The 67,549-nt window shown below is 31.9% G+C and overlaps 5 protein-coding genes and 5 non-coding genes across 10 annotated transcripts; 2 read left to right on the top strand and 8 right to left on the bottom strand.

The window, feature by feature from the left end:
* The first annotated feature begins 12,994 nt into the window (after positions 1 to 12,994).
* LOC116002801 (auxin-responsive protein IAA14-like) lies at positions 12,995 to 16,317 on the top strand. The gene is made up of 5 exons (XM_031242969.1): positions 12,995 to 13,343; positions 14,472 to 14,695; positions 15,078 to 15,213; positions 15,465 to 15,526; positions 16,038 to 16,317. The coding sequence occupies exons 1-5, from the start codon at positions 13,099 to 13,101 to the stop codon at positions 16,079 to 16,081; spliced, it is 711 nt and encodes a 236-aa protein (XP_031098829.1). The 5' UTR covers positions 12,995 to 13,098; the 3' UTR covers positions 16,082 to 16,317.
* A 2,667-nt stretch (positions 16,318 to 18,984) lies between these two features.
* Positions 18,985 to 19,058, bottom strand: TRNAQ-UUG. Its single transcript has one exon. It is a non-coding gene; the product is annotated as a tRNA-Gln (tRNA).
* Positions 19,059 to 19,230: 172 nt separating this feature from the next.
* On the bottom strand, positions 19,231 to 19,304 carry TRNAR-UCG. The gene has a single exon. It is a non-coding gene; the product is annotated as a tRNA-Arg (tRNA).
* A 242-nt stretch (positions 19,305 to 19,546) lies between these two features.
* On the bottom strand, positions 19,547 to 19,620 carry TRNAR-UCG. Its single transcript has one exon. It is a non-coding gene; the product is annotated as a tRNA-Arg (tRNA).
* A 172-nt stretch (positions 19,621 to 19,792) lies between these two features.
* On the bottom strand, positions 19,793 to 19,866 carry TRNAR-UCG. The gene has a single exon. It is a non-coding gene; the product is annotated as a tRNA-Arg (tRNA).
* Positions 19,867 to 20,061: 195 nt separating this feature from the next.
* Positions 20,062 to 20,135, bottom strand: TRNAR-UCG. The gene has a single exon. It is a non-coding gene; the product is annotated as a tRNA-Arg (tRNA).
* Positions 20,136 to 26,029: 5,894 nt separating this feature from the next.
* Positions 26,030 to 29,554, top strand: LOC116002118 (magnesium transporter MRS2-I-like). The gene is made up of 11 exons (XM_031242150.1): positions 26,030 to 26,213; positions 26,664 to 26,693; positions 27,043 to 27,163; positions 27,349 to 27,470; positions 27,757 to 27,831; positions 28,140 to 28,364; positions 28,456 to 28,500; positions 28,660 to 28,704; positions 28,787 to 28,816; positions 29,040 to 29,159; positions 29,266 to 29,554. Exons 1-11 carry the CDS (start codon positions 26,055 to 26,057, stop codon positions 29,350 to 29,352), a joined length of 1,059 nt encoding a protein of 352 aa, XP_031098010.1. The 5' UTR covers positions 26,030 to 26,054; the 3' UTR covers positions 29,353 to 29,554.
* LOC116002119 (40S ribosomal protein S15-like) lies at positions 29,472 to 31,636 on the bottom strand. The gene is made up of 4 exons (XM_031242152.1): positions 31,541 to 31,636; positions 31,312 to 31,457; positions 31,145 to 31,202; positions 29,472 to 29,906 (listed from the first exon to the last, which is right to left on the bottom strand). Exons 1-4 carry the CDS (start codon positions 31,541 to 31,543, stop codon positions 29,658 to 29,660), a joined length of 456 nt encoding a protein of 151 aa, XP_031098012.1. The 5' UTR covers positions 31,544 to 31,636; the 3' UTR covers positions 29,472 to 29,657.
* A 743-nt stretch (positions 31,637 to 32,379) lies between these two features.
* On the bottom strand, positions 32,380 to 39,089 carry LOC116002117. The gene is made up of 9 exons (XM_031242149.1): positions 38,928 to 39,089; positions 38,654 to 38,836; positions 37,832 to 38,055; positions 37,123 to 37,181; positions 34,584 to 34,811; positions 33,832 to 33,961; positions 33,365 to 33,678; positions 33,059 to 33,203; positions 32,380 to 32,781 (listed from the first exon to the last, which is right to left on the bottom strand). Exons 1-9 carry the CDS (start codon positions 38,935 to 38,937, stop codon positions 32,524 to 32,526), a joined length of 1,551 nt encoding a protein of 516 aa, XP_031098009.1. The 5' UTR covers positions 38,938 to 39,089; the 3' UTR covers positions 32,380 to 32,523.
* A 6,396-nt stretch (positions 39,090 to 45,485) lies between these two features.
* On the bottom strand, positions 45,486 to 51,772 carry LOC116002763. Its single transcript, XM_031242927.1, has 6 exons — positions 51,071 to 51,772; positions 48,649 to 48,811; positions 47,048 to 47,230; positions 46,868 to 46,951; positions 46,218 to 46,299; positions 45,486 to 46,114 (listed from the first exon to the last, which is right to left on the bottom strand). Exons 1-6 carry the CDS (start codon positions 51,469 to 51,471, stop codon positions 45,657 to 45,659), a joined length of 1,371 nt encoding a protein of 456 aa, XP_031098787.1. The 5' UTR covers positions 51,472 to 51,772; the 3' UTR covers positions 45,486 to 45,656.
* Positions 51,773 to 67,549: the final 15,777 nt, after the last annotated feature.

Genomic DNA, 67,549 nt, shown 5'->3' with positions numbered 1-67,549 from the left:
AATGTGTGAATGTGGAGTTTACAAATTGTGAATGTAGAGTATAGTGTATGTGAATGTAGAGTATAGTTACTAAACATATAATCCTGTAATGTGTGAATGTGGAGTTTACAAATTGTGAATGTAGAGTATAGTGTATGTGAATGTAGACTCAGGTCCACGGCATAACAACCCGCCTACTACTGCCACAACAATATTTAAGAAAAAAGTGTATGTTTTGGTCTTTTGGATACATAACTAATAACAAATTATATCGTACACTCTCAGAATCTATCTTACAATGTGAAAATTGATAAAAATTCATTTTTAATATATTACAAGTTCATTTTTAGTATATTTCAAATCAAAATGAACTTATATTACATTAAAACAATATGTTACCAAACGTATCACTATTTGGTTAGAGATTTAGGAGGTCAAGTCTAATTTCATGTTATCGAAACGTATCACTATTTGCTACATAAGTATAATAAAATAAATTTATACATTCAGTATTACTTATAACTCTTAGTGAAGTAAATATTTGATTCTAATGGCGTTGAAGGCATGTTGTCTGTGCAGCATTCTGCTATGAAAACAACATTCTAGCTCCTATATAAATATACCGAAATAAACTTACACTTCATCTTTAATACCCTCTAAAAAGAAATTAGATGGAGTTGATCACATATAATAAAGATGAACATCAATGCTAGTGCCAGAAATAATAATAATAATAATAATAATAATAATAATTATTATTATTATTATTATTATTATTATTATTATTATTATTATTTCTCTTATTGGGCACAGAGACTACGGACTGAGTCACGCATACTGCACAACTATATATGCTTTGTGATTAAAAAATAAAAATTGCAGCAGGTGTTAGGAAGGGATTGTTGGGCGTCGACCGATTTGGCCAAGTTTAACCCTAGCTTGATTCGAGACGTGGTGCTGTAGTTTACCATGAAAGAATGTAATTATATGGTTAATGTAAAAAATTACTCCGTACTACTTGTAAAAGCTAATTAAATTTTTTTGATTTATAAGAAAGTTCACATTCGTTACTTAAATAGTTAAATGTTTAACTGCTTATTTAAGTTCCAACAAATTTAGCCAATATCTTGTGATTGGAAGCTCTCAACCTACTTATTGCCTTGCTGGTATGTAATAAATGCAAGAGTTATTGAGGAGAAATTGAGCATTACTATCATCAACTAAGAATGTCTTTCAATACTACTTTTGAGTGGTGAGAGTGAATGTTGTTGGAGAATAAATGTTCTGCTAATAGCTTTATAGCTGTATGTATAGTACATTTATCATTTACATACATTTCTTTAACAAAATATTTCTACATAAATTTGACTTAAATTTAATTTATTCAAACGTTCATTTAAACGATAACTTTGTATTAAATAAGGTGAAAACTAGAAAAAAAGAGTTGCATTGATCATTAAAAATTTAAAATAGGATGTGAATTGAAAATCAATCTCCTTTTTGGTTCATCACCTCTTTATTAAACAAAAAAACTTTTGCCTGTTCAATTGTCCCGTCCATTATATTTACAGAAAGTGTAAATCTTCATCATGTTTCCTTATTATCAACACCAAATCCTTTTTTGGTCAGATCAGCAATGGCTTCCATATCAGCTTTGAGATCACATGCACTACATACTCCTGCAAGAAGGTATTTTCTTATCAATTAAATTTATAAAAATGTGATTCTCGAAAATATATTAGTCAAGAATAATTTTTCTAGAAAAATTAATAAATATATTTAATACTGTATTACATGAGAAACATAACAATTAAATTTCTCTAAAAAGTTACTTAAAGAGTTATTTCATTTAAAATTTTCAAAGAATATATATACAATTTCAACATGCCCTGCTTAAACAAACAACAGCAGATAAAAGGCTCCATATATAAAGATTATGTTTGATCGATCTTATTTTAGAGCTTATAACTTATAACTACAAATAAACCATATGATGTGTTTGATAACACATGAAAAGTTTAAAATAAATTGTTTTAAAAGGTTGCCTTAAATAGCATTTCAAAATAAACTAGTAAATACTGTTTATAAGCTTTAAGCTATTTTATAAGTTATGTACGCCAAACAAAGACAAAATAGATTTAAACAATAGTAGATAGAGGGGAAGAGAGTGACGAAAAGATCAAAAACAAAAATGTATGTACTTGATTTATAAGGTATTATTATTATTATTATTATTATTATTATTATTATTATTATTTTGCGTAAAGAAAAATAAATAAATAATTAGGTAACTTTTACGTATTCTAGCTACCGACAGAAAAGAATCCAACCTCCTATGTTGGATTTTTTTCCATTACTTTAATGAATTAAATATTTAGGGTCAGTTTAGAAATTCATAAAATAATTTTTGAAAGTCATATTTTAGAATTTTTTTTGTGTGTTTAGGTATTTTTTTAAATAAAAAGTCAAAGGAAAATTTTCATTCCAGTTAATGAAAAATGCTCAAGTTAACGGAAAATGTCTTCTTAGATATTTAACCAAAAGGCATTTATTAAATTTTTGAGTTAATACCTGATATAGTCCTTGACTATAGTGGTTTTACTCAATTTAGTCCTAAATGACTTTTTGTGCTCAATTTAGTCATCGACTTTAATGGTTTTACTCAATTTAGTCCTTTGTTAAAAATTCTGTTAGTTGACGGTTAGAAATATGGTCCTAATGGTAATTTCTCGTCCTTCATCCCATTTAGGATGATTTCTTCTTCTTCCCCTTATTAAGATCCATGCAGAAATGTAAATTTTCGTAGCCAAATATTTATTTACTCTGTATTTATTTATTTAGGATTGAAGTTGATATTTATTTACTCTGTATTTATTTATTTAGGATTGAAGTTGATTTAGTGTTACTCTGTATTTATTTATTTAGGATTGAAGTTGATTTAGTGAGAAAATTTACATTTCTGCGTGGATCTTAATAAGGGGAAGAAGAAGGAATCATCCTAAATGGGATGGAGGATGAGAAATTACCATTAGGACCGTATTTATAACTATTAACTAACAGAATTTTTAACAAAGGACTAAATTGGGTAAAACCATCAAAGTCGAGGACTATATTGAGCACAAAAAGTCATTTAGGACTAAATTGAGTAAAACCACTATAGTCGAGGACTATATTGGGTATTAACTCTTAAATTTTTTATTTTTCTTGTCTCTCTCTTTAAGCTATTTTCTAGATTATTATTATTATCACCACCTCCACTACTACCACCACAACCACCTCCACCATCACCACCACAACCACCCCCACCACCAGCACAACACCCCCACCCCCACCCCCACCCCATCACTACCAACACCACTGCACCTCCACTACTACAACCACAACCGTACCACTAACACCACCAGTAGCACACCACAACCACAACCACAACAACCTCAACCTCTACTACCACCGCCACTACTTATTATTATTGTTGTTTTTGTTATTTTATAACAAATAATATGTTTATTTTTAGAAAAATAAACCAAACAGAAAAAATACAATTTCTTAACTTTCCGTCAAACAAAAAAAGATTTTTTTTTCCTGACCTTCACCAAACACTAGAAAATTAAAAAATTTTCAAAAAATAAACTATTTTATAAAATTATTTTTCGAAAAATATTTTCCAAATTTCAAAACTTACTCTTAGTTGACCAAAAGTTTCCCACGTCAAAGCACAAACCACCAAATAATAATAATAATAATAATAATATTATTATTATTATTATTATTATTATTATTATTACTATTATTACTTATTATTATTATTATATTAATTATTATTATTATTATTATGTTTACCTTTTTTACTTTAATTATTATTATTACTTATTATTATATTTATTATTATTATTATATTAATTTTTATTATTATGTACTCAAATTATGTATTAAAATTATTGAAATAGTTGTAATTTATTTAGTACAGAGTAATATGTTTTTATCGAGTTTTGTTACATTCTGTACATTTAATTAGTATTAGTGTAATTGAATTTTTATTTAAAAATTAAATTTGTAAAATGATATTATTATTATTATTATTATTATTATTATTATTATTATTATTTCTTTTCTTTTAAAAAAAAACTTTTTTTCAGGTCAATTCATCAATTTTGCGTTTAGATTGAAATTCCTACTTTTAGGTATTGTCTGACTATAATTGAATGAACAAGTTTTCTTTTCTCTTGAATTGAATTTTTTTTTTTAATTCTTTCTAGAAAGGTAAATTATAAATAATATAGCAAAATAATAGGGCGCCAAAAAAAAATGCTGAATATTCCAAGCAATTAAATGAGTGCTTTGATAAGTCACCACCCATGGGATCCAATGTCCCAACTTCAACCAACAATGGGAATAATATTTTAATGGTGGAGATTCTCCATCATTTGCACATTGTGGGCCTCACACATTAATACCACATTAGATTGATGCAACATGTCCCCTCAATCCACTGAATCACTCATTGCTCATTTCAAAAAAAACAAAAAAAATTATTTCACCAACATACATGTGCCTACATACACATACATGTTAATTGTTATGATTAATTATTATTTCAGTTCTTTCTTTTCAATTTTGTACAATTTATTGAAAAAAAGAAGAAAGAAAGAATAATAACTTAAGTCATAAGTTTTTTTTAATAAATAAAATAATATTTTAAATTGTTCAGAGTACTAGTTACTTAGCATTAAAATTAAGTTGGGTGTCCCTTCAAAGAAAAAAAATGAAGTTGGGTGTTTCACAATTTGTGAATATCGAATAACAAATTGTGTTAATTTCTTTTTTTTAATCTCCATAGATATATTAGGTTTAAATTTTGTAAAATGATATTTGGTAAATTTATGGTACATTATTAGCTAGTAACATATATTGTACTATTCATTGACCATTTTGTATTAAAAGTGCAAAGGAGTCAAGTTCCTTGCAAGTCGTTCAGTCAAATTCGAACTCAAGCCAATTCGTTAAGTAATCGAGTTGAGTTTAAACTTAAAAAATTGTTGACTCGTTGAGCCACACGTGTGTACGCGTACAAGAACATACATAGTTAAACTTGAGTTAAGGTATAATTGATAAAAATTCAAATTCAATTTGAACCAATCGAATTGATCGAGCTTGAGTTCAAACTCAAGCCTTGACTGTAACTATTTTGATTCTAAACTCGAGCCTGCCTTAAGTTTGGTGAGGTCGATTAGTCTCGTTGCACCCTTATTTTGTATATATGCTCAACATTCCTTTTTCATAAAGAAAACAGTACTTACATTTAAGCATACATATTGTGTGAACCCGTCCCACCGTGAGACATATAATATTACTTTTTATTTTTTATTTTTTATTTTGTATAAGTGCATAGAAAAATTATATTTTAACATAAAATATTACACGTCTCACTCAGATGGTCTCACACAAGACTTATAATGCATTTAATTAAGTATAAATATTATTTGATGTGATAATTTTAAAGTTTTATTGAAAAGTGTAGGAATAGTATAAAATTCTTTTTATATCTTTTAGGCTTGACCTAGCTACTTAAAAAAGCCTAATTATGAGTGTAAAAGTAGTGAGTACAAATAATATATTCTTCACAAATAAAAGTAATTACACTTTATTTATTTATTTATTTTGTCATAAAAAATGATAAACTTTATTTGAAAAGATTAGTGAATATATGAATATTAATTCTCATACAAAAAGTTCTCAAATATAAGTAGACTTTTCAATTAAATAAAATTAAATTAAATTAATTATGGTATATATAGTATTAGGGTGGGGGTGAGGAATTTTTGCTTTAGTTGATATTGTTCACTTTTCTTGATTATAAATCTTAAAGTGGTCCTGTATCAACATGAGTGTTTGGACCAACATTGGTACATATCTAAGTGGCATTTCGGACCACCAACATTGACAAATATCCGTTGAATTAAAGTAGCTAAGGTTAAATTAAAAAAAAAAAATTAAATTAAAACTCCGATCCAAAAAGTTATCCAGGTGGAAGTCACTTTCTTGATTTGAAGTTATCTTCAGGATGAGGAGAGTGACAAAGGGAAAAACTGGATAGCAAGGTTTTATTTTGTTTTACTAACTTCGAACATATATATATATATATATATATATATATATATATATATATATATATATATATATATATATCTTATAAATTTACAAGATATATAATTATTTTTAATCTCATTAATTTAAGAGTTTCATATTTAGTTTTAAAATTATTTTCACTTTTGGTCCCACAACTATCGGGTTACTTTCATATTTGGTTCTTAAACATTATTATTTCTAGATGACGAAAAAAATTCACAATCATTACTCGAAAATATTTACTAGGTAAATTTCGCTCTTATGTACTACCTCACATATCACACAGAAGATATAAACAACATTTTTGTCCAATTAGGAAATGAATATAATTTTTTTAAAATAAAAAATAATAATATTAGAGGGGGAAACATTACAAGATAATTTGAATAGAGAAAACCCGGCCCCTTTTTTTTTTTTTCTTTCAGAAATGAAAGGGATACAACTCATACAAGTCCGATCCATTGCATTCTGTTTGTCGATATATATTAGGTGTCCCAAATCTAAAAGTTCCAAGAGGAGCTATCTAAACTAACTCATGCATATCTATCTTTGAGAGGGAATTGAAGGATATGAATATATGATATCATATCGCTACTCTCCACACCATTTTTTTGTCCAAATTACCGGATCATCAGTCGCTCTCTAGCTCCCCAGAAAAAGAAAAATTAGAAAATCCTATCTTAGATTTCCATCATTTTTTCTTAAAAAATTATTTTTTTGGGAAAATTTGTGGGCAGCAAGAGTTCATATCATGGGCTCATAATTATACCAATCATATAATTAGGGTTGGTTTGGAAGAAAGCAGAAAATAAGCTAAGGAGGAACTAAACGACAAGTTATACCATAGACCATAGTCCACCTTGTATTATGCATCTTGGTTCAAAACGATTTCATTATGCACCTAGTTAACCTATTATGAATTGAAGATCCATAACATGTAAATTATAATAGATACATAATTTATTAACCGAGTTTACATAATATGTTAACCGCAAATACATAATACGTTAATTGCAATAAGTACATAATAATTTACTAACTAAATGTAGATAATATGTTAACCACATGTACATAAACGTTTATTAAATACATGTACATAATATTTAATTGTAAAATGTACATAATTTATTAACCGAAAATACATAATAAGGTTGACCTGGTCAATGGCATAACAATTGGAATTGATCGAATAGGGTTTAGAAAAGGATGTTGACAGGGCAAGTAGTGCACAGCTAGGGTTTTGGATGCGACCTGTCTGCAAGCCACCACCATTGCATGCGGCCTCAAAATGTTTTAGATAGATAGATATGAGTGATAGATGTTGATATGGGAAAAATTCTGCATTACAACACCATATATATATACACATATATGTATATCCACCCCTACCCCATTTTTGAATATAATTGCATGTGTTTGGGTGTTTGGCAAATCAAATTATAAAAACTTTCTGTTTCAATTTCTAGTTCTTGTAGTCTTTACTATGAATTCAAACACATACACCAAGCTATGGTACGGAAATTAAATATTCCGGTTACTGTTTATCACTTAATGATTGTGCCCGTCTGGTCAAATGTGGCCGCGCCTTCCCGTGCGGTCGGTGCAGTTTACACCACTCAATGTTAGAAAATGCACCACTCAATGTTAGAAAATGCACCACAATGAAAATATACAAAAACACCTTAAAATACACCACACATCCAAAATAATGCACCATAACTCCCCTGCCCCTAATGGTGTATTTGCTAACACTGTGTGGTGTATATTTACATACCTAGTGGTGTGTTTTTTGATGATGCGTATCTAATGATGCACATTTGTGTGGTGTATTTTCTAACCATGAGTGGTGTATATTTGTATACATACATACATATATATATATATATATATATATATATATATATATATATATATATATGTATATATATGTATACATATACATACATATACATATACATACATATATATATATATATACATATACATACATATATACATATACATACATATATATACATATACATACATATATATACATATACATATATATACATATACATATATATACATATATACATATATATACATATACATACATATATATACATATATATACATATACATATACATACATATACATATACATACATATACATATACATACATATACATATACATATATATACATATACATATATATATATATATATATATATATATATATATATATATATATATATATATATATATATATATATATATANTATATATATATATATATATATATATATATATATATATATATATATATATATATATATATATATACAGAAGTCTATTCAGGTGAGGACTAATGTATTATAGAGGATTTTGAGGATCAATCCTAGCCATTGATTTCTAAAAATTAATGGTGTACATTTAGGTAATGTTTAGATTAGTTTTTTAGTTAATTAAGGGAAAAGATGATATTTTACATTAATTAGTTTTATGGAAAGCTTTTGATTAATTAATATAGAATCACTATTGAATTATAATTAAGGTTAGAAAATCAATACTGCATTCCATACGGACGAAACAAAAAACAAACCAAAGACTCGCGTAGAAAAGGTTATGAACACCAATGTGTGCCTATTTACTGAGTATTGTGTGCCTATAACGTATGATTTGTGTGCCTAACGTGAAAAATAATAGAAGTAGGTTAATGAATGTTTTAAAGATAATTATTTTTTTAAAGGTTATGAACACCGGTGTGTGCCTATGATATGTGTATATATATACACACACACACACACACACACATATATATATATATATATATATATATATATATATATATATATATATATATATATATATATATATATATATATATATATATATATATTCTATGAGATTGGTAAAAGAATATATATTTATTTATGTATGTACGGAAGTTTTGGATAACTTAGTACATGAACATTCACTTTAATTTGAAATGACATTACTTGCAACAAAGGAGCTGATCTATGGATCGTTGTCGATATCACAAGCATCACAAACAAAATGGCCAAAAATGGAGTGACCAAGTATATAAGTGGAGTTGGTCCATTGGTAAATAAAATCTAACTTTAATTTTTGGACAAAAATGATTTCCTTTCTTACAAAAGTTTTAATCAAAATCATCAGGCTATAAATATATGTTTACTTCGACACTTTGACGTACCAAATAATATAATGAATAATCTAACGTATGCCATTTTAACTTTATCAAAACTTTTGCATTTCAGAGCCGCTTGATAAACACTTAGTTACAAATTAAACGGTATAACGACTCTCACATTAAGTGCAATTGATCTTAGTTTGTTCAAAGTTCTTGAATTAATTCTCGACTCTAACCATTACTGTTAATGTTTGATTGCTTTAATCCCGTCATACAATTTTTAATCAATATTATTATGATATAAGAATTTATTCTTATAAATGAACACAAATATCTAGATGATTTTTTTAGTGAATAGTTACTGATGGATTAAATTGATCCGGGTAGTCCGACTCAAATAACTCAATAATCAAGAGAATAATAAGAAATAAAGACAAAAGTATTGAGTAGTCAAGAGTGTTGTATCAATACTTGTGTAATGTTATTACAAGAGAATGAATGATAATAGAACATGCTGCTATAATAATCATACCATGCCCATTTTGTACCGAGAAATCCTAACCAACTCCGCTAAACTTGTGGTGGGCCACGAAACTAAGTCCAGGTCCATGCAATAGGCCATGAGGCTGTTAAGTCAAGGCCCACCATTTCGGGCCACGAGCTCTCGAACTCCAAATATACATTCCGGGACAATTTACAATATATCCATTTATAATAGTACTTTTCTCACTATAAATTTATTGGCCTAAAAAAAGATTTGTGTAGACATATTAAGTCGTCAATCAATTCATGCATATCAAAAACTCAAAACCTTATGCAATGTCGGAGAAAAGGCCCTAATTATTTGGATTGGCAAAATTCATGACAGGTCGTGTGTGATGTATGCAACAATGATCATGTTTAAATAGCTTTTTTTTTTTTTTTTTTTTTTCATTTTTCAATCAAGTTCACATACATCTAAATTAACAAAATTTGCAACTAAACAAACACTTCCGATCGAATGAAAATTGAAGGTCAAAAATACTAATTTAATGTTAAACACATATACTAATTACATGTATGTTAGCGTTGGCTTAACTAATGATTTGTGCGTTAAGTAAACATAATAATTATTTGACCTTTTGAAAGGCGAAGGCCCGGAGGATCTAATGCAATATCCTACTATCGAAATGTGCCAAGAGATATTATACAAGTATCAGAGGTAAAGTTGTATTTTCATTATTAGTTATAGATTTTGGTATAATGGTAATAAGAGATTCGTCCTAAGAGCAAGCCCATTAAACATAGTTTTTGAGGATTTTTTGTCAGATTACAAGGAGAGAGAAGAGAGAACAAAACAAAAGAAAAAAAAATACAGAAAACAATTGTAAGAGAGGTTTAAAAAAAAAAAAAAACTTTTACGCGTCCTTTGGGTGTGCATCTTGTGCTGAACGCGCACAACATGCATGAGACCAAATTTTCATTTTCTCTCTCCACGTGAGTCCCACAAAAAACTCAATTTACTGCAAATTCATTGTCTTTTCTCTCTTCCACCTCACATTCTTTCCCCTCCAACTTGGCAAAAAAAATCCCTAAAAAACTACAAATGGTAATACTCTAGCAATTGATAACAAAATAAGTAGTTGATGTTGGGTAGGTGTTGGGAAGAGAACGTTAGATAGAGACACACATGAAGTACGTGTCAAAATATAGATAGTGTTTTACCATTGAAACATTTAACTTTACTAAGAATGAATGCAAATAATGTTACAGAGCTGGCAATCAGGTAATGCTATAGTACGGACTTAAAGATATCTCCTATGGTTAAGACTTATTTAGAACAACTCATGCTCTAACAAAAAAAATTAGGGTAATGCTATGTTCCAATTTTGAGTGCTCTAATCACAAATATTACTTTCACAAATCTACACAACTTTAATTCAATAATGAGTTTCTCAAAATAATATATCTAACGGGAAAGATTGTTGCTGCCACTTCCTCACCTCAATTGGAATAAGATTTTGTAACGAATTAATTATTTGTAACATAAAGCATTTTCTTCACATTATTATGTCTTCAAACACGTGGATTAGTGAACAACAATAATTACTCCGAACTATGATATCTCTAATGGAAATTAGGGGATTGAGAAATCATTAATCATCATAGCGGGAGAAGACTTGGTCACTTGGGCGGTGTAGAGCACTAAAGTGCTTTATATATGTTTTCTATTAGCAATCATATGTTGTCACGTTTATAATTTAAATCATATAATCCATCCATCTCAAATACATCTAACAAGCCTACAATTAACACATGGATGATGGATCTATAGAGAGCAAGAAATGCTGCTAAAAGTAATGTTATGTTTCCTTATAGGAATTATTTTATGTATTTATTTAATTTTTTTGAAATGCCATTAATTAAATTAATTTTGTTAATGTATTTCATTGTTATATAGACTTTTATTTATTAAAGAAATATTCAAAAGGAGAATGAAGTCCATGAAAAATGTTGGGTGTCAGAATCAAACCCTTACTACTATGTTAAAAGTTTACCAATTATTAGATTGAATATTGAATGTTTATCATCATGCCAAAAACTACAACGTGAACCATCTCTTGTGTGTGTGTGTGTGTGTCTATATATATATATATATATATATATATATATATATATATATATAACACGTGGTGACATTTAACTTCACTTTGCAACTTAAACACATAAATATGCAATTGTAACAACTAAAATATGTAAATTTGGATAAATTTTTAAAAATTAATAATGAAAAAGTTAAATTTTAAATCTAAACCGTAAATGGTAGACTGTAAGCCATAAAAAATTCATGTTAAACAAGCATTTGTACAAGCATTGTTTCAATTTAAACATTCATCCTTTCTGCCTAAATACACATGGATAATTCAAGAAGGCAATATGTGCATCTTTTTTTTAGTATCAGGAAGTTTAACACACATTGTTTTAAATAAATATGTACAATTTATTCATTCAAACTTTTACTTAATTATTTGATGCCACTGGCTTTTTTTTAAGTCTAAATTTCCATCTGTATTGTTCATCTTTATAATGAACTAATGAGATTTTTTTTTTTTTCACAGGAATAACTATTTTGACATGATCTTTCTCACACACACACGATTAAGTGAGAACCAATGCCTAAGAGAAAACTATGAACCATCCTAGCAGTCGATCTAGGAAGATCAATGTCTTTAAAAGAAGAAAAAAATATAGTCGCAGTTTAGTAATTATCACAAGCTTTGGTACACTCTGCAATACTACCAATTGCATTTCATGATATCTACAAGCGCAATCATCTTAAGTCCACTTTACATATTACCAAATGTATTTAATTTGTAATTTTACCGAAATGCACTTTTAAAATCACAGATCTTGAGTGCTCTTTTAATTTTAAAAAACTCACTTGATACTATTACAAAGGGCTCGTCCATACCTGAGCACGAATTTTTACCTGATCCATCTCGTATATATTATTTTTATAAATGTGTTTACAGTAAATAGTATAACCAGTAAGATCGAGTTGAGCATGTAAGAAATGACCACTAAGTATTTATTTTACTGTAATTGTTAAGTATATTTATTCTTTATTATTGACCACCAAAATACACGTATTTCCACGTGTAGGCATGTGATCCGTGGGAACTTGGTTGCTAAATTGAAACTATATGTATACAATAATATGGGCACATACAGGCATACATACATTTGCTATATATATTATTCCATCATATTCGCCTTTTTCTATTCTCTCTCATTTACATTGAAACCCATCATATTATTATTGAAGAAGAAAGTAAATTAAGGCGCGAAGACAAAGCTGAAAATTGTCCCCGAAAATGACGAACATGCTCGGACACGGCGGCCTGAATCTCAAAGAGACTGAACTTTGCCTGGGCCTTCCCGGCGGCGGCGGAAATGAAAATGAGTCCATGAAGACCACCGGAAAACGAGGCTTCTCTGAGACCGTTGATCTCAAACTCAACCTTCAATCCGCCGACTCTAATTGCTTGGATCTCTCGGAGACTAAGATGCAAGCTCCTCCTAAGGAGCCTAACAAGGACCCCATCAAGCCCCCGGCCAAGTAAGCCTCACCACTACAGTAATTATATTGCTATTATTTTTTGTAACGAGAGAAATTCATAGTTACTACTATTTGAAATCCCGCCTTATAATCTTAGTCGGCAAAATATCAAAATAGATAGACTAGTCCAGATTGTCTATAGTCATTGTTGCAAAAATCGCGCCTAGGCGCCGGTTATCGATTAATCGATACCTAGGCGCTAAGCAGTGGTCAGCTGCCTAAAAAATACCAAAACCAGTGATTTATGCGGCCGGCCACCTAGGCAGACTAGGCGCCCCTAGGCGGCCTAGGCATCGACTCGGTCGTGGCAGACTTGATGGTTGTCTAGGGGGGCCGACAATTAGCTATTGTTCTTCTTCTTTTCTAATGTGTTATTTCTCTCAAAATGATATCATTTTGAAAAAAAAAAAAAAAAAAAAAAACTTAAATCTTTCAAATTGGTCGCGAACCCAAAAATTGTATAAAAAATGGAAATCATATACTTTGTGAGTTGTGAATTTGTGGATTTGTGTTTTAATTCTTTAAATCTTTATAAAATTTACCATTCTATTTGTATTTTAGGCTAATATTTAATATTTTAGTGATTTAATGGTTAGTGATTTTTGGAACCTTATCACTATAGTTGACAAGCTCAAATCAATTAAGAAGGCCAACATTCCAACAATAAGCTGCTTCATTAGGAATCAAACTTGAAACCTTATAATTACTGAGTTATATTATTAATTAACTCGTAGTTAGTTCAATTAGCTTACAAATAATTTATCTTAAAACACATTATACGGTACACAAAATGTTTTGCTAATGGTATAACTCTCATCGTTTTGGCAAAAGTATAAATCTAATTTGCTGCTCCGATCCCACAAGCTATTGCTAAGAAATACAGAGATCAATATACTTTTGTTGAATATTAATTTGATCTTATAGATAACAAATCTAATTAATTAATAACTTTTTAATATAAGATCATTATATGATATGATCGTAATTTACAAAAAGCATATTAATTTATCTGAAAAATAAAAATATCTGCATCAAGAATTCACATTGTAAATATTATCGTATACTGGCCGGTTTTCACTCTCATCTCGTGTCGGTATTAATGTAAAATATAATAATATAATAATGCAGGGCACAAGTGGTGGGTTGGCCACCAGTTAGGAGTTACAGAAAGAATGTAATGGCCCATCAGAAGAGCAATAATGGTGAAGAAGGTGAGAAAATTAGTGGTAACAATTTTGTGAAGGTGAGCATGGATGGTGCACCTTACCTGCGCAAGGTGGACTTGAAGGTGTACAACACCTACAATCAACTCTCCGATGCTTTGGCCAACATGTTCAGTTCCTTCACTACTGGTAACACTCCAATTATTTTTTCGTAAATATATAAAACGATTGATTTGGTAACTATAAAATTCTTAAGTTTTATTTTCATGAAAACTGTTTATTCGTCTTCTTAGTTTGATCTAGTCAGTTATAGGCAAGTTTATCCCAATATAGTCCTACTGAAGCACAAAGAGTCACTACTGTCTTCACTTAGGCTCGAACTCACAACCTTCCATATGGAAGTGAGACTTGGTGCCCCAGGTCACAAGATCTTTAGCAAAAAAATGCTTTAATTGCAAAAGGAAAAAAAAAATAAGGAGAGTAGATCTTTGAAGAATCTGATGATGATGGAGTTAGCATAAAATAATATGTAGAAAAATATAATGTAATCCCAGTTGTGATTAAACTGCAGGGTATTATGGGGCCCAGGGAATGATAGATTTCATGAATGAGAGGAAACTGATGGATCTACTCAACAGCTCTGAATATGTGCCGACGTACGAAGATAAGGATGGAGACTGGATGCTCGTGGGGGATGTACCATGGGAGTAAGTTTACTTTATACCATCAATTTTCCCAAAAATCCCAAACTAAATCACAAATTTCTAGTTCTACCATGTCAATGTCGCGTTATATCTTATAATGAATTATTGTATCGACTATAATTATTATTGGTCTCAGTAATATCCAATATAATTTACTACACGTACATATTTATACTGGGTATAACGCGACACCAGTGTTTATCGATCGTTTAAAATATTATAATAATAATAACTAATGTATGACATAATTACAGGATGTTTGTTGATTCTTGCAAGCGCCTACGCATAATCAAAGGGTCAGAAGCTATTGGACTTGGTAAGTTATGGCTCTTTTTGTATTTACTAATTATCAGTATTGCAAAAAATGCCCAGGTGTTAGACGTCGGCCGACCACCTAGCATGTCACCATAATCGGTGATCTAGACGACCGACTAGATCGCCTAGGCTGCCTAGTCGGCTAATTCACTATTGTTTCAGTTTTTTTTTAAATGAGTTATTTCACTAAAAACGACGTCATTTTGAACAAAGTAACTCTAAATCGTTCAAAACCTAGATGTTTTATTAGGTTAATATTTAATATTTTATTATTAACTACTAAATTATTCAATAGTTTATAATTTTCAAAATTTTAAAAATTAAATAAATTAAATAAATTTTTTTAAAAAAATAAAAAATACACAATCGCTTAGGTGCCCTTCGGACACCCCAGAAGTGCCTAGCGATTTTTCAACGATGTTAATTATTGTTAATGAAACATTTATACATATATACATACATATTCTTCATTGTTGTGACCATTTGTCTTTTTTCAATTTACTTTAATGTAGCCCCAAGAGCCATGGAGAAATGCAAGAGCAAGAATAAGATATGAAGCGATTAATTAATATAATTATCGTACAAGTTTCTTTAAATTTATCAATTAAGCATAAGTTATAACGAGAGATATGGTAATTGTATGTTATTGTTTAGTTTGAATGTTTTGTGTGTATTTTCATTTTATAGTATGTAGATAGGTACGCTAAAACATGTTTTGGACAATTTGTACTGAACAAGAAGTTGGCAACAAACATAAAATCCCAATAATAATTTGCTTCGTTTTTAACTTTTTATTGTTGTTGTATATATTTTGTTATTCATTGCCTTGTTGTCATATATGTTATAACATATATGTATATGCATGTATTATATGTACATTAATCGTGGTTGAAAAAATCACCAGACGTTCCTCGGGTGCTCGGAGAACACCTAGCGCCTAGGACTCCTAGGCAGGGATTAATCGGCGTCTAGGCGCTAGTGTATTTTTTTTTTTTTTAAAGTATTTTCAATTTTTAAAGACTAATAATTATAAATTATATAATACTTTAATAATTAATACTAAAATATTAAATATTAACCTAAAAAATAGCTACAGTTTGTACAATGTAGGGTTATTTCGTATTATTTTGAGTGGAATAACTCATTAAAAACATAAGAACAATAGTTAATTGGTCGACTAGGCTGCCTAGGAGGCCTAAGCAGCCTAAGCTAGCAATGCTTAGGCGGAGTTTAGACGGTCGTCTAACCGGCCAGCCCCCTAAATCGATCTCCATTTAAGGTGATACGTTAGGTGGTTGAATTGATCGACGCCTAACGCCTAAACGGGAATTAATTAGCGTCTAGGCGGGATTTTTACAATACTGATTAATAAATAAAGAAAGTTATAAAAAATCATATTTCTTTGGAAGTGATCATGCTTCGTCAGGCTCCAGAGGTGGCGGCAAGTTTGCCGCCGCCAAACCTCCATATATATATATAGAGAGAGAGAGACAGTATCACCTCCAGCACAGACAACCTCTGACAATCGCCCACCAAAAACCATGGTAACGAACTACATTAATCCCCATAAAACCGCACCTTGAGGGAGAGTTTCGATCTCTGTCTACTCTCTCTCTCTCTAAAACCGCGGTTTTATTCATTTAACTATTATTACTCAAATTATTTTTGGGAATATGAAAGTCTGTCGTCAGGGAACAAGGGCATGTGCATGTTCACGGGGTATCTACTTGGCCAGCTTATTCTTTCTATTTTCCTACTTATTCTGAAAGAAAAAAAAAATGGGTTGCTGTTACTATTTTGCTACTTTTTCAGAATTATAGATGACCATGATTTGGTTCGAATCGATCAATATGTTAGAACTGAACTAACTATTGTAACAATCAAATTAAAATTAGAATTGTATGCATGAACAGTTTTGGTGACGATTTAAAATTGGGAATCAGAATTGAAACTGTCAGTTATGGTCCCAAACTGGAAAAAAAAAATGAAATTCAAGTGCAGAAGAGCCGTTTTCAAGTAATGTTTGATCAATTACGTATTTATACATGTATTCGTATTAATCAATTTTTGATGAATTATTCTGAGGTTTGCAAGATAGAAAAGTTTGGTTTTTAAGAAAAAAAATAAATTCAAATCAATAGTTCAAACCAAAATCAGAACCTTCCTAAAAAATTCTGGTTCGGTCTATTTTATCATTTACTGAAACCATGAACCAACAGTTTAGATTGAACTGAAATCGAACTGCAATCATATCTATTTTGAATAAAGAAAAAATTTTTTATTGTGAGAAAAATTTGGAATCACGACTTGGGAGTGTACATTGCACGAATAAAATATAATTTTAAATATAAAAATTATATTTACCTACTTATCACTTATTTGGAGATATATAATACTTTCTTTGACTCATTTTGCTTATCATGTTTACTATTTATTAATTAAATTAATTTTTTTGTGTGTTTAATAGTACTTTTATTTAATTTCTAAATATATAAATTTTATATACTAATACTAAACTTAATATTATGAAAAGTTGAATTAAAAATAATTTCAATCAAGTCTCATTAACTGAACTAGACAAACAAAATGTGGCGGAAGGACTCAAGGAGTATAATTAAAATCTTTTATCAAATTTTAATTGAATTACATATTCATTATTATATATCATATGCTCGCCATATAAAAAGATAGCACTTTGATACACATAATCATCTAAACATATGGATTTTATAATTACAAGCAAAGTTAAAATGAAATGTGTTGATATATAATTTCGAGTAATTATCAGGTCAAACATAATGAATCTAATTTAATAGTTAATTCGACTATAATATTTGAAAGTTTGAATATACGATTTTTAACTTTAATATATTATATTCAATTTTCCACTTTTACAATTATCTAGTATCCAGTTGCTAACACCATAGCCTTGATCTAAAAATTGCAAAATAGTACAAGACGGAGTTTATTCAATGTATACATACATTCGGATAATGAACGAGATTGGGTAATTAACACTTTTATGATGTGGTATTATATTGTGAGTTTCAAAATATTGTCATACCTTGAAAAAGAAAATTAAGATTGAACCCAAATATTTTAAAATTTCAAATAAAAAATTTAAAAAAAAAATTATCTCAACTAAAATTTTAAATTAAAATAGTGAAATTTTACATTATTAATTTACATGTATTATGCTCAATATACGTACACTTCTTAAACAATTTCATCAAGATTTTTCTAATTAAGAAAAAAAATTCTTTCAAATTTATTTATGAGATTGATGTGTTCATCATCCCTCTTTCAACAATTTGACTAATATGACTAATTTATGTAGAGGTTAATTGATTTGCAGTACCTACTGGAAGAAAAGTTTGCAGCTAAAGGTCTTGATGATCCTTCATTCATAAACATTTAATCATCATACATTATACATATTCATTTTTACTTGTTGACCAATGACCACAGTGGGAGTCGAACCCACAACCTTCTGATCCAAAGTTAGACCCGCTAATTCACTACGCTATGTGGCCAAATTCAATCTTGCATATTTCTCGATGTAAAAATTGAACTTTTAGTACTAGCTAATTTTGTTCCTATATATATTATGGTTGTCATCATTTTTAGTTATAAGTTGTTAACAAAATAGCGTTGTCTTGACGGTCCTTCATTCATGAACATTATACATACTCATTTTTAATTTGTTGACCACAGTGGGAGTCGAACCCACGACCTTCTAATTCGAAGTCACACGTGCTAATCCACTACGCTATGCAGCCAGATTCAATCTTGCATATTTCTCGATGTAAAAATTGAACTTTTAGTACTAGCTAATTTTGTTCCTATATATATATTATGATTGTCACCATTTTTAGTTATAAGTTGTTAACAAAATAGCGGTGTCCTGATGGTCCTTCATTCATGAACATTTAATTTAATCATACATTAGACATATTCATGTTTATTTGTTGACTCCCACTTTTAATTTAATCATACATTAGACATATTCATGTTTATTTGTTGACCACAGTGGGAGTCGAACCCACGACCTTCTGATCCGAAGTCAGACGCGCTAATCCAATGCGCTATGCGGCCAGATTGAATCTTGCATATTTCTCAATGTAAAAATTGAACTTTTAGTACTAGCTAATTTTGTTCCTATATATATATATTATTATAGTTGTCACAATTTTTAGTTATAAACTATTGTTAACAAAATAGCATTGTCTTGATGGTCCTTCAATCATACATATTCATTATTATTTGTTGACCACAGTGGGAGTTGAACCCACGACCTTCTGATCCGAAATCAAATGCGCTAATCCACTGCGCTATGCAGCCAGATTGAATCTTGCATATTTCTCGATGTAAAAATTGAACTTTTAGTACTAGCTAATTTTGTTCCTATATATATATATTATGGTTGTCACAATTTTTAGTTATAAACTATTGTTAACAAAATAGCATTATATTGTCTTGATGGTCCTTCATTCATGAACATTTAATCATACATTATACATATTCATTATTATTTGTTGCCCATAGTGGGAGTTAAACCCACGACCTTCTGATCCGAAGTCAAACGCGCTAATCCACTGCGCTATGCGACCATATTCAATCTTGCATACTTCTCAATGTAAAAATTGAACTTTTAGTACTAGCTAATTTTGTTCCTATATATTATGGTTGTCACCATTTTTAGTTATCAAGTTGTTAACAAAATAGCGTTTTTGCTCTTTCTGTTAATATATCCGTCAAAATTTTTAATCAAATCAAACAGTGAAGTTTGAAGCTGCGATTGGATAGACTTTGAAATTTTAGATCAGAGAAATGAAATTAACCAATTAGAGAAGACAGATTATGAAGACTTTGGTTGCTTTAATTGTCTTTTCTTGCTACTCAGAAATAATTTTCCCGTTTACTATAGTGCATGCACAATGATTTATGAGAAAATCCATTTATAATTGACTCGTTCAAATTTTGTCTAACTAATTTAGCTGGGGTTACTCCATAAATTTTTTATTTTCCTTTTTGTGTTGGTAAAAGCATATATTAAAGTTAGAAGCTCATGGATTGATGGATAAATTACTTAAGGTATTATAGTGAGTTTTTGCTATTTTTAGTGCGTCGCGCACACACACATATATCAAAGAGTGGCACTTGACACTCTCCTCCTCTTTATCTTTACTCTTCTTTTTCTTTATTTGTTGCGATAAGTATAAATATTCAAAATTTTGAATTTGCGACCAAATTTTTTTTAACCACCTAAAAAAGTTATCAAAAATTCTAACTACTATATAATGGATGAAAATTTTACTTTCTACTATAATAAAGAATTTTCTAACTTGTCAAAGATTACCAGAAATAATGATCTTGTGCTGGTTAAAGGTGATTGAAAATAACATGACCACCTCTAACGAACTGGTAATTAAAAATTCCAACTACTTTTTTTAGGGGTAAAAGTAACTATTTTTTGTCTTCCCCAGTAAATGAATTTATAATACAATTTTTATTTGATGAAAAAAAAAAAAACAATGATGTTTACGAGTTAAATAAAGGAGAGTTATACAATAACATTTTTTTTTATAGTGAGCTCCATCTACTATTTGCATAGTATAGTAGAATCTGTTTCGTCATTTAAAATCAAAACCATAGTCCTCATGTATCTGATAAAATCTAGCTAGGGTTAGAATTTATTGTACTTAGCTTGTTCTTTGTTATTGTTTAGAATTCCCTCCTAAGTTTTGTTAGACGACTGTTTGGAAGGTTGAGTCTAACATCCTGTTATCAAAACGTTATGGTGTTGACTGCTACACAAATATAAAGAAATAAAGTTGTGTCTTCGCTACTAGTTGTAATTTTGACGTATAATGGTAAATGTTTGATCATAACAACTACATACATCAGAGCATATCTAAATTGTCACTCAGTTGATTATTTCATGACTTTGTAATTTGATTTAGTCGGAAATATTATTTAGTTAATCTAACTACAAGTTAATAATAAGAATAATTAAACAAAAATATAATATAATAATGGCAAAAACTTGTGTGAGACCGTCCCACCGTGAGACATGTCGAGTCGGGTCAAAGTCAAAATGTGATACTTATACACACAAATGTCATACTTATATGCTCAAATGTAATACTAATCAAGAATAAAATTTTTGTTACTTAAGTATAGTAAATGTAATACTTTTAAAGGAAAATGTAATACTTTTACATTTTTCCTCAAAAGTATTATATTTTTCTTTATAAGTAAGGGGAACATTACTTATTATGAAAAATGTAATACTTTTGATGGAAAAACATAATACTTTTACATCAAAATACAAAATTATTACTATACATTTTTTTTCAAAAGTATTACATTTTTGACAAAAATTTTATTCCTGATTAGTATTGCATTTGAACATATAAGTATGACATTTGCGTATATAAGTATGGCATTTGCATGTTGATTCAACCCAACTCGACCCACTCAACATTCTAAACCATATAAGAATAGTAGGTTTTTCATCATTTGATATCGTAAACTATAATGTTAAAACTTGTGAACAACATGCAGCAACAAATAATTGAAAACACAAACCTCATTCCTCTTCATCTTTGCCAAAATTATCTTAAATACTCCCAATGAACACAGAGGATTCAAACATAATTGGGCCTAGATTCCATGGAAAAGCTCCAGATCAACCCACAATGGCGGTCCGGTCCGTGCCACATTTGGGATTTTTTTCCAGTCAATTTGATAAAATTTTATTTGAATAATATTTTTTAGTACATCGTAATATTAATTAATTAATTAATTAAATTAGTCAAAATCTTATGGTCTAGTAGTACCAAGCTATATGATTTGTTGAAAATGAGCCTCAATAGTTACATATACTGTATTGTAACAGAGTCAATAGTACTCAAAAACATTAATTAATTAATTAAATTAAATTAAACTTAATGTTTCACTCAATGTATTCCGCCTCCATAGTGTTCGATGTCCAAATTTTCTGAGGACATTCTTTGATATCAATGTTACTATCTATTTTTAATTGGTGGTCAATATATTTTCAAATACTCAAAGTGGTTAAAACTTTGTTGAGAATCCAAATTCCACTAGCAAATCTGAAGTTAAAGTAGTCAAAAATATTTTTTTTCCCACAATGAGTGTTGTGGAATCATGTTGTTACTCTACCTTTATTAAAAAAAAATATAAAAGTGGGCACCTCAGGACATTAGTCTAGTAGATGAAAAAATCTCACTTAAAACATGTTTTTAATGGCAGGGAAAGTTCGATTGTACTCAACATTGAGGGTTTGAATTTTTTGTTGGATTTCTTGTGCGCATAAATGTGCACTCTATAGTCTATATATATACAATAAATTGGGTACAATTGTCAAAAGAGTACAGAGAGTGACACCATAACACATTAGTAATTGTAACATTTTGGATTAATTGATTTATTACAATATGCTTTTTCACTTTAAGATCAAAAGTAACAAAATAACAATAAAGATAACACTTAAAACACAGAAAACAATAACTAAAAAGAATGCAAACAGTATACATATACAAAACAGGGAAATGGGTCTTGAAAGGGATCCTAATTGGGGTCTCATCTTCAGCAAATCATTAAAAAAAAAAAAAATTCTTTTTATTTTTTTGTGTGAAAAAATATATATATAACCTCAAAGAGTTAGAGGGAATGCTGAGGAAAACTATTCCATTAACATATGATTTTTGTGTAATGGAATTGTTCAAAAGTTTAATTTGTGGTTGGGGGAGATATAGGGGGATGGAATTGAAGTATCCTAGCTACATCACACTACTTATGTGATTAAAATTCTGTTAGGTTTAACCAGTTGGTTTCACATCACACAATTAACATGGTACAATACATATATAAATATTTTTTTAAGGTAAAAGTTAAATGTATTAAAAAATAAAAATCAAAGCAGAAATACATGAGGGAGGGAATGATATATTATGCCCCGGACCAAACTGAGAGCTCATAAGATCCAATTTTGCTCCTCCCTCCTCCTGCATGGTAGCATGGTTGTCTTGCAAAAAGAATAATTTTTAAAAATAATTTTATATAATGAATTTTAAGCAAAATAAAAATTAAATTAAAATTTAAAGTAATAGTAATAATATTGTTAGTAAATTTATGCAGAATAAAATTAAAATTAATATTATTAAAATTTACACTTAAGATCTACATAAGCACAAGAAGTCCACATGTTCATCAAATAAGTAATAACTTGGTTAACAGGTTAATTGCATCGCACCGCCCGTGCATAAAGCATAAGCGCATCCTACCTTCTGCACGGGCACCCAGTGTCCATGCCTTACCAATGCCTTCGGACGAGCAATGGCACGCCCGTGCGCCGAAACCCCAGGATTCCACTACAAATAGATCTTTTCCCCCTTTTGCCTAGAGAGAGGCGAGAGTTGCCGAAGGAAGACTATATAGTAGGGAATTCCACATTAGGTTATTTTCTTTTTTTCTTTGCCATTTCATTGTTATTGCATTATTACCTTTGGATCTTTTTAACTCTATATTCACAATTTTGTTATATAAATTCAAAAATTATGTTATATTGTTGAACATATAGTTTTGATACTGTTGAATATAGAGTTATAAAATTGTGAACATAGAGCTATGAAATTGTAAATATAGAGTTATGAAATTGTGAACATAGAGTTATAAAGCTGTGAACATAGAGTTATGAAAATGTAAACATGGAGTTATGAAATTGTGAACATGGACCCGGGTCCATGACATAACAAGTGATAAAATGTCAATATTTAGTGTTTATCACTTGCAAGATATATAGTTAATTTTTTTTTTCATTTGAATACAAATTTTATCGACCAATCAACTTGTTTCAAACCCTAAATCTCTAATTAAACTGGATGAGATCTACATAATCTCAAGTGAATCACATAGATTAGCGTTAATTTCTTATTTAATTCTATTACTTACTTTAAATAAAAGTTACTTATTTGAATTATTAACAATTGATTTTGTATCTAACTTGGCCTTTCATTATTTATTCCATTTCTATATTATTAAAATCAATCACATTAATTATGCCATAGGGTATGAACAAAATGATGTGAATTTAATTTCTTCTAACTTAACTAGACCTCAGTTATTTGAACCCTCAATGTACAAAGAAATCTATTGTCTGAGGGCATTACTAAAATTTCATATATATCTTTCTGACTATAGTAAATTATTATAACATTAATGGCTAAAAATATTTGTTGCAGAGAAATTAATGAGCTGGCAAGCCTTTAACCATCAACCACTTTCTGGTCTAACCCCTAATGGCAAAAGGTCAAATTCAGGAGAAGATGCAATGAACTTTTATTTTATCTTCAATTCTTATAAGCTTCACCATCCGTTTTCTGCTTACGATTGCCACCGTTCATCTCCATCTGCCCATATTCAGAATCACGCAATCAGATTATTAATACATTACAAATTTCTTGCCACTTTTTTTGAAATTAAATGTTACTCCTTAATTAGGCATAAAGACTAGAATTAGTATAATGGTTGTAAGACAGAAAACGAATTTAATTCAACAAAACATGAAATGTTTTTGTCTTTTTCGATCTCGAGATAAGTCTTGATGTAACTTTAACGTTAAAGGGATTCTAATAAAACTATTGCTAATAAATGAAGAAAGATAATACGCTTAATTGCGTAAGCCCGTAAAAGGTGCAATGCCTCCGCCCTATTTCTCAACTTTAAACTTATATTTTGTCTTATACCAAACAACCATATGTATTAATAGATTTTTTTAGTCCCTTAATTATTTTGAATATTGAAATGTGATATCCTAATTATAATGCATATATATTTGATCTTTTAATTTGTGCCATCGAACCTGTGACCTCTCACTTAGGAGAGCCACAGCTGTGCCGCTTGACCACAAGGCTGCTTCTTTAATAATCCTCTCATAATAAATGGACAACCTAGCTAAGCTTCCAATATAATGAGAGCAGTCTATTACCTTTTTGGTTTAAGTCGATTAGCTATAGATAATCTAAGTTGATTTATTTTCTTGTGATCTTTTACTAACTAAAGTTACAAAGCAGGGTTTACTCAATACACACTTTTGAGTAATAACTACGATTTTCTCTCCTCACCCAAAATAATATGCAAATGTGTCTTTTTTATTATTTAGGGACCATATCTTATTTACAATTAAGGAGTGAAATGTATTCATTTATTTTTCTTCTTTTTTTAAATTAAATAACTATCGAATTCTATATTTCCTACACTTGTTACTCCATTAACAAGAAAGTTTCACTAATGTAATCCTCCCTCCCCACACAACAAGTGCATATATGCGTCCATATATATGAGTATATATAGAGTAGAAGTGGAATGAGGTTTTATTTTTGTTGCTCCGATAAGTAACGATGAGTGGAGGGGACGACGGATATGAGGTGGCGGTGGGCGGCGGCGGCGCGGCGGCGTTGTTGAAGAAGAAGGGTGCAGTGGGGTGGTGGAGGTGGGTCCGGATGGAGGCGTCAGGTGAGGAGAATGTTGTTGACGTGGACAAGTACGAGATTCTGCAGCGCGTCAAAATCCACGCGCACGATCTCCGCATTCTCGACCCTCTACTCTCCTACCCCTCCACCATTCTTGCCCGTCAACGCGCCATTCTTCTCAACTTAGAGGTCCCTTTTTCTTTCTTTTCTTTTTTTTTTTTATTATATATATTTCATTTTCCTTCATTTAATTTTTTTATATGTTTACTTATTACTCATATTTAGAAAGTTATTATATTTTCAACTCTAACATTGGTTTTATAATAAATTTGTTATCCTATCTCGTAACATATAATGAAAAATTATATAGTCATATTTGCATTATAATAAATTTTTTGTAGTCGTATCTTTTTACGCTATAATTATTTTTTTATAGTCATCATCTTGTTCATCATTAACTTACTAATTTTATCATGAATTTAGAAAAATTAGCGAAAGTTCTTAAGAGTTTACGTATCATTTTTATTTGGAAATTATTTTATTTTTTTCAAAATTTTATGTTGTCGGCAATTTTGAAGTTGACAGAAGAGCATTCACTCCTGTGTTTTTACTGTTCATGTGGTTGGCAATGGCATGCAGCACATCAAGGCTATTATAACGGCTCAAGAGGTATTATTATTATTATTATTATTATTGTTTTTATTTATTTATAATTGAAGCAAGTGAATGGGTTAATGCCTAACTAAAAGACTAAGTTGATAGTTGGATTACATATTTATGGTTATATATTATATGCTCAGCTCAACACGCCCTGCGAGCGGGTTTTGGCTCTACCATAGTCTATCTTTTTCATTCTTGCAAACCTTTAGCATGAAGTTGAAGTTTAAACTGATAGTTGGATTGCACATTTATGGTTATATGTTATATGTTTAACATTTATTAATTAATTTATATTTTAAAAGGAGGAATAATATTTTTTTTTACATTATTTCTTCTTGGTTAATTCTTTACTGCGCAGTTATTTCTTCGCGATCCATTAGACGAAACTGTTGCTCCTGTAGTTGAAGAACTCCGGAGACGACTAAAGCCAGTAAATTGCAATCATGGAGATCAAGCAGAGGGCAAAGGTGAAGTTGAAGGTACTGTGATATGATGAAGTATTATGAAAATGTCATTTTCTCAAAGAATTTTATACACAAATTTACGCATTGGCGTTTAATATTTGGTTATTATATATATTGCTCATTGCTCATGATATATGTTTGATAAAATGCTATGCTTATATTCAAGTCTGTGATTCATTATATTGCGTGATGAGACGCAGAGTCCCCATTTGAAGTGAAGGCCTTGGAGGTTGCTTTGGAAGCAGTTTGCAGTTACCTTGATGCCCAGACAAGTGAATTGGAGGCTGCTGTTTATCCAGCATTGGATTTACTTACATCTAAGGTGAACATTAACAATTCTCTTTTTGTGTTTCATTAAAACCATGAATGGATGAATCATTGTTGGTTTCTTCTTTGTTATCTCCTAGATGCATATACAGACACACACACATATTTCACACAAAAGCTAAGAGATATATTACATGTTTTCCCTCCGTGCTAATATGTAACTTCTGCAAATTGAAGCATGTGTTTCATCTCAATTAAGAGGCTAAGCTGATAATTGGATTTTAGATATATGTTTATATATTATATGCTCAACACTACAATGCAAACAATTGCTACTGCAGATTAGTAGCCAAAATTTGGACAGAGTTCGCAAATTAAAGAGTCAAATGACAAGGTTGACAGCTCGAGTGCAAAAGGTAATATATATATTTAGTAGCATTTTGCATGTCATATGCAGGAGATGTGTACTACTTTGCATTCAGCTGCACTGTCCGAGGGAGTGCACTGGGTATACTTTGCCTTGTAACCTTAGCTAGCAAAGCAAAGGACCACAAAAAAGTAAACTAGCTTAGGTTGTCCACTGACCGGCTCAAACCAAAAAGGCCAATAAGTCTAGGTGTTGGACTTGTAACCTTGTGGTTAATAAGTTCGCAGTCTGACCAACTTAACTGGTGTTGTCTGATCTCCTAAACTACATTAATTTTGGTATTTGGATTGGTTGTAGGTGAGGGATGAGATTGAGAAACTCCTGGATGATGACGATGATATGGCTGATCTTTATCTGTCCAGAAAATCAGGCCGCGGTGGCGCATCGTCTTCACCTGTAAGTAGTTCCTTTCTATCTTCACCAACAGATGGCTCAAAAAGATGTAGGGCTAGCAGCGCAAGTATGGCAACCTTTCATGGGGATTATGAGAATAATGTTTTAGAGCTTGAGATGTTACTGGAGGTAATGAGCACAGGGGCTTCTGAGTTTTCCACTATTATCTCTCAACTCTCAAAAACACAAAAAGAGGTAAAAGTTCTTTGTTTGCTTGCAGGCTTACTTCATGCAAATTGAAGGAACACTCAATAAACTGGTCACAGTAAGTGAATATTTTTTGTTTTTGTATATTCATTTGTTGTTAGGAACATGCAATGTCTTTTTTCTTGTTCAACATGAGGTGCCAGAAGGATTAACCAACAAAATTTGATAGTTACGTTGTTTGTTCTGAGGAATTGAACTTCAAGTATGAAATTTGCAGCTACGTGAATATACTGATAGCACAGAAGATTACATAAACATTCAGGTACTGGAGTATCAAGAAACTTTCATGTTTAAACAGTAAAACACATTGTGCTCTAAACCCACTGCTTCCTCTTCTTTTTCAGCTTGACAATCATCGAAATCAGCTCATTCAGGTACATCCCTTCATACCCAACCATGACTATGGGTACGTTTGGATGGAGTGATGGAAATATTAAAATTCAAAATTTTTTGTGACAGTAAAAAAGGAAACAAACCAAAACCACACATATTTGACTACATTGAAAGAGTAATTATGGTTATTATGCAATCAGAACCAAACATAAATTACAATTTTTTTCCCCTCTGCTAACTTCATTGTGTGTGGCTACACTACAGCTAGAGCTGTTTCTGAGTTCAGGAATGGTTGCAGTCTCTATCTACTCTCTGGTGACTGGAATATTCGGTATGAATATAAAATTTACTTGGAACGAGGGCCATGGGTATATGTTTAAATGGGTAAGCTGTGATGTTTACTTACATCTTCTAATGGCAGACTGAGTACTCATACTACTCATGCTCTGTTTTGGTTGACTGATTGGTTCAATGGCATGGTGATATATAGGTACTCATTGTTACGGGTGCTATCAGCGCATTGTTTTTTCTACTTATTATTGCATATGCCCGCTACAAAGGGCTTGTTGGCTCCTGAATCTTGCCAAATCACTCAATCAGCGATTTCATGTATATGATCCAGAGTACTAACATTGTAATAAAGCACTTCTCTAGCAATCTCATATCAAGTTTATCAGTGGATGGATCTACCAAGACTGTTTTCAAAAGATTTATAAAAACTCACAAAGATTAAAAATGTATGGTACAACAACGCATAAATACTTGTCATAAAAAGCAAATTGTTCATTAAACTAAAAGTAAGTCAACACAACATTTGTGTGATCAAAACTGTAACAGAAGGTATATGGTCCACAGAGAAGCATTTAAATTCGGGTGCATGCATCACTTGAGAGGAATGAACCTGGAGGAGTGAGTAGCACCAATACCAGGCCTACCGTGCTTAACAGGCTTGTACGAGATCGAGAACTCGGCCAAGTAGTGCCCAATCATCTCGGGCTTGACTTCAATCTGGTTAAAGGTTTTCCCGTTGTAAACACCAATGACACTTCCAATCATCTCGGGAACAATAATCATGTTCCTCAAATGAGTCTTAACAGGCTCTGGTTTCTCACCAGGTGGAGCCTCGCGTTTCTGCAATATGATAAGCAAAAAAGGTTAGGTTCCAAGGAAATGTGGTGAAGGTTCAACCTCAAACCAAGGATTACAAGCAGCAGCAATTTTTTTTGCAGGAATTAAGCTTTAATAAAGCACAAAAGTCCAGTAAAGCAACCAGTACACTGGTCTTCAAATAAGCATAAGCTAGACTGGTGAAACTCTAGATCTTTATTTTGAATGACCCAAGGCAATCTCAATTCCTAACACTTTAGGAGCAAGATAAAACAGGCAATTGGAATGTAGCACCGCACCCATATTCATATTTCACATGCCTACCACATCAATGTACTAAGTATAATTTATAACCTTCCGCTTTCGCATACCATGCCACCTCTTCTTTCGTAGGTGTATAGTTAAATCAAGCCAACCCCAAAACAAACAAATGCTTATCATAAACCCTGGTGTCCTAAGGGGGTGTTTGGATCAAGGGATATTTTGGGGTAATGTAACATTCCCAGAAATCTCACACAACCTAAGAATGTGGTGGGAATGTGATTCCCATGAAAGCTACCAAACATGAACTAAAAACAAAGTTTGGGATCTCACATTCCCTTGAAACAAACAAGGAAATCTGATAGTTTACCATATTCCTGAACCAAGCACCCCCTAAGAGTAATTCAACAAAGAAACAACACTTGTACAAAACTAATAGACTAATACAAAACAGCCTTTACAGACTATTCTTGCTCAAGCATAACAACCATCTAGAGAAATAGGAAAACCAGTCTACATTTGTTGCATATATGGAAAATGGAAAGTACTTTTCAGTTCCATTCAACTACAAATAGGGACATCTAAATGCCACCTCAAACAATAATGCTTTTTTTTGCAAAGCAAGAGATTTAATAACTAAACATCACAATGATGCCTCATATCATAAATTTCAAAGGAAAATTGTTGAGAATAATATATCAAATCATCATATACATCATTAAATGATAAAAGACAACAACACATATGTAAGTAGCATATACTCAATCAAGCAAAACAAAAGAAAAATACTACTCAGACCAATCATATGATCAAATGATATTAACAGACAAATCAGCAGTAATAATTACTCATCCCAATAAGAGTATCAGGCAGCAAACTGTATATATATCAGCACTTCAACAAACACATGAAATTTTGCATAATTACTCTGCAAAATTCCAATGAACAAGCAATGTTTGATAATTAAATAAAATTAACATTAACAACATTCTAATACATACCGCCTTGCGAAGCTTCTTAATCAACGCCATTGGCTTCCTCTTCAATCCCCTCGCAAACCTACAAGTAAATTAACAACTTCGTCACATCAGTAATAGCTAGAATTCACTATACAAAACTACACTCAGCAAGCAGTAAAAAGTTCTACATATATGTGCATCAGGAATACCTTCTGCGGGCCCGAGCAGTGAAAAGTTTCACAAGCTCGTCCGTTGACATGTCGAGGAGAGCATCGAGATCCACGCCTCTGAAGCTGAACTTCTTGAACGTCCTCTTCTTCGGCTGTCCGGCAGCCACGTCGTGCTCTGCGTCCGCCTATCCACACAGATTGGATACACATTGCTTAATCGGCGTATACACACACAGACATGAACACGTTAGTGTAGAGATATACTCACCATTGTTGTGGATGCGAAATCCGAAAGCTGCAGGGGTGCTCTGAAAGTGACACAGCTAGGGTTTTGATAAGCGGAGATAAAGAAAGAGAATTTGAGGTGCCATATTGTAGTTATATATGGTAGAAAATGTAGGTTTGGGCCTTTGGGCCTTTTGGAGTTTTAATATAATCTAGATGGATATAGGCCTGGTTCTGTTGCCTTTCTTATATGGGCCATATTTATTCATCCATGTAAAGATAAACTAAATTATATCACAATAGACAATTTAACACTAGAAAACTTAAGGTGGTACAAACACCTAGCTATTTCTTTGATGTCATTCACAATGATAATTGCCGATGAAGTGTGAGAGGTAAAGAGAATATCATGGAAAACCTAGAGAGCATTCATTTTGACCCTTTTTTCCAAAGTTTTTCTATAAATATGCAATATAGGTATATGTTTTATCAGCTCGAAAATTTTAACGATTATAATTTTACAGTGTCCCTTTATATACATGAAGACTTCACCATGTGCAGATGTAATAAAATCGACCAATAGGGCAAGACCATAACAAACTCCTTTATATAGAAGACTTTGATTTTGCTAGGACGTTGGTCATTTGCTTTAGTGAATGAGAAATTTCATTTAAAACTTGTTTTCAGCAACAATGAAGGTGGAGGTTGGAATTTGATTCAATGATTGGACTCTTTATGCGCAAAATTATACGGAGTACATTTTAATGTTAAGTTATGAAATTAGATTGGCAAAGATTTACCAATATAGGATGGCAAAGATAAAAGAGTAATAATAAGAACACAAAGATATCTAGACACCATAGAAGACATAACATTAAAACGTTTAGGAATAAAAACAAGCATATAAATAAAGTTATTTATAAAATAGATCGAAAAAACAGGTATCGCGATTATACAAATACTAGCCTAAGCAACAACATTAAAACGTTATAATGCTAGCCACAACCCAAAAGTAATAAGAATAACCTAAATTGATGGATTTACATTCTGGACTGGATTTTCGATTTGTCGAATGATATTCCTCAACTCATCTTGCACACCAGACCTTGTAGGGGACATAATTTTGTCAAACCAGATTGAACCGGGTTTAGATATTGCGTCCGGATTGGAGTACACCTCATATATGGACTCTGCTTCATCATTCAAACTTTTTACTAAATCCAACCATCTTATTTCATCTTGATCAACCAACAGCTTGTTGTCTCCATCCTTCCATGCTATCAACTGTATCCATTTCACAATTACCCATGAAGATGGGCCCGTTAGTTAGATAAAAAAAAAATTTGAGTCTTATTATCATTTGTTAACTAAGATCACAAGGCGAGATTTATCAAGCGTATACCCTCGAATAGTAGTTTCGGGTTTTCCTCATTACCCAAAAACTTTTCCAACCTCACATGACGAGTCTCGAAGAGTTTTTCTTCTAAATATTATTTGGTTAATTTATGACTGACTTGTTAAAATATATAGGAAATAATAAGGAAAAATAGCAATAGTATACCTTGGCCGGACCATCAACATCATTAGTGGAGTAGAGCTTAGCATTGTCAACAAGCTCAGAATAACTTTTAAATGCAGTTGCAAATCTCTTGTGAGATTTCAATTGTGACTTCACCCTCACTGCCCTCCCAGTAGCTATTGCTCTCCTGCACCCAAAAGTAAAAGTAAAAAAAATAATAATTAATAGACAACCCAAGCCAATTCGACTAAGTTGTTGACTTGGTAACCACAAGATTACATGTTTAATTTGACCCTCGATAAGAGCGGCCTATTGTCTTTCTTAATTTGACCGACTGGTTTCAATTACCTTATGCCTCTAACAACAGCCAAATAGGCATCACAAACAACTCCCACCAACTCAACCCTATAAGGCCTCTTGACTTTAGGTGACTCTCCTTCCTCTTCTACTTGCTCCCAATATCTCTCTATCACCGTGCCATCTTCTGCAATCTTGTAACCCTCCCCCATTCGATATCGGTGTTGGTGGACGTCTCGTGCCATGGCAATCGTCTGCTCCACGAATGGCTTCCATGAAAGGGTTCCATCCATGATCACATCGCGCCCTTCGTTCAAGGCCGTCACCAGAAGTGACGATGCAGCATCCGTCGAAGATTGATGAACCTTGACATATTATGACATGTTGACTAAATGTCAATTTAGATTTGAAACTCATCACTTTTTTTTTTTTTTGAGATAAATTTAGCTATGTGCATGTGTGTGATTAAGTTTAATTTATGTACATAAGAAAGTAATTAACACAAATATAAATATTACGAGCTCAGCAATTTGAAGCATGTCTTGATGGTGGCCTCTAGAGCTAAGGGCTCTATAAATTACGTCTGTCTCCTTGAAAGCGTCGGCCTCCACCACCACCGCATTCTTTGCCGCTCCCGACCAAAATGAACTGCCAAATTAATTAAACACCACAAATTATTAGTGTTTTTTTTTTTTTGAAAATTATTAGTTATTTCTTGAGAACATTAAAAGTATAATTTTTCACTTAAGCTACATGTATTGTTTTGGCACAAAATGAATCTCTCAAATGGGAGGTTATGGAGTATTTCTGTCAACTAGGTCACTGGACTTTTGAAATGTACAATTAAGTTCATCAACATGTTACTTTAGTGCATCGAACCTCAAAAATTAGTTATTAACTTGTAATAACAAGCCACTAAAGTTCCGGCGACATTCCAACCAACTTCGGTGATGTTCCGAGGACTAACACTGGTGGCTGGTGACTACCGAACGATCAATGGTCGCCTTCCAAGTTCCATGGAAGAAGGCGACTAGTGGTTGCCTTCTTCAAAAGAGACCAATGATTGTTTGGCAATCGCCGGTGTGAGTCCTCGGAGTGTTGCCAAAATTAGTCAAAGTATTGCTGAAACCCTAGTGCCATACTATTGTAGGTCACTAACCGATTTTTTTGACTTTGATGTACCAAAATAACTGGTTAGTGACTTAATTGTACATTTTAAAAGTTCATGAACCTAATTAATTAACCTTTCGATAAAATTTAAGGACATTACTCTTTAAGGATTTCTTTGAGAACAGTGCTCTTTCCGGCACCCATGCCGCCGCCCATGAGGAGGAGCACGGGGCTTCTCTCGCTGTGAGCCACCGGCACCATCACGTCCGTATGCTTGGAGGAGTCATCACTATTTGAAACTGGACCGATTATATTCATCTCCTCCACTAGTGTGCTGAACATCCTTGTCACTTTTAAGTCCTTTGTTATCTTCTCAAACCTCAGCTTCCTACCAATTCAATAATTAAATCAATAAAAATCAACACATATACTTTGTGAAGATCAATAATTAATAAAATATTCAATCGTGTGATAATACAACCGAATTTAAATAATCACTAATAATTAATAACCCAAAAAAAAAACCCCATATCCTTATTCTAACAAACATATGTTTTGTTTTTATTTTTGTGTTAGCAGTCTATTTGGACCACAAGATTGCGAACATTTTTAATAGTATGGACGGCCACGGTCTGTTCAGCCAACCACGCAGCCACTGTACATCAATTATTCCATCACGGCATCACATATATCATATATGCTTGACTTTTGTAGATTATATTATATATGGTTTATATCCATGTCAATAACAACATCAAATTTTGGAGTATATATAATTTATTCAAATCTTACCTCATACTTATCAAAATTCAAAAGTTTTAATAATTATAATTCAACTTTATAATCATGCATGATTAATTTAGTTTGAGTTAAAAAAAAAAATTAATTTACAATGGTGAATAGTAAAAATATTGACTTTCTAATCTATAAATAAAGATGATAACATTTTTTGAATGACAAGGAAAAACACACCATCAGAATTGAAGCATGTGTTTCATCTCAACTAAAAACATTAATTGATAGTTAGATTACACATTTATATTTATATATTATATATACGCCCCGCATGTGTGCAGACCAATTTTTTAATGGGCTCCAAGTAACACGTAAATCACGTAGATCATAGTTTCTTTTTTATTGGGTGAAGCAGATATTCAAACCCATGACCTTTAGCATGAGGATAGCTCCAATGCCAAATTAAAGTATGTACTCTATCTCAACTAAAAATCTAAGTTATTGTTGGATTACACAGATTAATATTTGTATCTTATATGCTCAACAACTAGTTGATAATGTGCACTGAATAAACCTCGTTGTAATATAATAATGTGCAAACTGCACAAGAGTGGTAAGTCACACTAAAAAGATCTTCTAATAGGATCGACCAAAAGAATGTTGCCAGGAATCAACTTGTGACGTTCAAATACGAGAGGACCATAATATTTTTGTTAATATTGAAAGTGAGATTAGTATTCTATTTACAAAAAATATAAGACAAAAATTTATGTGAGACCGTTTCACAGATCAAGTCAAGATGAAATGTAATACTTATACTAACAAATGTAATACTAAATCATGAATAAAATATTTATTACTTATATGAGAAAATGCAATACTTTTGAAGAATAATATAATACTTTTACAGTTTGATGTAAATGTATTACTTTTTTAATAAAAAGTATTCTATTTTTTCTTATAAGTAATAAATATTTTATTCATGATTTCATATTACATTTCATCATCTTGACTTGACTAGACTCAATCTGTCTCATGAATAAAAATTCTTGAGACAGTCTCACTCAAGTGTGAGTGTGACCCAAAATATAAAAATATTTTTATTTATAATAGTTCATATTTTTATTATTTAATATTATAAAATTTCTTAAATTTAATTTAAAATTTAATAGATTCTTTATCAATCATCATTACTACCACACTCATCGTCCCTATAAATAGCAAATACCAACTCCGTGACTTTACAGCAAGGAAAAAGGTGCATACTCTATATTTTAACTATTTTTGTTATTGATGTGACAAACAAAGATCAAAACTTCACTATCATCATTTCCACTTTAAAAAATAAAACATTGCAAGTTTCTAGATTAAATTATTTTATAATTTAATTTTGTACTCCGTGTAATATTGTGAATATAAAATTTAAAAATTTTTAAAATACATTAAAAGCTCTACAAAAATCTGAATTTAAAACTATAATAAATTATTAAAGAAAATAATAAGCAAAAAAAATAATTAGCTTTACCAACATACATATAAAATAATTTTTTATCACTCCACTAATTTATTTGCGATTGAATTACAAGACTCTATTTAAAAAGAAAACAATCTCATGCCTATCACTCACGATTTAATTAATACACCGATACAAACGTGATCAAACTTTATTAATTTATAATTACTCAGTATATTAAATGACTAATGCATAGTTGACAAATATCTTGAAGATCTGCATATCATTCTTATATAGTTATAATATATACTCCCACTTGGGAAGAAATAATATACTCCCACTTGTTGTTTTGGGAACAATAATAATTTTATAATTAAGAATTTATTGTCCCCCATCCCTCCCCCTCTATATGGTGTAGCATATAATAATACGTACCCACAAAATTTTTTTATCCGAAAAGCATATGTTACCAAAGGACTAATTTGTATTTAAGCAATGATGAAGGAATCACCTTGTAGCTGCCATCACTGCATCCTTGAACTTTTTCTGATCAACATCAACACTCAAAACCTTCGGGGAAAAAAACAAAACAAAACACTTTGGTTAATCCGGCCAAATCTCTACTGGATTGATTTCAATTTTACGAAAATAGTGTGAGATGTGACAAATCTCAAATATGTAATTTTTTTTTGACAAAAATGTAATACTTTTTTATGGATCAGTAGTATTACGTTTTCACTAAAACGTATTTCTTGGTCTTCGAAAAATAATAGTGAAAATATAATACTTATTGGTGCATCGAAAAACATTACATTCTTAACAAAAAAAATCACATATTTGAGATATTCATCTGACGTGAGAAACGATCTCTCACAAGATCAACCGTTCAAAAAAAAAATTTGGGTGACTAAAAAAATCTTTTATCACTACTTAGGATTGTACAATGGGTAAATCTTGTCTTATGACCCTAACCAACAAAAATTACAATAAGATAAACCAACTTATATTGACTATAGTTAATTGGCTGAATCCAAGAAGATCAATAAATACTCCAGTAATATGAGAGTCAAACTTATGAATAAATATCAACTTTTTAAAGTGCTCAAATTGGTAAATTAGATGTGACTACTGGCCCCAACTTATTTAAGTGATGTGACAAGAAAGGTATTATCTTATTCGGAAAATGACTTAAAGATAACAGAAAAGAAGAAAAAGATTACCTGGCAAATCATCTCAGGAACCTTGCTCCAATGAAATGCAAAATATGAATAGATTAATATATCCAACTCCTCCACCAATTTCTCACCCAACCTTATAGCATTTGGGTCATCTCCAAAATACTCAAAGATCCTCTCTTTACAGCCCTTGGATCTCTTCAAGTATTCTTGAGCTAACTCCCTTAATTGGTGGCACTCTTCTCCCTCTTTGAACCCCATTTGCCTCACTACATCATCAAAAACAAATAAATAATAAAACAAAAAAAATTATATTTTTAGCGCCTCAATTATTCTCTATTAGTTGTTTTAATCCTTAAGCTTTTGTCCTTCTGGTCTACCCCTAACTTGACTTTTAAGAATAATTTCACATATATTCATAAGAACACAAAAGAGTTTCCAATTAAGACTGCGTTTTGAAACTCGAAAAATAATTTCTGAAAATCATTTTATGAGTTCCTAATGTTTTGAATAGAGAGAAAAAATGTAAGTCAATGAACAATAAGGGTATTGGTCTACCACCAATCACCCCACCTATTCACTACCACCAGTACAACTACCACTACCACGACCCCCACCCCTATCACCACTAGTCCACTACCACCCCGCCACCAACCACCACCACAACTACCACCACCACCACTACCACGGTGTATCTTAAATATTTAAAATTAAAAAGGAGAAGAAAATGTTTTCTGAAAAATGACTCATTTTCTTAAAAAATATTTTTCAGGAAGTCATTTTTCTTCCTAAACCAACCTAAGATAAAATGAAAATGTAGTTTGGTTATGTTGTTGAACAAGTGTAGAGTGTTGAAACAGTACATACCAACGTAGATGGAAAACCGTTCGACCCGTCCGGCACGACCGGAATCGGATCTTTCGAGAAGCGGAGCAAGGAAATTGTGGAGGTGCTCATCCTTGGACCGCTTGGATTGGCGGTGCCGGAAGTGCAAGGCTAAGGCGGAGATTATTCCCAAGAAAGATGCTCCGATTGGGTGGTTAGATTCTTCTGTTTACAACAAAAACACAGATGAATATATACGTGTATGTGTTAAGTCAAATTAGAGATGGAAGATCAGAGTATGTGGGGTAGTTCTTACCTGGTTCCATTTGGTGGAAACTGGAAATGAGTGGGAGAATAGAATGGAGTTTAGTTTATTGTCTGTGTGTGATTGGGTTAGGGTTTGGGTTTGAATTTGTTGTATTTGTAGGGACTAGGGAGCTGAGGGGGAATGGGAGAGAAGAAGAGTTAGTTTAATTATCTGGGTTTGGTATAGTTGATTGGTTCTTTAATTTAATGGGTGGCCCACCGCCACGTCAGCTACTCTTTGTCTAGGTTGTCACTTCTCACGTTGGTTGTTCCACACTTCAATTTGGCAATACACTAAGGCCATGTTTGGTTCGCTAGAAGTGTTTTTCCATTGGAAGTGGATTCCTTCAAATCAAAGAAATTATACTTTTCCCATGTTTGGTTGATTGGAACTTATATTCCAATGGAACTAGAGTTCTGCATTTCACAGGAAAATAAAATCGGAGGTGAGAGGTGGTATTTTATTTTCCGTGTTAGTTGGGAACAAAAAGTGAGATGGTAGGACTATTTTACCCTTTGATTCTTCCTCTTCCCGTTTCTTTGCTTCTTCTTCTTCACTGCCAAACTGGAAATTAGAAAGCTAGAACTCCAGCAAAGCCTGCGATGGTGGACCTCCTCCAGATCAGCAGATCGCCGGTCGCCGCCTCATCTCCTGCCGCCTTGTCTCTACGCCTCAAACCTCTCCGCTAGTCGCCGCCTCTGCCTTCGCCGGTCGCCGCCTCGCTCTGCGCCTCCACCTCCCGCTTCCGCCGCGCTTCCTCCTCTGGTCTCTGGCTCTGATCTGCTGACTGCTTCAAATCCTCTTCAATGACTAAAGAAACCTAAACTGCTAAACCTATTGTATTATATCAATATTGGGCCTTTATTCAAAAAATAAAAAATAAAAATCAATTTTGGGCCCCCAAAATTGAAATAAGAATAATGGGGTTGCCGGTTGTGGACTTGTGGTTCATGGTTAGGTTAATAATAATAATAATAATAATAATAATAATAANTAATAATAATAATAATAATAATAATAATAATAATAATAAGAGTTCAAAATAATAATAATAACAATAGGGGCATTTAGGTCTTTATACACACTATTCCTTATCATTCTAAATTCAACCAAACAACAGAATTTATTTTCCCAGCAACTTCTTTTCCACCAACCAAACAACATAATTTATCTTCCTGGTAACTACTTTTCCACGGAATTTTACTTCCACTTCCCTTCAAATATTTTCCGCGAACCAAACATGGCCTAATGGCTTATGATAAATGAGACACAGAAGACGCTTGGCTATTTAGCTATTGCCTATTGGCATCTCCGTTAGTGATTTTTTGTTTGGTTGTTGAGGAGTAATGTTCTTTTAATGAGGTTTTTCTCCTTGCCCTGTGACCCTATCTAGTCGGCAAAGGATCATAAGGAGGTAAACCAGCTTAGGTTATCTAGAACTGACCGCCTCAAACCCAGGCGTTTGAAGATCGAACCTCTCGATTGTAGGTAGAGCACTCTTACCACCTGGGCTGTCCTTACGGACAGGAGTCAATGTTTATGTGAAGGAGAGAAGAAAGAAGAATTCAATTCTCCTTGTAAGATCATCCTCATTAGCTATTTTAACACAATTTTTTATGAGGTTTTTGACACCTTAGAAGAGAGAGAGGGAAGAAAGAGAAAGGAAATTGTGCTTTACCCTATCTGCTTATATTATTAGATAAACTTCAATAATTTAATTAATCTTCTTATGTATTATAAAAAGAGATAGAATTTGACATTTCACCTAATGAAAGGTTGTTTTGTTAACCTAAACTAAAATTGAAGTGGTTGATAATTTCAATCACATAAAGTTGGACAGGAGAGGTAAGAATTCTATGAAAATGGCATGATTAGAGTCAATTTCAAGTACTACTTCAATTGTTCCAATCTTACCAAAATTTTAAATTGTTGCATCTTGCGTTATTTGTTGACGAAGAAGTAGTGGATAATTTCTTTGTTTGTTTGTTTGTTTTCAATCTATAATTTATTTGACTTGGTGAAGGCACAGAATAGTGGGGGTGGGGTAGGGGTGACGGGGAGGATTATGCTTGTCAGTGATTCACTTATAATGAGACTTTAAAATACGCTAATTAGTTTTTAGTTGATTGGTGTGTGAAAGGTGTTGACCATTTAAGTAGTCTTTTTTTTTTTTTTTTGAAAATACCATTTAAGTAGTTATTCGTAAGAATTTAGAGTTTAATAACAAAAATTTTTAGTGATTTTAATTAAATACACATACTTTTTAAATTCATGATAAATGTTAATATTTGATGGAGGAATTGGCTTTGGGTCCGTAAAGAATATACATTGAATGCTCACAATTTAATATTTGAAAATATCATTTAAGTAGTTATTCGTAAGAATATACATTGAATGCTCATAATTTATATACTGAATGTTCATAATTTAAATTGTAAACATTCAATATGTAAATTATGACAAATCCACATTGCAATGTGAACTTGGGTCCATAGTATAACTATTGGTCAAGTAGGAAGTAGATCAGGTTGAAAATGTTCAGTGTACAAACCAAGCTAAAGAGCAAAAGTTGGGGTCCAGATAGGAAAGGGGAAAGTTTAGGGGTCTAGGTAAGAACGATCAAGAGTTTAGGGCCTTGAAGTGTAAAGACTAGAAGGGTTAGCTGCAAAAATCAAAAGGATAACTTAAGTAATTTTGGTGTCAAGGAAAAAGGGTGCAAAATCATTAAGAGGGACAAGATCTAAAGTTGGAAGGGTGTTGGGTTGTTGCACTAGGTAAGGTCTAGTTGGTCGTAGGGTAATACATTAATCACGGAGATTCGATTCTATGACTACTCATTTAGAATGATAATAAAAAGGGAAAATGACACTTTTTCTCCCTATGTTATGTGCATATAGCACTTTTCCCCCCTGTGTTATTAAAGTGGCTATTTTCCCCCCGAAATGTTAAATTGGCATTTTTGCCCTTAAAAATAATTATTTCATTTATTTTTCTTCTCCAATAAATTATTACTTATATGTATGGATGATCACGATTCGGTTCGAACCTAACCAAACACTATAGCAATCATACCGAAATAGTATGGACGGTTATGGTTACGATTCATAACCGAAAAAAATAAAATTAAATAATTGTTGAACCGTGAACTGGAACTGAACCACAGTCATATATATTGAAAATGATCAAACACTTATTTTGATAAATCGGTACGGTTCAATTCCAATTTCGATTTTGAACCGCCAATCAAAACTTATTTATTTATTTATTTATTTTTTTAATTTTATTTCTTATTTAAAAATAGTCTAAATTCAACAATTATTTTATTTTATTTTTTCGGTTCTGAATCGTAACCGTAACCGTCCATACTATTTAAGTTCAATTGCTACAGTGTTCGATTAGGTTCGTATCGAACCATGATCTTCTATACATATTAGTAATACTAGGTTAGAGAATAAAAATAAATGAAATAATTATTTTAAGGGTAAAAATGTCAATTTAACATTACAGGGGGAAAAGCTACCACTTTTAAAATAACTGAGGGAGGAAAATTGCCACTTTAATAACACAGGGGGAAAAAGTGCTATATGCACATAACATAGGGAGAAAAAGTGTCATTTTCCCTAATAAAAATGTCATCATATTACATAATAGTTGGCCTTGTTATTATTACTATTATTATTATAGTGTTCAATCTCTCCAAAAGAAGACAAAAATATTATAACAATTCCTAGCTAAAATACCTTTTACCCATAAAATGAATAAGATTTTTATTGCGGTTCATATATCATTTTTTTTTCTTTCGTTTTCTAACACAATTGGTATAAGCAAAATATTGTGGCTTTCATTATAATGTAATTTTCATATTTGATCTTTAAATAGTATATTTGTCATATTTGGTTAACAATTTTTTTGAGTCAAATTTAGTCTTTCTAAAAAACTAAAATCTCTCGTACAAAATAATTAGAGTGCTTACATTTATTGCTTAAAGTATATCGCTTTGAACACCTCAGTGTTTTTAGTAAGAAAACATATATGGTTTTGAATTAAAATGTGACATATTTTGATATATTGTTTTACCAGTAATTTAGTTGAAATGACCAATTGTGACAAAAATAAAGTCATGTATTGAATGTGCAAAATAATTTTTAGGAAACAAAGTTAAATTCATATCTCACTGTTTTTGAGTATTGTCGAAAAGTCAATACCTCACCACCGAGGTTTGATCTTGTGATATTTTCTCAAAGAGAGTCACAGAAGTGTCAACTGAGCATAAGGGTTCGAAGTTCGGATTTTTTATTGCTGACGTAAGGTGTATGACGAGAGATTGTGGCATTCGGACAGCAAATAATATAAAGTGGACATTAAAGATAAATTGAAGTGTACGACGAAATCCAATTTGATTCCCAGTTTCACTATAGAGGTATTGATGCTTAAAATATGATGATAATGATAATATCCGGAGACCATTATTACACTCATAATAATTACGATTATGGCTTTAAAAATAACCTTTTTTTTTTCTTAAAATTATTTTTAATGTTCGCTTTTTAGATGTATGTGATATTATTTGTAATTACAGTTTCTTGTATACTCACTAGTTATTTTGAATTTGTTGATCTTACTTATAGTTTAATCAAATAATAATGTTATATAAAGATCTCACATAATAATCAAATATATTAAAAAGAATAATATCATATACTCTGTATAATAACACATTAAGAAATTTTAAGAAGAAAATGCAACATGGCTTTATTTATTTATTTATTTTAAATATTGGTGGTGAGGGTAAATTATTGTGTAGACTGTGGTCCAAATATTCAAAATGAAGTCGTTTTGATGTTTAAAAATATCATTACTCCGTGCGCATGTTAGAATAATGAACATTCTGATGTAAGATAATGCATTTTATGAGTTAAAATAATGTATTTTACGTGTTAGAATAATGTACTTTATATGCGATATAATAATAAAATTTTGGGGTAAGATAATGTATTTTATGAGTTAGAATAATGTACTTTATGTTTTAGAAATTAGAATAATGTATTTTATGAATTAGAAGAATGTATAATGTAATTTATGTATTAGAATAAAGAAATTTTCAGGGATAAGATAATGCATTTTATAAGTTAGAATAATATAATGTACTTTATGTATTAGAATGATATACTCTGTGTAACTTTAAATCATGATCGCTCAGTGGACCACGCAATAATAATTGGGTGGTCCTTTAAAAAAAATAATAAAAAATTGGGTGGTTAATCACATGGAGGCTTGGATAACTTTAGCAAGAACCTTATCGGCATCTTGGCCCAACAATTGAGGGTATAAATAAATGCAGAATTAATTCTAAAATATTTTATTATAAATTTTCAATGCATAAACTTTATTTATTAATATTATTTACAAATGGTTCAAATTATTAACTCTATTATAGCTTGAATTACATAGTGTGAGTATTGTTTTTAATAAAGACATAAATTTTTTTTATTTTTCATAGAGTATTTTTATTACGGAAATGCTAACCACTAATTAATTAAGGTTCTAAATATGCCATTTTATATTATTTTTATTTTAAATAATTTTTTAATTAAATAACTTCACAATTAATTTTTTTACTCTATAATTGGTGAGCCAAAACTGGATTGAGGATAAGTATGTAGACAAGATCAGGAAAAATCCTTCTATTGTGGAGAGGCAATATATGTCACGTTTTGAAAATTGAAGGAAAAAATTTACACCACTAATAATTCATAGCTGACATTGATAATTGACATATTTGTGAGAGTCATAAATTATAATTTTTCCTATTAAAAATATTCAAATATAGTACAGACTGCGGAGTAACAAAATTGTTAATTTTTTAAAATAAACTTATTAGAACTAAAATTAGTAAAAAGTTAACTTGATTTATAGAAACTTTTAGAATTAAGTATATACTAGTACATATAAAATAAATAAATAAATAAATAAACACACACACAATAACATGATTGGTCAAGTGCGTTTTATACTAGTTTTGTATATAAAATTTGCATCCAACCCTACCCGCTATGTTTTTAAACTTTTAAGACTCACCTCAACCCACCACCCGCTACCCGCCATTAATTTAGATGAATATCCCTAGTATTCCGATTCTAATGTCATAGATTCAATTCTCAATTGACATTTTAAATATTTTTATGTTTAGCATATTATTAAAAAGTGATTTAACAATTACGTCATTGCCGTGCCATCTAGCACATAAAAGCATGTTTATTGGTTTAACTAACAATGTTAATAATTGTACTTAATTATTCTATTCTTAATAGTACCAGAGACTAAATTGAACATTTTCTAATAGTATAAAGACTAATGAAGTACCTAAACATATTTTAATACACAAACATTATATAATTTTATATATTATCATGAATGACATGTTGCAATATTGTTAAAAAGAAGTGAAATCCGATCATTTGACTTGCATTTCTACTAAGGTAACGAGACGACAATACATGATTCACTAAAAATTAGTTGTGGAGTTAGTATACCACTTTATATTGCGAGTTTCATGCACAAATTAGCTAATACGGAGTATCAAGTAAATTCATTAGTCTCAAATTAAAATAACGTGAAAGATGTAGTTTGCTGCCATTTTCCAAATTAACAATACAAAAAAGAATTAACTAATTAAAGGTATCGTGTTAGTGCTAAAATGGGTACATAAGATGCTGCAATTGCCTGAAAACCTCTTCTTCACCTACGGTTTTGCCTTCTCCTAGCCATTCTCTGCCCTGCCCCAAATAGCAAAGTTTTACCTATTAATCCTGTATGAAGACCACACATTACTGCCACAGTTCCTCCAATCACTAGTATTCTCCAGTCGATTCCACTGCCATTGTTCCGTTGTTGGACAGCTGAAATCTGGGTTCTTGCTTCATCGCTGGAAACTGGCTCCATGCTACTACTTGATTCTTCATCAACTGAAACTTTGGTTGTGATTTGTGCCATTAATGCACACCTAGATGCTGCTGAAGTGTCGGATTTCCTTGCATTCTGATACGCCCGGAAGCCAGAATGCAGCTTCTTAACGGTTCCCCACATGCCATGCCGAACACCCAGCTTTGCTACATCCTTGGGAATTCCCATATCTTCGTAGTGGATGAGAGTGACCTCGCATGCAGTGAATTGTCCGTCTCCTTTTCGTGACTCCACTATATAATGGTGTAAAGAGCAGGTTAGTTCTGGGAGCTTCCATGAAGGGTTGAAGCATAAATGAGAGGCAATTCGTCGATGTCCAAAAATTAAATAACCTACCTGGCCTAATAACCCAGCTTGAAAAGTAGAGATCCACACGCCTAGGTTTGTCCATCCTTGGCAAAGCTGGATACTGGACACCCTGAAGTTGAAGTTTATGTTTTAGAACATATTTAGATTCAAACATCCCTATGTATATGCCAATAAAAGGATTTACAGTTCAAAGATATGTAAGCATACGAACAATAGCTAATAAAATAATGGCTAATGATATATACTTCGGCTCCCTTTGGGAGAGTGGTGAAAATGGAAATGTTAAGGCTGTGGTGGTGGTCAGATGGGAATAGTTGAACTGCTCCAATCGCACTGCTGCCTTACCCCTCTAGTTGAAACTTTTGCGATTGGAGTTATGGACCGCTCTAACTGCTCTCCCAAATGCACCCTTCATCTCAAATGCGAATTTCTTGTTTTCACTTGCACTACTGTTAAAGCAAAATAATTGACTAGGCATACTAGAGTAAGTTTGAATCTTTTATGTGTCCAGAAAGTAGACAAGTACACTTTTAATTCCTTGAGTGATAATAATTTGTTCATTGTTCATCCCAAAAACTTTTTATTCAGTAAGATGATTGTAGGTCCAAGCAAACCCAAGCAAAAATACTCTCCAAAACTTTCAAGTCCAAAATAATTCATGTTTGAGGAACTTGTACCTTTGTTACACAATAATATGCTCTTCCAGATTCCCATATTCTTTTACCAATAATGTATTCACGATCACTGCAGAAAAAGGGAAACTGCACAATTTCATGTAAATTTAGTATTAGATACAACTTGAACAGTGAAGTCACCATAATTGTTTATCAGTAATGCTGATTTAATATCAAAAAGACCTTTTTAATCCAGTGAAGTATCATAAATCCAGTATGAGGGCATTCGTGCAATATCTTGACGTATGCAAGCATAGGATCCCATCTAGGCCTAAACTCATCATCCCAAAAGAAATCTCTTACTAGTTCTGGAGTAGCATCCTCAAACACTGTTTTGCTCCGGAGTAGCATCCCATTTGGGCCCGTCTGGGAAACAAAAAGAAAGACCCAGTAGCATCCTCAGACCTCAACCATGGAATACATCATTTCCCAAATATGCAATTTTAGAGCTAATACAAATATCAAAACATGAAAGTATGAAATTATCTGTCCAATAGGAAGGAAAAGTAAATGAAAGAGAACTAAAATAAATTATATTCAGACAAGTTAAAAATTCAACTATCCCTTCAACAACAAAAAACTAAAATATGAAATGTTAAGTAGTAAATCTTTGCCTCCAAAAGCTAATTCAGACATAAAATAATATATATTCCAAAATGTTTAATAAGCATTATGTACAAAATATAACACCCAAATGGAAAGAATGTAAATTCAAGATATATGTCTCCTGTCCATTTTGCCAAACCAAATGTAAACCAGCAAAATTGAAATCCAAATCAAGGTTTTGAAATTATCATCTCAAGATAGAATTTCAGGTCCATAAGCATTGAGTTTGGGCTATACTGGATCCAGGATTCAATTACTTGAATTGAGGAAGTGTCACCATATTAACATCTATTCACAGAAAGAACCATCAGTCCATCACACATACCCAAAAGCTATCAATACTCAACATGTACCCTCACAACATGTGGATGAATCAATCATGTGGAAATATTTTGATTTTAACATGTGGGGATCAAATCCTAGACAGCTAGACTTTTGCTTGCTCTTGATAACTTTGTTGCATGAGTTTTTAAATCTAATTTTATTTTGTGGTCCTATCCTGTAGGGTGTTAATTCCATTGCTCATGAATTTTGGAGGTGGCTCCAACATGACTTACAATTTTGTCTAGCACATACTTTGATACCAATGTAACGAACTACAAAGCCCCTACCCTGCACCCAAACAAACTACAAAGCCCCTACCCTGCACCCAAACAAACTACATTACACAGCCTCAAGGCTCATTCACACAATATGAGTTGAAACTCAAAAACTCAAATTTGTAAACCAATTTGTTACATATGGGGAAACTCAACTTTATCTAGTAGTCATAATCCTATCTCCCACCAATGTGGGATGTAACAAATGCCCATTTATTATTTTATATTTATCGTCAACATTAACAAAGGCTTTTATATATTGGTCTGCATTTGCAAAAATGAAATTTACCTCTCACATTTGAGATCTATTCATATGTTTCTGGCTTGTTTTAAATTTCTAAACCACACTGCTCACCCAAGGCGTCTGTCAAATCCCAAGAATTTCCCAAGAATTTTAGCTCCATTACTCATTAGTGAAGGGATAACTACTCCCTTTTTGAACGAAAGAAGCAATAATAGTATGGAAAAAGGGGCAACATGACAAAAGCAAGCTACAATTAAACAAAAATAATTGCATACAAATATGTTTCTGAAGAAGGGAGGGAAAACAAACATATCCAAATTAAAGTTAAAACAAACCTCAGACTCATGACGCCAAGCTTGGTATGTCATGTTTGATGTAGAGCGCTCCATCATGCTCTGCCATGCCATTTTCCCATCTCTGCCATCTAGAAGATGCAGAAAGTGTTGCAGATCATCCTCTGTCACAACATCTTTCCGTTCAGCAGTTCCGGTAAGGTCCCTGCCAGAGGAACAAACCTAATATTAGACAACAAGACTACAAGAGTGCAACATTAATGCTCTAAACCAACTCAAAAGTGCATTTGAATATGAAATAGCAAAATTATTGTACCTTCATACATTTTCAGTAACTGTTAGATCATATATTAACTACACAGTTCCAAACAGTAGCATATTTGCTACATAGCAATCCATATTTGTAAGGTTTAAAAAGGCAAACGAGCCTCAAGGCGTTTTGTAATGGAGAGGCAAGGCGTAAGCCTCAAAATCGTCTTTCTAACTATTTCTCAACTTTTGAGAGAAAATTTGGTTCTGTCATCATTTTAGATTTTAAAAAAAAAAAAATGCTAAATTGCTAATAGAAACAAGCTAGAACAGAGGTGTGACATTTTGCAAAGCACATAGAACAAGACACTACATCTAACATGTAACAATCTCTCCCTATATCAAATAACCTATATCCTAGAAGAAATTATATTTTACACTAAAAAGGTTGATTGCTGCACCATAACATTCAAATGACAAACTTTTTCCAAAGCAAAATGTCTTCAGAAAAGGTTGCAATTTTCAAATGAGACAAGTTTCATAAAAACCACCCATATTCACAAGGTACAGGAAAAGGCCACCAACTTCACTTTGCCAAAGCCCAAAAGTCAAAGGCATTAGGCATGATAGCAAAGAACAATAAATAAAAGAGAACTCAAAGCCTACCCAAATAGGTGAATGTCAGGATTACCACAGACAGTAAGATGTTAATCACTAGCACAGTAGCACCTTCTTTATTTTCTATTAGTATTCTTCTGCCCTTTTTCTTCAGCAAGTCCTTGTTGGCCCAGTTGGAGCTTACTAAGAAATAAACTTTTCTTTAAACAGTCTCAACTACGGAACTTCTTGAAATAAAGTGGTTTTTACCTCTTGTTCAGTTTTAAAGTGAGTTTTCTTCTGCGTTTGGCGCAATTTATATTTGTTAGAATGAATAAGCTGTGACAAGCTATGGGTTAATGTGCCAAACAAGCACCTAGTGCATCAGAATAGGAATTGCATCCAATTGAAGTTAGAAAGTGGTGTTGAGCATATAATATATAAAACATAAATGAGATCTAACCGTCTAACTATCAGCTTAGACTATTAGTGGGGAAGGAGCACACCCTTCAATTAGTGGCCAAGCCACTTTATTGTCTGGTTATTTGTTGTGTTACCACATGGCACATCCTTTACCTTCTACCCTCCATTTTATCCCTATAAGAGCATGATTGCCATTCTCTTTCAACATCATCACTAACTCTCAGATTCTTATGGAAGATGCAAACACCTTATCGATTATTTTCCTTTGGTTAAAAGGAAAATATTCTGGATAAAAATTTCATTCATTCATTATTAGAGTATTTAGGTGTTAGAAGTTGTGGATGCATCTTATCTTTCAGCCAGATGCAGTGTTTGTAACCAGTAACCAAGCTATGATATGAAAATTAAGTCTTTGACTTCTATCTAATTTTTTGGGGGGTAAATGTCTTTGACTTCTATCTAGACATTATGCAATGTTTCAACCAGATGAGGTCGTTTACTTCATATCTCTATTTTTCATTTTTCAGTTTTCCATTTCTCTAGGGAAAAAAAGGGTTAGAAATGTTGTTGTAAGGGATTGAAGTGTGGATCTACTTTCTCCATTTCTCCAAATTTGGAGAATTAGTTAAATGGATCATCCAAATTCTAGAAAAATGGAGAACAATTCTCCATTATTTAATTTTGGAAAAATAGTTTTAACAAGTTTGGACACAAGTGCCTAAAATCACTTGCGTCCAATGACTCATTTCCTATTTTCCATTTCTCAAGTTTTCTAATTTTAAAAAATGACTCATTTCTCCAGTTTTCTATTCTAGAAGTCATTCTATGTAATTGACATGCTTGTATAACATACACATTTATGTGAACATTCGAGTTAAGCTGCTGAAGAAATGCAACAGCAAAATCTACAATGTGGACACAAGTGCCTAAAATCAGTTTGATTATCATTCTACAAAATGTACAGTGATGCCTCATAGCATTCTCTGTCAGCAATATTTAACAAAAGCAATTAACTCAGTTTCAATTGAACGAAGGCATAGAGCTACTAAAGTCTGAATCTTAAAAAGAAGAAACTCGCTTTGTAAATAACTATCCGCAGTGTAGATATTCAAAAAAGAAAATTACCTTTAAACATTACACAAATTAATACTCCGTAAAAAATTTCACAAACAAAAATCTCAAATAGAATACATACTTGATTGAATCATCGCCGCCGCTATCCGTGACCAAAGACGAAGGCGGAACCACCAATGTAGCCCCCTCCGCATCATCTGTGGCGGACGGTTTCTGCGACCTACCGCGGAAATTATTCCACAACCTCCGCCCAACCGAATAAGCCGAGATCGCCGTAAGGGCAAACCAAAGCCTGCGAGCACCAAACCCGGGGGGAGCGGTCCATACTAACCGATTCAATTTCGAACGTAGCCCCAAAAACACAAGGCCAGTCCACCGCGGTCGCCAAGACCACCCGATCATGAGCCCAATCATCACCGCCATCCAAATCGGCACGACGCAGAGCAAAATGTCGACGAATGTTTCCATCACCGCCGGCCTATTGACCAGCCCCCCGAGATCCACCCATCTCCCAACCTCCATATCCGTCCTCCTAAGATTCGAACCAAATATAAGAAAAATACTTCAAGTTTGCACGCATATGCAGGCGTATTCATGTGCGTATCCACAAGGATTCAAGAGATGGAGAAGCATTGCAGCTACACGGAGAGATTTCTGCAGGGATTCATGAGATCGCTCGCCGGTACGGATGAATACGTGGCAGAATCAAGACGGCTAATCGCCTCGTGTGGATTCCGACTGGAATTTAGCGTGTAAACGCAGGCGAATTTTGTGAGATCGAGTATTGTTGTGGGCAAGTAATAATTATTTTCAGATGTTGCATTGTTGCATTATGTTATTCTTCTCCAAATACTCTCTCATTTTTTAAAGAATTGATATCAGTCTCTCGACTTTTGAGTTTTATTAATTTTGGGGTATGATTTTAAAATTTTTCAATTTTGATGTCTAATTTTGTTATTTTTATTAGTTGGTCCTTCCGATCAAATTGATTGCTAAATATTGTCGAATTTTATATTTTAAGGACAAAATCATTATTCCAAATGTCAACATCTTTATTGCATGTTTAAAAGTTTGCGTCAGATAATAAAATGTTTTTTGAATCTCACCCCTCCTTTTTTGTTGTAAAGGATATCACTACTAAGGAAATCTATCCTTCTGCAGGACAGTAGCTCTGGGGGACTATATACTCTTATTGTTCCAGTTTCCTCTCCTTCTGCCTTTTCTGTCAGCTCGTGCTTCTACATCTGTTTGACATAACTGATTAGGTCATTCCCATCATCTTGTCCTTAGTCACGTTATTCAATCATGTTCGGTTAGTGGATCTAGAAATAATATTCATGATAATTCTAGTTTGTGTAATCTGTGTCAATTGGAAAAATTTGCGCAGTTTCCTTTACCACGTGTTGAGTTGTCTAGTTTGAGTATTCTTGATTTAGTATACACTGATATTTGAGGTCCATCTCCTTTATTGTCTACAAATGACTATCGTTATTTTGTCATTTTTGTTGATGATTACTCTTGCTACACTTGGTTCTTTCTCATGAAACTGAAATATGATCTCTACGCTATTTTTGATAGATTTTGTACCCTTGTTTAGAGATCCTTTAATCGAAAAATAAGATCCATTTAGTCTGATTTGGGAGCTGAATACAAAAAGTTACATCAATATTTTGTTTAATTAGTTAGGGATCCTTCATAGGCAATCTTGTGCGTATACTCATGAACAGAATGGTCGTGTTGAAAGAAAACACAGACATATAGTTGAAACTACTCTAGCACTCCTAGCTCATGCCTCTATTCCATCTAAGTTTTGAGATTATGCGTTTGAGATTGTTGTATATTTAATCAATAAGATGTCATCCTCTGTGTTAAATAACTCCACCCCTCATCTTATGTTGCATAAATCCCCTCCTTCCTATTCGTTTCTTCGTGTTTTTGGTTGTCTGTGTTATCCTCACTTAAGGCCCTATAATCGTCATAAAATGGACTATAGGTCATCTCCTTGTGTCTTTCTAGGTTACCCAGAGTCTTGTAGGGGGTATAGGTGCATGGACTTACAGAATAATAAAATCTATGTAGCCGACATGTCAGATTTGGTGAAGTGGTTTTTCCCTTTGCTACTAAATCTCCTTTGTAGGACACTTGCAATATACCATGGGCTGAATCTGTGATGAAGTATATCATCCCTGCCACACTATCACTATCCGTACCTCATACAGTTGCTCCTCCCCGACGTGGTCGCCCACATGGCAGATCTGTTCGGCCATCGGCATGCACTCACGCCATGACTACTCGGAACTAGTCTCAGCCACCCCTATAGCTCTAATTGCTCGGGTTTGTCCTACTGAACCCACTTATTACACTCAAGCAGTTAAGCAGACTGAATGGGCAATGGATCAAGAATTCATTGATCTTCTTCAAAATCAGACATGGTGTCTTGTTCCTTTGCATATGATATGAATATCATTAGATGCAAATGGGTCTTTTGCACAAAAGGAAAGATTAATGGTACAATTGAGAGACACAAGGCCAGACTAGTAGCAAAATGTTTTAATTAGGTTCCAAGTCAGGACTTCTTTGATACATTTATCCATGCGGTCAAACCGACTACTATCAAATTATTGTTGTCTTTAGCTATTTCCTCTGGTTGGGTTATCAAGCAGCTTGATATTCATAATGCTTTTCTGAATGGAAATTTGACTGAAACTATATATATGAAGCAGCCACCAAGTTACATTGATGCTTAGTTCCCCAATCTTGTATACTTGTTAAAAGGCTCTTTGTATGGATTAAAACAGGTTCCTAGAGCTTGGTTTAATCGTTTAAACACGTTTTTAATATTTATTGGGTTTCAAGCATCAAAGGCAGATGTCTCGTTATTTTATTATTCACAAGATTCAACTTATGTGTATTTTTTGGCTTATGTGGATGATATACTTATGATGGGAAGTGATTAGAATCTAATAACTCATCTACTTTCTAAATTTTCCGACGCCTTCAAGAACAGAGATCTGGGTGAACCTGGGTTTTTCCTTGGCATTGAAACTGTTAAATGTGATGATAGAATTTTACTCTCTCAAGCTCATTGTATGAATGATATTTTGAAACGTGCTGGAATGGCTAAATGCAAACCTTTGTCTACACCTATTCCTGTTTCGAAGCTTGTTCCCTTTAATGCAGATTTGTATGATGATCCTACACAATACAAGAATTTGACTGGAGCACTACAGTACCTGATAGTCACACATCATGATCTATTCTTTGCAGTCAATCAACTCTGCCAACAAATGCATGCTCCTACAGTTTCACATTGGGAACAACTTAAACGAGTTCTGAGGTATGTTAAAGGAGCTCTTACCTTTGGTCTACGAATAAGGAACTCAATGTCTAAAGAGAAACATGCATTCTCTGACTCTGATTGGGCTGGGTGTCCTGAAGATCATAAATCTACTAGTGGCTATGTTGTGTTTCTTGGGACAAATATTGTGTCTTGGGTTTGCAAGAAACAAAGAACTGTTGTAAGATCTTCTTCAGAGGCAGAATATAAAGCTTTAACAGATGTTTGTGCTGAAGTGATATGGATTATTTCGCTACTACGTGAGATCAAAGTTCCAAGTATTTCAGTTCCAAAATTGTGGTGTGGTAATCTAGGTGCTACATATATGTGTTCAGTTTCTATCTTACATGCTCGCACCAAACACGTAGAGATTGACTATCACTTTGTTAGAGATAGAGTTGTTTCTGGAGATATTCAAATCAATTTTATTTCTACCCAAGATCAACTTGCTGATATATTCACCAAAGCTCTACATTGTCCAAGATTTTCTTTCCTTAGAGACAAGCTACATGTTACTAGTATACCCTGTGCTTGAGGGGGAATATTAGAACTCTATGAATTTGAGTTAGATTATGACTCCCTATTCTAGTCTTCCTGTGATTCACCTATTCTAGTCTCCTTCGGATTTTCTCATTATATATATCCTGTAATCTATATCTTTGGACCATTTCATTCAATACAATTCATACATTCTCATCGACCTTAATAGTTTTACATCCCTTCAACTTTAAGCAATTTTTTGTCATTTTTGTTTCTGAAGTCAAATTCCTATTTATTTAAGATTTTGTAATTAGGGGAAGAAATTTTAGTAATTTTAATGGGTTTATCACATATATGAAAATTCATGGAAGGAGAGAGAAAATTTTGTGAAATTACATTGTCGTTTGACAACCGTTGTAGTATAATATTCATCATAAAATATGATGGATTCTATTAATAGCTAGATTAAAATCATCATTTTGTAGATAATTAAATGAGAAAAATTAGAAATTATAATAATTCAACGACCGAGTTTAAAATCCTTGAGAATTTCAAAAGAACAAAATGATATATGATTAAATTTCTCATTAAAGTCACTGATATCTCTTTAATAAAATACTATATTAATATAAGCAATTAATTATCGGTGCACAATTCAATATAATTAAGTCAAAGAAATATATTACAACAATTATATAATAATAATGAAAATTAAATTTATTGGGCTCGTATACACTTTCACCTGTATATATATGCATTTGTATATAAATATGATGTCCGCATGTTCAAGTGTTCCATTCGAGTAAACCTTAAATCCTCCATTTTGCTTGTCTTTTGTGAAACACTATTATGTCAAATAACAATTGGGGTCGAGCTTTGAACTTTACATCGAGTGGCAGGTTGAGTGAAGATTTTAACTCTCAATGGTTGCTTGATCGAAGACCAGTAATGTGTCGAATATGCGATCATGTTTGTCCAAATTCTTTAAGTCTTCTACATCATTTTGAGACTCACCAAGTAGGAGATGTGACTTTGTCTATACATCGCAATGGTATACCAACGCCTATTGATCAATCTCAATCAAATAGGTATCAGAATCCCAACCAATCAACCCTAATGCCCCAAATTTCTCAAAATCAAATTTATCATTTTGCGCTACGTGAAAATGTGCCAAATGTTTCACATGATCAAATTGGCATTGGTGGTACATTTCAAACAACAGCGAGAAACCTAGAAAATAACATTGCTCTGTTTTCTGCATTTGTTCCGATTTTGAATGAACCTTCAAGAGGAAACTCTTCTAACATGAGCTCTATCTCGCATCTACCTAATAATGCTAAGAATTATGGTTTAGGATTAGAAATGCCACCCTACTCACCCTCAATTAGAGAAGATTTAGAACAAAATTGCATTCATCATACTAGGCCTTTGGTCATGCAATTAGAGAAGCCTATTGAAGAGGCAACCATCATTGGCAATGAAGAAGATGAAGCTGGTATGTTGGACTTGAATTTAAAGCTTTAGAAAGATTCTTAATTTGTATAAGCCTACCTTATTATGCATTTTTATTTAGTAAAAATGTTTATTTGAGTAGTTAACTTCAAAGTAAGGTTTTACATTTTTATGAAGTATACTCATTTTGTATTTTAGAATGGGATTGGAATATAAAATATTCTTTATTTGCAATTTTTTGGGCACTTTATATTGAGATTTGAATCATGAACAATAAATTATGTCGTTCTTTGCCTCATGTCTTTTGTGTTCTAGAATATAAAATTGAATGATCCACCTACTACCCTGTCGGCTTGCTCTCTAAATGGCCTCGACATACGTCTTTGGCCTGTCATTATGAAGGTCAACATACAACTTCTCGCTTGAAGAGATTCCATGAAAAAGGTAATAGCGATCTGCTCATCCAACCTCTCTATGGCCTGCACTTCCTTTTGCCACCTTGCCAAATAAGACCTTAGCGTCTCCCCTTCATCTTGATGGACATCATTCAGATGGGTCAAATTGTGTTGCGGCTTAATGTTCACCATATAATAGGTGATAAATTAGTTGGCCAAGTCATTAAAACATCTTATCGACTAAGCCGGCAAAGCTAAAAACCACTTTTGAGCCAGCCCTTTCAGGGTGTAAAGAAGGCCTTACACATGAGCATCTCTTCTGCCCCCAAGACTTGTATTTTTGCTTGATAGCTGACCAAGTGCTCACGCGAATCCCCTATCCCATCGTATGTTGCGTGTTTAGGGAGTTTAATCTCTGTCGACACCTTTTAAGCCACTATTTCAGGCGTAAAGGGTGACGATGCGAGTATAGCGGGGGCTGAAGGCCTGGTCTTCCCTTCCACTTGGTCCTTCAGATCTTGAAGCTTTCGGGCAAATCCATCCATGCGACTCAACGCTACTTTTTACCTCGGACACCTCTTGCTGAGTTCTTTGCCGAGCGGCTTCCTTTCTACGCTCGCGCTTATTTCTAGGCTCTTGATCAACTAGGGATTCATTCAATTGTCCCTCTCCTCTCAGATGACGCACTAGGTTTCCATCTGGGTTGCTGAGCCTATCAAAGGTCGATCGACCAAGTGCTCTCTGCCATCCCCGCGATTGCTCAGGATTGGGGCACTGATTCTCTCTCCATTACCCCTCTTGCTCAGAGTGACGGAAGTTTGTGGTTTTATCATGAGGCGGTAGACGAGCATCCTCGTGCCTACTTTGCCTCTCATGATGCTCTTGACGCCTCTTTTCCACCTCATCCACCACCTGAGCCATTATCTTAACAATATTCACTTGAGGTGGCAAGGGGGCACATTCCTCAGACGCTTGGATCAACTTGGGTTCCTCGCGACGCGACAATTCCTCATGGTTCCGTGAATTTTGGAGGCTCAATTGATCCCTCAAATCGTGACTACGGGACGTTGAATTTTGCCTGCCACCCTGACTTTGAGTTCTCCTTCCTGCCATCGTTATCTGATTCTAAAAAGAGGCACGTAACTTTTCGTCACGGATTCCACAGACGGCGCCAGTGATTGTTTTGTAACTAATGGGCTAGTCAACGGCTGGCTAACACTACCGTAAAGTCAGCAAATATCGTATAAACTATTTGCACAGTATCATACCGACAAAACAATAATGGTTTTATGAACAGTACACCAGGAAAGTAACTCTTAAAAGAGAGATGTGAGTCACGAACGGACTACTTAAATACCAAGTCTCATCTAGAGATTTTCCTGACATGTAAGGTTACTTTACCATGATTGATTCTTTCCTAATTGATACGAACAAAATAGCAATCGATAATATGAACAAATAATAGAGAATAATAATAAGAGACAAAGATTTTATGTGGAAACCCCAAATAGGGTAAAAACCACAGGCCCCTTTTATATAGAAATGAGGAAATAATAGAGAATTTTTCTCTTACTAAGGAAGGAAAGAGCAACTACTAAAGGAGAACTGTGAGTGATTTTGGGATGATGAGAATGATACATGAGCAGGGTATTTATAGGTGGAGTTTAGGGTTCGATCTTGTAAATAACATAAAATTTAGGGTGTGGAATGTAATTTTCTCACCAATAATTTCAATATAAAATATAATATTCATTCCTTGATCAGTCATCACCTTGTCTAATTGTCTTCCGGTTGCACCACTTGTTCAATAATTTTGCCTTCAACTTGGTATATAATATATTATAATACATTATTGGTGAAAATGAGATATCCTTGTCTTGCCTTCCATTTTTTTTACCATCATGACATCTATAGATGGCTCTGTGGTCTTCATGAAGATCATAGCCCTTTAAATCATTTTTCTACCAGTTCAAGAATCTCTCAATTTGGATATTCCTATAGTGAAATACGACCAAAATACGAACAGTTGCCAAATAGGGCGAGAAATGCAGTAGCCCTACCCTCTATGCTATTTTTGACCATTTTAACTTCAAACCTAAACTTTGGGGTTGAAATAAGAGTTGTAGCCCTTTCGACTTTCAAATTGTTATCATCCGTGGTCCAAGTTAACCACCTATGGTTCTTCAACTTTCAAAATTGGGATTTAGCAATTTGAAAGTTGAAGGACCACATGTGATCAATTTGAAAGTTTAGGACTAAATGTTGCTAAACCACTATACTCGGAGGACTCCATGTTGCCGCAGCTATGCCGCTTGACCACAAAGTTTTTGTTCTTGTTTTATTTATTATGTTATGAATGTAAAACTTTTTTTTATATATCATCAGGAAGGGGATACCCACTAATATCAATGTTAGAACTTTAATTAGAATAAAAACAAAAATTATCAGAAAAATGATTTGTATTTGAAAAAAAAAAGTATAATAATTTTGAAACACATTATCTACTAATTAAATTTAATGTAATTTTTAAAAATTTATGAGATTCTTTGAGTTGAAAATGTTTGATAAAATATATAATAGATACTACGTACCTTGTAAAGAATCATGCATATTTCAAAAAAACAAAATTATGAAATATCATAATATTTTTATCATTAAAAATTAAAATTTCATCTTATAATAGTTATAAGATTTATGTATATGTTCATTTATTCTAATCATATAATTTAACTGTTTTTTTATTTATTGGGTATTTTTCAATCGCGCACCATGAGTGTTTATAACTAATATATCTAAAATCTAAAAACATAATAAGTCTCAATCAAGGTTATATCCTTGATTTATGTCCCTCTTTAGGTATGCTAATAAATGTATACATTTTGCTTTAAATGTTGTACACTTCAATGTTATTAGACAAAAATGTCCCTACTACATTCTTGTTATACAAAACTACCCTTACACCGTTACAACACCGTTAATTTTAACTCCATCATTATTACCATATACCTATATCTATCATATCTTTTTCCTATTATTTAATTATCATTTTATTATAATCATTATATAATTTATTTAATGGTTGATTATATTTTAATTAAAATTCTATTAATGGTAAATCATATATGTGTGTATAAAATACATATATTATTTGTGTATATATAATTCAAATTTTAAATGTTAATTATTTGTATTTATTAATGTTTTAATATTGGACATTAGTTTTCGTGCATCGCGCCTAAAAAATACTAGTATTGAGATAAGCATGAGTTAAGGCTGGAGTTTGTGTCATGTACCTTGTCATGCTGATGTATGTTATAATATTGCATGAAAAGTAATTAAAAGAAAAAACAGAAAATGAGGAAAAAGCAATTTTTTTTTCTTTTTTTGTGAGTGATGAGATACATCAAATCTTAGATTTGAAAGCAGAACAAAAAGAAAATTTACCTTCAAAAACTAAAGAAAAAGAGCTTTCCCCCCCCCCCCCCCCCTTTTTTTTTAATACTTTCAACTTTTAATCAATGCAATGATATAATTACAATTACTATACATGATTAATAGTGTAAACATTACGTATCTAAAAAATAGACTTAAACCTTAACTTTAAAAAATGTCCTATTTTAACTATTAGATTAAGAGATCGATCATCGACATGACCCAAAGGACAATTTCCGTACATTTTTTAAATTGTGTTTGAACTAACACTTTTTTCTACAGAAATTTACATTAAGTACAGTAAAGCTAAGCTCCCACATTAAAACCCAAAAAAAAAAAAAAAAAGTTTGTTAAAGCGTTTCAATGATCCATCTTACATTTTGCTGTGATGGCTTTATCCAGCAAATGGAACTGCTTTTTCTTCATACACACTCAAGTTGTCTCTCTCTCTTCCATTTTTATCTTTTGACTCCCCCTCCCCATTATGTTAACACCACCATATATGCAAATTAATTTTCAATCCACACATTAAATCGTAAAAAAAAAAAAACAGAATATTAGGTTTTTTTTAAATCAGATTTAAAGAATATAAATAAATTAAACACACACGAAAATTGACATTAGGTATGGAGCAACCTTAAATTTCCAGACCAGCTATTCCACGGTTTCCACCCAGAGAAGGGCCTACAATTCAACGAGGGGATTAGTCACTGTGTTTGAATGGAGTAAAGAATATCAAAATAATTCTCTTCTTGTAATTAACTTTGCAAAAATATAAGGATTTATCTATGAAAGATGAGATATGAAAGTAAAGGTTTGATTTGAGTAAGGGCACGATATGATGAATATTGATTTGATATGAACGTGTTTTGCTTTTTCATGATGAAAGATTGCCACATTACATTTATCCGGTTTGACATCCCCATCATGCATTTTTTACTGTATGTTCAATAACCAATGCCAAGATTTTTCGTTGCATAATCTTATAATTTAATTTGCATTTACAATATTAACCAATTCAACCAATTATATATAGAGCAGAGCGCTCAAATGAGAATTTAATTTGCACTAATTAGAAAATTGGAAATCAATTAAAGCCATTGATCTAGGAAAATATAACAGCTTTAAAATAAATGAAAATGAAAAAATATGATAGTATTTTTGTAAATAACTGAAATTTTTAATAAAATGATTTACACTTTATAATTTATGATTTTTCTTTTATTTATGGGTTCATTTTGTACTAATTAGGATTTAGTATATATGATTTATCTTTAAGGTGCACCTAACAATACTATAAAGTGCACCCAATATAAGTGCAATGCACTTGAGGTTCACTTTTTATAATTTACGATTTTTGTTTTGTTTTGTTTTGTTTTTTTTTTTTTTTTTTTTTTTTTTGTTGTTGTTGTTTTTGGTTACGTTTGTTTTAGGGTTTAGTTGTTTTAATTTGATTTAGGTCCGGTTTTTATTATTTAAAGTTTAGCCTTGAGTTTAAATTTTTGGTTTATTTAGATTTAAGATTTGTCAACAAATGCACTCTATTATTTGGCTAAATGCACTCTACGCTATTACAAAATACACTTTATAGTGTAGCTAAGTGTACTTTAAAATTTAAATTATTTATAAAAATGTAACTGTATTTTTCTCAAATTATTTCATACATGTTAGATCATCTTAATATAAACAGCTCTTATTAGTTCATAAATTTTTTCCCATTCTTTATTCTTTTTTTTTCTCTACTATTACGTTAGAAAACATATACCCTTTAAGTATTAAATACAAAATTGCAATAGCAAAATTCTTCTTACCCTTCTTAATTTTTACCCTCTTAAGTTTTAATCGTATACCATGGATGAGGGTTCATATTGCATTAGGAATCCTGGTAAAAAAATTGTGTCTGCAGTTAATACATTCTATAGCTACATTCTATAGCTACAGTTTATATACCTGTAAATAAATTGAAGACACATAACACGATAATTATATATACATGCATAACATGATAACTACAAATACATAAATTGTCAACTGCATGTACAAAATATGTTAAACGCATACACATAAGATGTTAGTTAACATATTAATTACTCTCTCTGTCTCATTTTATATGTCATACTTACTATTTATTGGTCAGACCAATTATTTCTTCTTTGCTTATTTCTATTAGCATTTTTTTATAATTTTAAAATTTGATTCTGTGTTTAATTGTACTTTATTTTAGTTTCTAAATATATAAATTTTAAATACTAATTCTAAACTTAATATTATAAAAAATTAAATTATAAATAACTTCACTGAAGCCTCGTTAACCAAATCTGACAAATAAAATGGACGGAGGGAGTATGTGTATGCAGTTAACATATTCTGTACTTGCAGTTAACAATTTGTGTCTATAATTATCATGTTATATGTCTGTAATTACCATGTTATATGTCTTCAATTTGTTTACCGGTACATAAATGATTATCTGCATGTACAAAATTTGAAGGTTATTTTTGGACCATGGTACACAATGCAAGGTAGACCTTAGTCCATGTTATAATTTGCAATTCTTTTCATGACATGACTTATAATTATTAGTAGCCATGAATTGGGTGACTCACTAACTTTTAATTTAAGAAAAATAAAATAATAAATCAAACAACACCATGCTTAGGAGGGAAATTTATGAAGTGAAAATTTTTTAAAGGTGAATAACATTGCTCATTATAATATACATTTCAAAATTATATTATATACCTCTTAACATGGTAGGTGATCAGCTATTGACTACTAACCGACTAATATTATTTAAAAAAAAAATCTATCTAATTAATGGAGAGTGCTTGATGAAAAAAAAATACTTCTATCAAATATTTTTCATTAGATAACATGTTGCAAAATTAATAAATTTCACGAGAAGTATGATTGTTTTTTTTTACCCAAGTATTTTGAGTTTTTCTTTGTTCGTTTATCGGTTTGGTTTCACCTGACTAATCTCTGCTTGCTTTGAGAGATACAGGAGTTGGCTCAAGAAAAATTGTCACTTATAAAAATTAAAATTGAATTATCACAGAATTCTTTTTTACAAAAATGCTCTTTTGACACTTGAGCTACTAGTTTGTTTGTATGTTTTTTTTTTTGAAACACCAGAAGTATGATGTTAGAGAGAGATAGTAAATGAAGTACGTTCTATTGAGGAGATGTATGGACCGACAAGTATTGAATGAAGGAAATCATAGCGAAGAGGGGGCAACTCACCCCCCACGTGGTATGGAAACATTTATCTGATCTTTGACTTTCTAAAAGTAAATCATAATTTTTACTTTTTTATTCCTATTTTTAAGCTAATCTTAATCTTATCTACACACTAAATATATAGACAAATTTCAACAGCATCATATCTTATCTTCAAAATTATGTTATCGTTTGCAAATTTTATTAAAAAAAAAAAGATCAAAGAAAAATAGTATACTTATATGTCATTTTTCTAGAAGATAGATGAGGGTAGAAATTAAACAAAAAAAAATTATTAAAAACTAAAATTTCACAAATTAAATGTTATTTTTGAGTACTTTATGATAAGTTAAGCTTACTCACAAAAGACAATATTTTCTTGTCCCCGGGACTCTCACACTCTACCTCGATATGATAGTAAAGAGTTAAATTACGATGACTCAATGACTTATACTAGATAAGAGGACTAGTGTTTGGTGCTTACAATGACCTCACCATATTAAGTGTAATTCTCACATTGCGACTGTCAAAGCTCGATAATGTGTTCTTATTCACAATCTACCAATCAACTATAAGTGTAGGCTATGATAAGTTAAGCTATAGCCTATAAGCTAACAAAAGATATTTAAAAAGGGTTAATTGCATGAAGTTTTACTAAGATAAATAAGCAGTCAAATTAGTTTCTTAATTAAAAGGGTAAATAATTATTAATCCTAATTTTTCATTAAGGTGTCAATTTGAGAGCCTTAGATAATATATTTTGTTAAATGCATGGTCATATGTATTTTACCTATTATGAGTTCCTATTATCTCGATTTTCATTCTTTATACTAAATTTTACTTTTAAATTTACCTCATAAGTCTAATTGATTTTATTATTATTATTATTATTTTTTTTTTTTTGCATTTGATTAGTAAGTGAATGTAGTGTTATTTAACTCAAAGTGTATCGATATACTCATAGATACATAATAAATATAAATCATTTTATTATCGCATCAAAAAGTAAATATTAGTAAGTAAATTTAGAATGAATTTTTTTTTTAAATTACCATATTTTAATATTCCCAATTAATATGTATAGGGTAAAACTACAAATTAAATATAGCTGGATGGCATTTTTTTGGGTGATATTTTATAATTTTTTATAAGATCTGTGATTCATTTGATTGGTCACAGGAGACAAAAATCAGCTCTGATTGGAAGTCTTAAAGAACATTGTTCAATCTGTAATCAAGTGGTTAATTAACAACACTATAAAAGTCCAAAAAATAAAATAAAATAATATTCTTTGTAACACACTGCAAGCAAAGTCCAAGGAAAAGACTCAATTAAGCTGTGCAAAAAGATGAAACCTAACTTTGTTTTTTATTCCAATCTTTTTTTATTCTTTTTTGAAATTTTTTTCTGCTAAGTCATGTTTTTACGCTACGAACACCAAAGCTTTTCAAAGAATTTGGTGAACATAAAGTGGGAACCCAACAAAGAGAGATGACCAAAGTTACATCCAATAACAAACTCCTAGAAAAATTTTTGGATTTTGTGATCCATTTTTATTTCTGGAAAGAATGGCCAAAAAAGTGAGATTTATTCAAGAAAATTGTTTCTAGGACTTGAAAATAACAAAAGAGATTGTGGTTTATTATGACTATTGCGATTCGCGAATAATAAAATGATTGAAAATTTAAAAAAAAAATTAAAATATTATTTTACAAATAGCACAACATGAATGGAAACAGACAAAAACTCATGCCCGTCATATATATATAATTATTTTAACATGACTTAATTGAAGTTCAAAAACCTTATGATCGGGCAACCAATACAATCATATCTCCTTCAACAATAACAACACAACCCCCCACCCCCCAAAAAAAAAAAAAAAACTTAATTGAAATGCAGCTCTTTTATGGGATATGTGACAAGGATTGAAAAAGATAAAAAGTTTAGGAATATTATAACTATTTCTTTTTAAAGGGAATATAATAACTAATATTTCTCCTCTCTTTTTTTTTTCCCATTTGTAAAATGCTATGTTCCAAAATAAAAAATGAATACCAATTACTGGAACAATGTAGTTAAATTTGGAATTCCAATTGAAAACTCCCCTTCATTATATATTATATAATGGAAATGGATGATATATGGATGTTATACTAAATTAAATCATATAATCAACAGTATATTATATATAATCCTCATGAGATTTGTGTTAAATTTATATAATTCGAGATTCTCATTTACGTATATCAATTGTCTAGTAATAATTGTAGAGTTTCAATGTTAGAATCAATTCAAATGCTTACCAGAAAAGCTACAGCCATAGTAAAAATGTAACTTTATTTCTGTATAACGAAGATGTTATCTGAAATAATGAATTAGATTCTTGAAGAAAAGCACATTATATGCCATTATTGACAAAGAAAAATAAACATTTAACACATTAATTTAGAATAATGGTCAAAGGATGTTTCAGCTCTACTACTATATATAGGTAATACCTGCATAATTTGAAACTCAGAAGATGAATGTTGAAGTAAGGTGGATTGGCATTCTGCTATAATCTCTGCAATGGAGTTTCCTGAAACTGTACTGTCAAATGAGAAAAAGTGAACCAAAAAACAGAAATGGGTTGAAGATAGATGGAGGAATCTTGATCGTACGTTGGGGGGAATGAAGCCTGGTCCGAGATCATTCATTCCCGGCCAGATAACAAAACAGTTAAGTCCGAGGTTGAATGGTCTCGAACCAGACAGCATTCCCCTCAACAATGTTAATTAGTTGTCTTGAGAGAGAGAGAGAGATGGGATATGGAATGGGCATGCATAGTTTAATTGGTTTTTGATGGGCCCTTTTTATATACGTGAAGGAAGGGGCTGTCTTGATGTGTTGAAGTCAAATGATGACTAGTATTGTATTGTATATTTGTATGTTGTATTGTTGTTTTACTTTTGTACATGTTCCAATTATGATTTCTCACCCATAAAATCATTCAATTCAAGGCTATGTTTGGCTAGCTGCCCCACTTTACCAATCTTTTACTCATTTTACTTCTTCCTTTCTCACCTTAAAGGAACACTACTATGTTTCCCAAAACTAAAATCGCCCACGCACAACACCCAAACTGTTTCAAACAACAAACACACCCTTAATTACCGTATCATGTTAGAAATCAACTGCAGTACAGTGTTGATCTCCAGCTACACTTGACTCAAAACCCTAGATGATGTATTAGTGTCTACTGGGCAGTGTGAGTACCGTAAACTATATGTGTTATATAATGCATATCTTGTATCCCATCAATACATGTTTATTTTTTTCGTTGAATAACAACTACTAGTTATTTAGTCCAATCAAATCACTTAATAAGTCTAGTCAACTTGCACACTTAATTAAGGCCCTAATATATAATATAGAATATATATATATTATTAGGGAAAATCTTACCTATGAAACTATATGTATGTTAAGTAGTTGTGTTTACTTCAATTTTAATTTCCTTTTTCTTTTTTCTAACTTTTAATTGTTTGTAATATGTTTTCTATATGAAGAGAAAAAGTTGATAGAACAAAAAGTTGATTAAATGATGGATAACTGTGTAACATGGTGTTTGCCTGTTCCCAGTTCACTTTCTAATATGCAAAAGTAAACCCACTTCAACAAATCTAAAGTGCAATGTTTCTATCTCTCTTTACTGCTCATATATATATGCTTTGAATATTATTAATTTAAACAAACTAATCACTTCTTTCATCTAGTAATACCAAAAATAAAAAGAAAAGCATACAGTATATATATTGAAATCCAACATCAAATTCTGTTGTTAACAGAGACCATTTCGATGGTTTACATTTAAAAAAAAAAATTACAATGTAGATCATTGATAAATATTCATTTTTATTATGGTGAATGTTCATTTTTAATGTATTAAATGTTCATTCTTAGATAATATACTTAAAAATGAACATTCAGTACACTAAAAATAAACATTCGAATGTATAGTAGTGGTCTGTATTGCAACGTTGACCATGGTATAATAATTGATTAATTCTCCAGCCTTACACAACTCATGGCTAACTTGGTCAACCTAATTACTACCTTAGGGAATCCCCATTAGTGGATCTTGGTGTAATTTTTGAGGAAGCATGACTGATATGGAGGAGAGAGCGAGAGGAGAGAGACGCTTTTAGATCTTTGCAGGAGGAGAGGTTTTTGAATTGAGCAAGTAGAGCCTACATGGAAGACAGAGGGAGCGCCTGTTTGCGTGTTTAGCGCACCTTGAACG

Source organism: Ipomoea triloba, chromosome 13 (genome assembly GCF_003576645.1).
Source record: "Ipomoea triloba cultivar NCNSP0323 chromosome 13, ASM357664v1".
Taxonomy (NCBI): domain Eukaryota; kingdom Viridiplantae; phylum Streptophyta; class Magnoliopsida; order Solanales; family Convolvulaceae; genus Ipomoea; species Ipomoea triloba.
The sequence above is the reverse complement of the archived record's forward strand: the minus strand, read 5'-3'. Positions and strand labels throughout refer to the sequence as shown.

What these genes read in the sequence shown, in the direction of transcription:
- LOC116002119 (XM_031242152.1), bottom strand. An exon ending in ACTGCTCGGGCCCGCAGAAG is followed by an intron (nt 31,203 to 31,311) that starts GTATTCCTGATG and finishes ATTTACTTGTAG; the next exon opens with GTTTGCGAGGGGATTGAAGA. An exon ending in TTAAGAAGCTTCGCAAGGCG is followed by an intron (nt 29,907 to 31,144) that starts GTATGTATTAGA and finishes ATCATATTGCAG; the next exon opens with AAACGCGAGGCTCCACCTGG.
- LOC116002801 (XM_031242969.1), top strand. Translation starts at nt 13,099, where the DNA reads ATGACGAACATGCTCGGACACGGCGGCCTGAATCTCAAAGAGACTGAA. An exon ending in CCCATCAAGCCCCCGGCCAA is followed by an intron (nt 13,344 to 14,471) that starts GTAAGCCTCACC and finishes ATAATAATGCAG; the next exon opens with GGCACAAGTGGTGGGTTGGC. An exon ending in GTGGGGGATGTACCATGGGA is followed by an intron (nt 15,214 to 15,464) that starts GTAAGTTTACTT and finishes ACATAATTACAG; the next exon opens with GATGTTTGTTGATTCTTGCA.
- LOC116002117 (XM_031242149.1), bottom strand. An exon ending in TGCTTCAAATTGCTGAGCTC is followed by an intron (nt 33,679 to 33,831) that starts GTAATATTTATA and finishes TAATATGTCAAG; the next exon opens with GTTCATCAATCTTCGACGGA. An exon ending in GCTGTTGTTAGAGGCATAAG is followed by an intron (nt 33,204 to 33,364) that starts GTAATTGAAACC and finishes TTTTGGGTGCAG; the next exon opens with GAGAGCAATAGCTACTGGGA.
- LOC116002118 (XM_031242150.1), top strand. Translation starts at nt 26,055, where the DNA reads ATGGAGGCGTCAGGTGAGGAGAATGTTGTTGACGTGGACAAGTACGAG. An exon ending in CCATTCTTCTCAACTTAGAG is followed by an intron (nt 26,214 to 26,663) that starts GTCCCTTTTTCT and finishes AATGGCATGCAG; the next exon opens with CACATCAAGGCTATTATAAC. An exon ending in ATGGGTATATGTTTAAATGG is followed by an intron (nt 29,160 to 29,265) that starts GTAAGCTGTGAT and finishes GGTGATATATAG; the next exon opens with GTACTCATTGTTACGGGTGC.
- LOC116002763 (XM_031242927.1), bottom strand. Translation starts at nt 51,471, where the DNA reads ATGGAGGTTGGGAGATGGGTGGATCTCGGGGGGCTGGTCAATAGGCCG. An exon ending in CTTGGCGTCATGAGTCTGAG is followed by an intron (nt 47,231 to 48,648) that starts GTTTGTTTTAAC and finishes TTTGTTTCCCAG; the next exon opens with ACGGGCCCAAATGGGATGCT. An exon ending in CATATTATTGTGTAACAAAG is followed by an intron (nt 46,300 to 46,867) that starts GTACAAGTTCCT and finishes CTTCAACTTCAG; the next exon opens with GGTGTCCAGTATCCAGCTTT.